At 39.7% G+C, this 72,089-nt stretch overlaps 3 non-coding genes across 3 annotated transcripts; all 3 read right to left on the bottom strand.

The window, feature by feature from the left end:
* Positions 1-19,426: 19,426 nt before the first annotated feature.
* Positions 19,427-19,534, bottom strand: LOC130953971 (small nucleolar RNA R71). The gene has a single exon (XR_009076130.1). It is a non-coding gene; the product is annotated as a small nucleolar RNA R71 (small nucleolar RNA).
* Positions 19,535-27,095: 7,561 nt separating this feature from the next.
* LOC130953970 (small nucleolar RNA R71) lies at positions 27,096-27,203 on the bottom strand. Its single transcript, XR_009076129.1, has one exon. It is a non-coding gene; the product is annotated as a small nucleolar RNA R71 (small nucleolar RNA).
* Positions 27,204-34,793: 7,590 nt separating this feature from the next.
* On the bottom strand, positions 34,794-34,901 carry LOC130952526 (small nucleolar RNA R71). Its single transcript, XR_009074706.1, has one exon. It is a non-coding gene; the product is annotated as a small nucleolar RNA R71 (small nucleolar RNA).
* Between the last annotated feature and the right edge of the window lie 37,188 nt (positions 34,902-72,089).

The raw sequence follows: 72,089 nt of genomic DNA, 5'->3' as shown, positions 1-72,089 counted from the left end.
TCTTATTTGATTTTCAGTTGCTTGAGGACAAGCAACAATTTAAGTTTGGTGTTGTGATGAGCGGATAATTTGTATACTTTTTGGCATTGTTTTTAGTATGTTTTTAGTAGTTTGAGTTGAGTTTTTAGTATATTTTTATTAGTTTTTAGTTAAAATTCACTTTTCTGGACTTTACTATGAGTTTGTGTGTTTTTCTGTGATTTCAGGTATTTTCTGGCTGAAATTGAGGGACCTGAGCAAAAATCTGATTCAGAGACTGAAAAGGACTGCAGATGCTGTTGGATTCTGACCTCCCTGCACTCGAAGTGGATTTTCTGGAGCTACAGAAGCCCAATTGGCGCGCTCTCAACGGCGTTGGAAAGTAGACATCCTGGGCTTTCCAGCAATATATGATAGTCCATACTTTGCCCAAGATTTGATGGCCCAAACCGGCGTTCAAAGTCACCTACAGAAATCCCAGCGTTAAACGCCGGAACTGGCACCTAAATGGGAGTTAAACGCCCAAACTGGCACCAAAATGGGAGTTAAACGCCAAGAAGAGTCTCTACACGAAAATTACTTCATTGCTCAGCCCAAGCACACCAAGTGGGCCCGGAAGTGGATTTTTATGTCATTTACTCACCTTTGTACACCTTAGGCTACTAGTTTTCTATATATAGGACCTTTTACTATTGTATTTTGATCTTGGTTCTTCTGGTTCCCTCTCTGGGGCCGAAACCAATGATCACATTTGTTCTTATGTATTTTCAACGGTGGAGTTTCTACACACCATAGATTAAGGTGTGGAGCTCTGCTGTACCTCGAGTATTAATGCAATTACTAATGTTATTCTATTCAACTCCGCTTGTTCTTTTACCAAGATATCACTTGTTCTTCAATTTGATGAATGTGATGATCCGTGACACTCATCATCATTCTCACCCATGAACAAGGTGACTGACAACCATTCTTGTTCTACAAGCATCTGAGGCTTAGTGAATATCTCTTGGATTTCTGATTGCATGATGCATGGTTGATCGCCTGACAACCGAGTGCTCGCCTGACAAACGAGCCAGCCATTCCGTGAGATCAGAGTCTTCGTGGTATAGGCAAGAACTGATGGCGGCATTCAAGAGAATCCGGAAGGTCTAACCTTGTCTGTGGTATTCTGAGTAGGATTCAATGATTGAATGACTGTGACGTGCTTCAAACCTGTAACCTACTGGGCGTTAGTGACAGACGCAAAAGAGTGATTCTATTCCGGTAGGGGAGGGAACCAAACCGGTGATTGGCAGTACTGTGACAGAGTGCGTGCATTAGCTTTCACTGCGCGGATGGGAGGTAGCTGCTGACAACAGTGAAACCCTACACGAGCTTGCCATGGAAAGGAGTAAGAAGGATTGGATGAAGGCAGTAGGAAAGCAGAGAGACGGAAGGGAAGGCATCTTCATACGCTTGTCTGAAGCTCTTACACCAATGATATACATAAGTATCACTATCTTTATCTTTATATTATTTTCGTTCATCATCTATACCCATTTGAGTCTGCCTGACTGAGATTTACAAGATGACCATAGCTTGCTTCATACCACCAATCTCCGTGGGATCGACCCTTACTCGCGTAAGGTATTACTTGGACGACCCAGTGCACTTGCTGGTTAGTTGTGCGAAATTGTAGTGATCACAATTTCGTGCACCAACGCCCCAGCTACTGGTTCTATTCGGGACAGATGATCAGCTACTTGGTTCTCTGTCCCTTTTCTGTCTCTTATTTCTATATCAAACTCTTGCAGAAGCAACACCCATCTTATGAGCCTGGGTTTTGAATCCTGCTTTGTGAGTAAGTACTTAAGAGCAGCATGGTCAGTGTACACAATCACCTTTGATCCTACTAGATAGGATCTAAATTTGTCAATGGCATAGACCACTGCAAGTAACTCTTTTTCTGTGGTTGTGTAATTCTTCTGTGCGTCATTTAGAACACGGCTGGCATAATAAATGACGTGCAGAAGCTTGTTATGCGTCTGTCCCAACACTGCACCAATGGCATGGTCACTGGCATCACACATTAATTCAAATGGTAATGTCCAGTCTGGTGCAGAGATGACTGGTGCTGTGACCAGATTGGCTTTCAGGGTCTCAAATGCCTGCAAACACTGTGTGTCAAACACAAATGGTGTGTCAGTAGCTAGCAGGTTGCTCAGAGGTTTTGCAATTTTTGAAAAATCCTTTATAAACCTTCTGTAGAATCCTGCATGCCCCAGAAAGCTTCTGATTGCCTTAACATTGGCAGGTGGTAGTAATTTTTCAAACCAGGACAAGGACAATTCCTTCAGTCACCATAAAGTGACATTTCTCCCAGTTTAAAACCAGGTTAGTCTCTTGGTACCTTTTCAGGACAAGTGTTAGGTGGTTAAGACAGGAGCTGAATGAGTCTCCATATACTGAGAAGTCATCCATGAAGACTTCCAGGAATTTCTCCACCATATCAGAGAATATGGATAGCATGCATCTCTGAAAAGTTGTAGGAGCATTACACAGACCAAAAGGTATTCTCCTGTAGGCAAACACGCCAGAAGGACAAGTGAATGCTGTTTTCTCTTGGTCTTGAGGATCTACTGAAATTTGGTTGTAACCTGAATAGCCATCCAAAAAGCAGTAATAATCATGACCAGCTAGTCTTTCTAGCCTTTGGTCTATGAATGGTAAAGGAAAATGATCCTTTCTGGTGGCTGTATTGAGCCTTCTGTAGTCAATACACATACGCCACCTTGTAACTGTTCTTGTAGGAACCAGTTCATTTTTTTCATTATGAACTACTGTCATGCCTCCCTTCTTGGGGACAACTTGGACAGGGCTCACCCAGGGGCTATCAGAAATGGGATAAATAATCCCAACCTCCAGTAATTTAGTGACCTCTTTCTGCACCACCTCCTTCATGGCTGGATTTAGCCGCCTTTGTGGTTGAACCACTGGTTTGGCATTATCCTCCAATAGGATCTTGTGCATGCATCTTGCTGGGCTAATGCCCTTAAGATCACTTATGGACCACCCAAGAGCTGTCTTGTGTGTCCTTAGCACTTGAATCAGTGCTTCCTCTTCCTGTGGATTTAAAGCAGAACTTATGATCACTGGAAAAGTGTCACCCTCTCCCAGAAATGCATACTTCAGGGATGGTGGTTGTGGTTTGAGCTCAGGTTTGGGAGGCTTATCCTCTTCCTGAGGAATTTTCAAAAATTCTTTTGTTTCCTCTGGTTCTTCCTAATCAGGCTGAACATCATTGAAGATGTCCTCTAGCTCTGATTCTAGACTTTCAGTCATATTGATCTCTTCCACCAAAGAGTCAATAATGTCAGCGCGCATGCAGTCATTTGGTGTGTCTGGATGCTGCATAGCTTTTACAGCATTCAACTTGAACTCATCCTCATTGACTCTCAGGGTTACTTCCCCTTTTTGTACATCAATGAGAGTTCGTCCAGTTGCTAGGAAAGGTCTTCCTAGAATGAGAGTTGCACTCTTGTGCTCCTCCATTTCCAGCACTACAAAGTCAGTTGGAAAGGTGAATGGCCCAACCTTGACAATCATGTCCTCAATTATGCCTGATGGATATTTAATGGAGCCATCAGCAAGTTGGAGGCATATCCGGGTTGGTTTGTCTTCTTCAGTCAACCCAAGCTTTCTGATAGTGGATGCAGGTATTAGATTGATACTTGCTCCAAGGTCACACAGGGCTGTCTTGGTGTAAGCACCTTCTAATGTGCATGGTATCATAAAGCTTCCTGGATCTTGAAGCTTTTCTGGTAAGCTTTTCAGAATGACTGCACTGCATTCTTCAGTGAGAAATACTTTTTCAGTTTCTCTCCAATCCTTCTAATGACTTAAGATCTCTTTCATGAACTTAGCATAAGAAGGTATTTGCTCAAGTGCCTCTGCAAATGGAATCTTTATTTCAAGAGTCCTTAGATAGTCTGCAAAGCGGGCAAATTGCTTATCATGTTCCGCTTGGCGGAGTTTCTGAGGATAAGGCATCTTGGCTTTATATTCTTTAACCTTAGTTGCTGCAGGTTTATTCCTTACAGAGGTGGTTGGAGAAGCCTTTTTAGAGGGGTTACTACCAGCACTCTCAGGTGTCTGATTCCCCATTGGCGTTTGAACGCCAGGATTGGGTGAAGAATGGGCGTTTAACGCCAACTTTTCCCCCTTTTCTGGCGTTTGAATGCCAGAACTGGGCAGGGAATGGGCGTTTAACGCCAGCTTTTCGCCCCTTTCTGGCATTTGGACGCCAAGAGTATTCCTCTCTGGGCTCTTACTGTCCTCAGAGGGATTTTGGACAGTTGTTTGGTTATCCTCTGTCAATTGTTCCTTTATTGGCTTTTTGCTACTTTGAGTAGTGTTATTCAATGTCTTCCCACTCCTCAGTTGAACTGCTTAGCATTCTTCTGTTATCTGTTTAGATAACTGCTGTTTTGCCTGATTCAACTGTGATTCTATGTTCTTGTTAGCAATTTTAGTTTCTTGGAGCATCTCTTTAAATTCTGCTAACTGTTTCGTCATCAGGTGTAATTGCTGATTAAGCTCAACCATCTGTTCTTGAGGATTAGGATCAGTGGCTACTGCCATAACTTCTTCTTTTGTAAAGGACTCATTGCTAGAGTACAAATGTTGATTTTTAGCAACAGTATCTATAAGCTCTTGAGCCTCCTCAATCGTCTTCCTCATATGTATAGATCCACCAGCTGAGTGGTCTAGAGACATCTGAACTTTTTCTGTAAGCCCATAGTAGAAGATGTCTAACTGTACCCTCTCTGAAAACATTTCAGAGGGGCATTTTCTTAGCATACCTCTATACCTATCCCAGGCATTATAAAGGGATTCATTATCCTCTTGTTTAAAGCCTTGGATGTCCAGCCTTAGCTGTGTCATCCTTTTTAGAGGGTAAAATTGATTCAGGAATTTGTCTGATAACTGTGTCCATGTCTTTATGCTTGTTGTAGGTTGGTTATTCAACCACCTCTTAGCTTGATCTTTTACAGCAAATGGAAACAGTAATAGTCTGTAGACATCCTGATCCACCTCTTTATTACGTACTGTGTCAGTAATTTGTAAGAATTATGCCAGAAACTCAGTAGGTTCTTCCTGTGGAAGACCGGAATACTGGCAATTTTGCTGCACCATGATAATGAGTTTAGGATTTAGCTCAAAGCTGCTTGCTTTGATGGGAGGTATACAGATGTTACTCCCATATGCAGCTGTAATGGGGTTAGCATATGACCCCAGAGTCCTTCTGGACTGCTCATTTCCACTTAGGTCCATGACGGAGAAAGAGAATATGATATGGATTCACAAGTAAAGTAAAAAATTTTTTTTCTTTTTTTTAAAGGTGACCGAAAAATTTTAAAATAAAATAAAATAAAATTTCGAAAACTTAAAAAATAAGATCAAAATAGATTGGAAACTAAATCAATTAGTTAATTAAAAAAAGATTTTGGAATTAGCAATTGAAAAGATATGATTGAAAATTATTTTGAAAAAGATTCAATTTTTGAAATGAGGAAAGAGAAAAACAACAAAATGACACCAAACTTAAAATTTTTAGAAAATCAGACACAAATTTTTGAAAACTTAAAGGAAAACACAAAGAAGACACCAAACTTAGAATTTTTAAGAATCAAGAAAGGACTAAGGATATGCAGATTCGAAAAATAAAAGAAAACAAAAGCATGCAATTGACACCAAACTTAAAATGTGAAACTAAACTCAAAACCAACAAAAATAAAACAGTCCTAATCTAAGCAACAAGATAAACTGTCAGTTGTCCAAACTCGAACAATCCCCGGCAACGGCGCCAAAAACTTGGTGCATGAAATTGCAATCACACTTTTGCAATTCCGCACAACTAACCAGCAAGTGCACTGGGTCATCCAAGTAATACCTTACGTGAGTAAGGGTCGATCCCACGGAGATTGTCGGCTTGAAGCAAGCTATGGTTATCTTGTAACTCTTATTCAGGATATCAATAATTATCAGGGTTGATTGTAAAAAGTTAAAGAACATGAAATAAGTACTTATTTTGCAGTAATGGAGAACAGGTTGAGGTTTTGGAGATGCTCTATCTTCTGAATCCCTACTTTCCTACTGTCTTCTTCTTCATGCACGCAAGACTCCTTCCATGGCAAGCTGTATGTAGGGTTTCACCGTTGTCAATGGCTACCTCCCATCCTCTCAGTGAAAATGTTCAACGCGCTCTGTCACAGCACGACTAATCATCTGTCGATTCTCAATCAGGTTGGAATAGAATCCAGTGATTCTTTTGCGTCTGTCACTAACGCCCAGCCTTCAGGAGTTTAAAGCTCGTCACAGTCATTTAATCCTTGAATCCTACTCAGAATACCACAGACAAGGTTTAGACCTTCCGGATTCTCTTGAATGCCGCCATCAATTCTAGCTTATACCACGAAGATTCTTATTAAGGAATCCAAGAGATATCTACTCAATCTAAGGTAGAACAGAGGTGGTTGTCAGGGACACGTTCATAGGTGAGAATGATGATGAGTGTCACAGATCATCACATTCATCAGGTTTAGGAACAAGTGATATCTTAGAATAGAAGCAAGCGTGATTGAATAAAAAAACAGTAGTAATTGCATTAATCCATCAAGACACAGCAGAGCTCCTCACCCCCAACCATGGGGTTTAGAGACTCATGCTATAGAAGATACAATGAGAAACGTGTAAAGTGTCGTGAGGTCCAGATACAATGTCAAAAGATCCTATTAATAGTGAACTAGTAACCTAGGGTATACAGAAATGAGTAAATGACGTAAAAATCCACTTCCGGGGTCCACTTGGTGTGTGCTTGGGCTGAGCATTGAAGCTTGCATGTGTAGAGACTTTTTTTGGAGTTAAACTCCAGCTTTTATGCCAGTTTGGGCGTTTAACTCCAATTTTTGTGCCAGTTCCGGCGTTAAACGCCGGGAATTCTGAAGCTGATTTGCAATGCAGGTTTGGGCCATCAAATCTCGAGCAAAGTATGGACTGTTATACATTTCTGGAAAGCCCAGGATGTCTACTTTTCAACGCAATTAAGAGCGCACCAATTGGGCTTCTGTAGCTCCAGAAAATCCACTTCGAGTGCAGGGAGGTCAGAATCCAACAGCATCTGCAGTCCTTTTCAGCCTCTAAATCAGATTTTTGCTCAGGTCCCTCAATTTCAGCCAGAAAATACCTGAAATCACAGAAAAACACACAAACTCATTGTAAAGCCCAGAAAAGTGAATTTTAACTAAAAACTAATGAAAATGTAATAAAAACTAACTAAAATATACTAAAAACATACTAAAAACAATGCCAAAAAGCGTATAAATTATCCGCTCATCACCTGGTGATTTGGCCGAGCTCTTTGAGAAGAGGTCAAATTTGTCCTAGCCTGAAGAGGTCGGTTGACTTATCAGTAGAACATCCCGGGTCGGATAGTTTGACCCAGGGTATGAACACTCGCCGTACAAAGAAACTCCAAAATAAAATCCACCACCCCCAACCGGCCGCCTAGAGTAGTGAAGTTCAGGAACTACACCCCTCTACTGGCCCCAATCACTGGGATCTACCACCAAATAGTAGAGCAAGTCATTCTCTCGAAGTCCAGACAATTGAAAGAACAAGCAAGCAGTCACAAAAGCCTGTACTAGGAGTATCATAGAGGATACGGACACAAGACTCAAGACTGCTTCGACCTCAAAGACGCTCTCGAACATACCATCCGAGATGGTAAATTCCTTGAGTTTGCCAAAATTATTCTAAAGCTCAGGAAGGTCGAAAGGGAAAGTTCACCAGAGAGGGAAGGATGAAATCTCAAAATCGTGAGACAAACGCACTAGGAGAGCCCGAAAATCAACCCAACAATCATAATAAATACTATCACTGGGAAAGATGCACCTGAAAAATCCAAATTAGCATTAAAAAAAGAGTTCCGAGTGCTAGCTATAAAAGGCTAAAAGAGAACATCTTCCCTTCCAACAACAATAACATTCTCCCCTAACAATTTCCAAAATGGCACCTCGGAGGAAGACGATTTGTTTGTCATCTCGGCCAGGTTCGAAACCGATTTGGTAAAACGTATACTGGTGGAAACCGGAGCCAATTCTAACATCCTCTTTAGAGGAGCCTTTGACAAGCTAGGATTCTGAAATAAAAACCTACAAAGTTACCACAATGAAGTAACTGGACTCAGAGATAACTTTCTCAAGTTGGACGGTTCTATAGTACTACCAATCAACATTGGAACCGGAAACCAAAAGAAACTTGTACTCTCTGAGTTTGTGGCTCTAAAAGACTCCACGACTTATAACATCATCCTGGGAAGAATGACATTCAATGACCTTTCCTCCACCATATTCACGAAGTTCCTAATCATGAATTTCCAAGTAGACGATGGGACCATAGGAACATTACATGGTGACCAAGAAGTCACCATAGAGTGCGATAACACCAACCTAGCCCTCTAGAAGTGGTCCCGAGATGCAGCGAGAGTGTTCCTTGCTGACCTGGATGCACGATAAGATGATCAACCCAGACCAGGTCCAGAAGGGGAAGTAGAAAAACTACAAATAGAGAAAACCCAGGATGAGTTGATGTTCATCAACAGAAACCTGCCTTTTAACCTTAAAGGCAAACTCACGGGACTTCTAAAGGAAAACAGGACTTTCCTTCACTCTCGATGACATGCTGGGAATAGACTTGGACTTAGTGTCTCACCAGCTAGTCGTAGACCTTAAAGCCAAGCTGGCGGCTTAGAGGATAAGAAAGATGTCTGTGGACTGAGCAGCTGAAGTCAGGAAGCAAGTTAAAAGCTTGCTCGAGGCCAACTTTATCCAGGAACTACCTTATACAACTTGGCAAGCCAATGTCGTATTGGTGAAAAAGGTAAATGGTAAATGGCGAATGTGCTCGACTACACGGACTTGAACAAGGCCTGTCCAAAGGATGCCTTCCCCTACCAAACATCGACGGGCTAGTGGATGTCGCTTTGTTACACCAGTACCTCAGCTTCATGGACGTGTACTCAAAGTACAACCAGAGATACCAATGCATAGGCCAGATGAGGAGAAAATGGCATTTGTAACCCTTGAAGGCACATACTACTACACAATTATGCCCTTCGAGTTAAAGAACACTGGGGCCACCTACTAAAGGCTCGTCATGAAGATATTCAAAAACCTCTTAGGGATTAAACTGGAGTTTTATATTGACGACATGCTAGCCAAAAGAAAAATAGGTGGCGAGCTTGTCAATAGCCTCAAACTCATATTGGGCACCCTGAGGAAGCACCGAATGCGCCTCAATCCGATGAAATACGCATTCGAAATGGAGGTCAGGAAATTTCTGGGCTTCATGATCATGCAACAAGAAGTAGAGGCAAATTTGAAAAAATGCAGAGCCATCCTTGAGATGAGTAGCCCTGCAAATCTCATGCTTCCTCGGAGCCTTAACTCAGAAGGATATTCCCTTTTTCAAGCTCATAAAAAGGGTATAAGTTTCAAATGGGAACCTGAATGTGAAGAGACCTTCCAACACTTTAAAAGTGTCAGCGGAACCTCTCATACTCCCCAAACCTAGACTGGGAGAAACATTGTACCTTTACTTATCAATAACGGAGGAAGCGCTAGCAGTGGCGCTAATCTAAGAAGACAAGCAAAAAACACAAGGCCCGATATACTTCATAAGTAAGGTTCTCCAGAACACCGAGACGTGTTACTCTAGACTTGGAAAGCTTGTCTACACACTACTCACAATGTCCCGACAGCTCCCGCAGTACTTTTGGAGCCACCTAACATGGTCCGAACAGACCAAGCCGTTATACAAGTACTTTAGAAACCAGACCTGACAAGACAGATGCTCCCTTGGTCGGTTGAGCTATCCCAGCACGAAGTCTGATTTGAGCCCAGAAACACGATCAAGGCTCAGGCCATGACAGATTTCATTGCCGAGATGACTCCGAGAAGCGAAACCACAGAGTGATGGAAACTCCATGTTGATGGCTTGTCGATTAATAGCTCTGGTGGAGCAGAAATAATATTGCAGAACGAGAATGGGATTATTATCAAATAGTCAATTTGATATGAATTCCCGATCTCCAACAATCAGGCAGAATACGAAGCCCTCTTAATTGGATTAACACTGGCTAGAGAAGTCGGCGCAAAGGAACTGGAAGTTTGCAAATAAACAAGGACTACGAAACACGGGATCCCCTGCTATGATAGTACTTATCAAAAGTCAAGGGATTGACCACCGAATTAACAGAGTGAACATTCAACACATTCCCAGGGAAAGGAATGCAAGAGCCGATTTGCTCTCCAAACTAGCAAGCACTAAGTCAGTTCCGGGAAATCCATTACTAATATAGGAACTCATCAAGACACCATCCGTCGCGGCCACAACCTCAACAAATCTAGATTGTTGAATCATCACTCTTGGACCTTCCCAATCCTCAGGTACCTTGCCAATGGGGACCTACTTGAGGACTCTAAGAAGGTGAAACATATAAAACGGGAAGCCATAAAATACATCACAATAGCGGGACAGTTGTACAAATGAAGGCTATCCCAACTCCTCCTCAAGTGTATAGAACACGGAAAATTGGACTACATACTTCGTGAAATTCACGAAGGATGCTATGGCCATCGAATCAACGGAAAATCCCTAGCTCAAAAGGTTATACCAGTTGAGTACTTCTGGCCCACCATCATCAGAGACACCCTCTAGCAAGTCAAAAACTGTAAACAGTGCCAAGTTCATGACGACCTTCACCAAGTAGCCCCTCATCAGCTCAGTATGATAACGGCCGATCGTCCTTTTAGAACGTGGAAAATCGACCTCGTGGGACCCCTCCTTAAAGCTCCCGGGCAGCTCAGATTCCTTATAGTCGCCATCAACTACTAAACAAAATGGATCGAAGCTAAGGCATTGGCCACAATCACGGCACTCAATGCCAAATATTCTTCTAGAGACAAGTCATAACTCGATTTGGAATCCTAGAGATTGTAATCTCAAATAAAGGGATCCAATTCGCAGACAAGCATTTTAGGGAATTCCTAAAGGGACTCAACATCTCATAGAAGTTCAGCTCGGTAGAGTACCCACAAACCAACAACCAACAAGATCATCATGAAGGGACTCATGAAATGACTAGATGAAGCCAAAAGCATGTAGGCTGACAAGTTCAGGTCCGTGCTCTGGTTATATTGGACATTACCTCAAACCTCAACTGCGGAAACTCACTTCTGACTCACATACAGCCTAGAGGCCTTTATCCTTGTGGAGGTTGGAGAACCCAATCCTCGAAAGACTGTAGGAGGACAAGACGAAGACACAAAAGAGGACCTCATGGACGAAGTCTGAAGCATAGCCCACCTACGAAAACTAGCCCTGAAACGGAGAATAAGCCTCTGGTACAACCAAGACGTGTTACAACGGGAATTCAAACAGGGAGACCTAGTCTTGCGACGCAACGACATTGGTCCTCCTATCCTGGGAGAAGTAAAGCCCACCCCTAAATGGGAAGGACCCTACTGAATCAAGTCTGTAATTGGGAAAGGATGCTACAAACTGGAATTGCTCAACGGGACTAAACAACCAAGATCATGTACTGCTGCAAACATACAGTTCGATTGCACATAGGAGAGTCCCACCGGTTTGATGCCTTTAGCAAAATCTAATGTTTATTTGCTGTTTTTCATATTTTCTTAATGTTTACCTTTTTTCCCTTTTTACTTGTTATGTTTCTTGCTCTTTGGGCATTCTTTCCTACCAAAAATAACGGGAGGTTTTAATAAGACCCAACTTTCAGCAAAATTATACTCCTTTCTCAAGTTTACACGTTTCTACCCGGGCAAAATAGTACAAACAAAACGGATACCCCGGGGGTCGATCCGCCCCCGAAACCAACACAACGGATATCCATATAAATAAGGTAAAGTGTTCAGATTGGACCACCATTCATGCATAACAAACGGCCCAAAAAGACGCCATCGCAGTAGTATAAAGTTGCCGAACAAACAGCTTACAAACTTAAAAAGAAATTATTCCACAAAAGCAATGTATAAATGCCAAGGTCCACGATCTCCTTATCATGGGAAGTCAGCTCAGTCTCTCGCTTGGACAACCGCAAGAACTCAAAGGTAGCATCATCGGCATCCTTCACCACCTTGACCTTTGCGACCTCAAACGACTCCAACTGCCCTTTCAGAATAGTGAGCTCCACTTGAGCCTACCAAAGTTTTCCATCCAAAAGAAAAGTCTGTGAAAGAGTGGGCTTGGCCTTTCGAATAATAGCAGCCGATCAAAAGAGATCACGATACATCGACTCAACTTGACCAGAGAGATCACAGTTCCTAAAAAACTCGTTCGTGTCGGGTAGAAAATATCGATCAATAAAACCGGGAGCATCAAAGAAGCGGTCCATCATGCAAGGGGTAACCACTCCTATACTAACACCATTGCGATTATCCCCCTCAGGTCTCTTCTGTTTCCTGTCAGGCTCAGAAACATGGATCTAATATCATCGTCCCTGACAGCCCCCTTCTGGATAATCTCTTGCGAGACCGTCTGAGAACTAGGGACAGAAGCTGTTGGAGGCGTCAATTGAGAAGATCCCTCAACCCCCCTTCCGAAGTATGGATGAAGGCCGCCTTTAGCTGCTGCAATATCATCAACTCATTAACCATTCCAACTGTAAGAAGAAAAATAAATGATTACAAGTTACGAAGATGGATACAAATGCATAACTAAAAGGCTCAAAAGACCTTTATATGTTACCCTTGTAAGGTAGGAGGTCCCGACCCCGAAATTCCAATACGGGCAAATCCGATGCTCCCTTTCTTAGGATAACCAAAAAGGGTGATGACCTTGAACCGGACAGACCTTGAAGTACTCCCCCTTAAAACGATGAAACAAATATTTGAACAAGTCCAAGATTCGATGATATGGCTGAGCCTGGAATAAAATATATCCCTTGTGGTACTTTCCTTCCTTATGAAGGATGGTTGATGCGTGAGCATCTTTCCTATCTTTTCCTAGTGAATTTGCATCTAATTTATTGAGTTTAATAAATAATTTTATCTTTTAGCCGATATAAATGCTACTTTGAGTCTTTTGCAATTTTGTTGATTTTAGGTAGCATTCGGCTGGATTTGATGGAGTTTCTGCAGCACAAGAACAAAAGGAGATGGCAGTGATGAGCGATGCGTATGCGTGATTGACGCATACGCGTGATTTGGAGCTTTCCATGGCGATGCGTGCACGTGACTGACGCGTACGTGTGATTTGAAGATTTGCTCAGTGACGCGTACGCGTGACTGATGCGTACGTGTGACATACGCCACGTGCAGAAAACGCAGAAAAACGCTGGGGGCAATTTCTGGGCTGTTTTGACCCAGTTTTCAGCCCAAAAAACACATATTAGAAGCTGCAAAATGGACAAAACATGTGGTCCCCACCCATCAACTGAAGATCTGCTGATTATTCTGATTTAAATTCAAATCTTATTTTTAGGAAAAGATATTAATTTTAATTTTAGATAATTAGATTTTAAATTTATTAGGATTAGTTATAAAAAGGGATTCCATTAGTTAACTTTACATGCCATTAGATTGGAACTCTGAACATGTTACCAGAATCCTTATTTTCTTCTCTGAGTCATGAGCAACTAAACCTCCATTGTTAAGGTTAGGAGCTCTGTCTATTTGTATGGATTGATTCTATTGTTTTTGTCTTTTAATTCATGTTTTGATTTATAATTCAAGAATTGTTTTCACTCTTTATTTTATGAATTTGGGTGGAACGGAAGTATGACCCATGTTCTAATTGTGTTCTTGTATAACTTGGAAAAGTTCTTTACTTGAACAACAGCTTGAAAATAATTTCTCCTAAATTTTAATTATTTAGATTTAACGGGATACGTCACATATAATCCACTTATTTTTGGATAATTTGAATTTTTGTGGCATACTGATGAGCGGATAATTTATACGCTTTTTGGCATGGTTTTTAGTATGTTTTTAGTATATTTAGTTGAGTTTTTAGTATATTTTTATTAGTTTTTAGCTAAAATTCACTTTTCTGGACTTTACTATGAGTTTGTGTGTTTTTCTGTGATTTCAGGTATTTTCTGGCTGAAATTGAGGGACCTGAGCAAAAATCTGATTCAGAGACTGAAAAGGACTGCAGATGCTGTTGGATTCTAACCTCCCTGCACTCGAAGTGGATTTTCTGGAGCTACAGAAGCCCAATTGGCGCGCTCTCAATGGCGTTGGAAATTAGACATCCTGGGCTTTCCAGCAATATATGATAGTCCATACTTTGCCCAAGATTTGATGGCTCAAACCGGCGTTCAAAGTCACCTTCAGATCTCCCAGCGTTAAACGCTGGAACTGGCACCAAAATGGGAGTTAAACGCCCAAACTGGCATAAAAGCTGGCGTTTAACTCCAAGAAGAGTCTCTACACGAAAAATGCTTCATTGCTCAGCCCAAGCACACACCAAGTGGGCCCAGAAGTGGATTTTTATGTCATTTACTCATCTTTGTAATTCTTAAGCTACTAGTTCCCTATAAGTAGGACCTTTTACTATTGTATTTTCATCTTTTGATCACTTCAGATCTCTAGATCATCTTTGGACATCTAGTTCTTAGATCATTTGGGGGCTGGCCTCACGGCCATGCCTAGACCTTGTTCTTATGTATTTTCAACGGTGGAGTTTCTACACACCATAGATTAAGGTGTGGAGCTCTGCTGTACCTCGAGTATTAATGCAATTACTATTGTTCTTCTATTCAATTCCGCTTGTTCTTGTTCCAAGATATCACTTGTTCTTCAACTTGATGAATGTGATGATCCGTGACACTCATCATCATTCTCACCTATGAACGTGTGACTGACAACCACCTCCGTTCTACCTTAGATTGGGTGAATATCTCTTGGATTCCTGATACACGATGCATGGTTGATCGCCTGACAACCGAGCGCTCGCCTGACAAACGAGCCAGCCATTCCGTGAGATCAGAGTCTTCGTGGTATAGGCAAGAACTGATGGCGGCATTCAAGAGAATCCGGAAGGTCTAACCTTGTCTGTGGTATTCTGAGTAGGATTCAATGACTGAATGACTGTGACGTGCTTCAAACTCCTGAGGGCGGGGCATTAGTGACAGACGCAAAAGAATCACTGGATTCTATTCCGGCCTGATTGAGAACCGACAGATGGATAGCCGTGCCGTGACAGGGCGCGTTGAACATTTCCAATGAGAGGATGGGAGGTAGCCACTGACAACGGTGAAACCCTTGCATAAGCTTGCCATGGAAAGGAGTAAGAAGGATTGGATGAAGACAGTAGGAAAGCAGAGATACGGAAGGGACAAAGCATCTCCATTCGCTTATCTGAAATTCTCACCAATGGAATACATAAGTATCTTTATCTTTATCTTTATGTTTTATTCATCATCTATACCCATTTGAGTCTGCCTGACTAAGATTTACAAGGTGACCATAGCTTGCTTCATACCAACAATCTCCGTGGGATCGACCCTTACTCGCGTAAGGTTTATTACTTGGACGACCCAGTGCACTTGTGATGAGCGGATAATTTGTATGCTTTTTGGCATTGTTTTTAGTATGTTTTTAGTAGTTTTAGTTGAGTTCTTAGTATATTTTTATTAGTTTTTAGTTAAAATTCACTTTTCTGGGCTTTACTATGAGTTTGTGTGTTTTTCTGTGATTTCAGGTATTTTCTGGCTGAAATTGAGGGACCTGAGCAAAAATCTGATTCAGAGACTGAAAAGGACTGCAGATGCTGTTGGATTCTGACCTCCCTGCACTCGAAGTGGATTTTCTGGAGCTACAGAAGCCCAATTGGCGCGCTCTCAACGGCGTTGGAAAGTAGACATCCTGGGCTTTCCAGCAATATATAATAGTCCATACTTTGCCCAAGATTTGATGGCCCAAACCGGCGTTCAAAGTCACCTACAGAAATCCCAGCGTTAAACGCCGGAACTGGCACCTAAATGGGAGTTAAACGCCCAAACTGGCACCAAAATGGGAGTTAAACGCCAAGAAGAGTCTCTACACGAAAATTACTTTATTGCTCAGCCCAAGCACACACCAAGTGGGCCCGGAAGTGGATTTTTATGTCATTTACTCACCTTTGTACACCTTAGGCTACTAGTTTTCTATATATAGAACCTTTTACTATTGTATTTACATCTTTGGATTGTTTTTGATCCTTTGATCATCTTTGGACATCTAGTTCTTAGATCATTGGGAGGCTGGCCATTCGGCCATGCCTAGACCTTGTTCTTATGTATTTTCAACGGTGGAGTTTCTACACACCATAGATTAAGGTGTGGAGCTCTGCTGTACCTCGAGTATTAATGCAATTACTATTGTTCTTCTATTCAATTCCGCTTGTTCTTTTACCAAGATATCACTTGTTCTTCAACTTGATGAATGTGATGATCCGTGACACTCATCATCATTCTCACCCATGAACAAGGTGACTGACAACCATTCTTGTTCTACAAGCATCTGAGGCTTAGTGAATATCTCTTGGATTTCTGATTGCATGATGCATGGTTGATCGCCTGACAACCGAGTGCTCGCCTGACAAACGAGCCAGCCATTCCGTGAGATCAGAGTCTTCGTGGTATAGGCAAGAACTGATGGCAGCATTCAAGAGAATCCGGAAGGTCTAACCTTGTCTGTGGTATTCTGAGTAGGATTCAATGATTGAATGACTGTGACGTGCTTCAAACCTGTAACCTACTGGGCGTTAGTGACAAACGCAAAAGAGTGATTCTATTCCGGTAGGGGAGGGAACCAAACCGGTGATTGGCAGTACTGTGACAGAGTGCGTGCATTAGCTTTCACTGCGCGGATGGGAGGTAGCTGCTGACAACAGTGAAACCCTACATGAGCTTGCCATGGAAAGGAGTAAGAAGGATTGGATGAAGGCAGTAGGAAAGCAGAGAGACGGAAGGGAAGGCATCTTCATACGCTTGTCTGAAGCTCTTACACCAATGATATACATAAGTATCACTATCTTTATCTTTATATTATTTTCGTTCATCACTATACCCATTTGAGTCTGCCTGACTGAGATTTACAAGGTGACCATAGCTTGCTTCATACCACCAATCTCCGTGGGATCGACCCTTACTCGCGTAAGGTTTATTACTTGGACGACCCAGTGCACTTGCTGGTTAGTTGTGCGAAGTTGTGTTTATGCCATGGTATTGAGCACCAAGTCTTTGGAGCCATTACTAGGGATTATTTGTGTTTTGAAAAAGTATTGATCACAATTTCGTGCACCAAGTTTTTGGCGCCGTTGCCGGGGATTATTCTTGTGTATGGACAACTGACGGTTCATCTTGTTGCTTAGATTAGGTATTTTTCTTCAGAGTTCTTAAGAATGAATTCTAGTGTTTCAAGGTGATGTTCTTATCATCACCAAGGCTGATTGATTATCATCAATTTAGCTCTTGAATGCAATGTCCTGCTGAAGCTTAGCCGGCCATGTCTAATTCCTTTAGACTAAAGCTTTAGACTAACATTGCATGATTCCTGGAATTCTCATTAAGAATTTTGATACCTTTATTTTCTTCTTCCACTTAATTTTTGAAAAAACCAAAAAAATTTACAAAATCATAAAAATCAAAAATATTTCTTGTTTGAGTCTACAGTCTCATCTTAAGTTTGGTGTCAATTGCATGTTTTTGTTCTTCTTGCATTTTTCGAATTTTTGCATGTGTCTTAATTAATCTTCAAGTTGTTCTTGATGATTTTCTTGTTTTGATCTTTGAATTCTATTGACTTGAGTGTTTTGTTGTTTCTCATGTGCATTCTCATCTTGTTAGTGTCAGTAGTATACAAACTGCTAAGTTTGGTGTCTTGCATGCATTTGATTTTAGTTGCATTTTAATTATTCCTTATTATTAAAAATCCAAAAATATTTTTAATTTGTGTCTTTTCAAGTCAATAATACAGAGAATTGAAGATTCAGAACATACTGCAGAGGAATTATACAGAAAAAGCTGGGCATTCAAAAATGCCCAGTGAAGAAGACAGACTGGCGTTTAAACGCCAGCCAGGGTGCCTGGCTGGGCGTTTAACGCCCAAAAGGGTAGTAGTTTGGGCGTTAAACGCCAGAATGTGCACCATTCTGGGCGTTTAACGCCAGGATGGCAAAGGGGGAAGATTTTGTTTTCAAAATCAATTTTTTTTCAAGTTTTCAAAGTTTTTCAAAATCAAATCTTTTTCAAATCAAATCTTTTCAATCAAATGTTTTCAAAATCAATTTCTTTCCTTTTTCAAAGATACTTACTAACAATTAATGATTTGATTGAACATTTTTTGCCTTTTCTGTTGAGGAAGGTTTTATGTTTGAATCATATCTTTTCTTGTTAGGCAAGTCATTAATTTTTAAAATCATATCTTTTCAAATTGTTTTCAAATCAAATCTTTTTAAAATGTTTTTCAAATCATATCTTATCAATTACATCTTTTTAAAACCAATCATATCTTTTTCAAATGAGTTTTCAATCATATCTTTTTGATTTCTAATTTCAAATCTCCTTCAAAAATCACTTGATTTCTTTTCCACTCTTATTTTCGAAAATCAATTAAGTGTTTTTCAAAATGTTTTCAAAATCTTTTACTTAAATTTTCGAAAATTACTTCCCTTCTTCTCACATCCTTCTATTTTTGGACTAACACTATTCCTTAATGCAAAATTCGAACTCCATCTTCTTTGATAAGTTCGAATTTTCTACCTCTGTCTTCCATTTTTCTTCCTCTGACACCTCAAGGAATCTCTATAATGTGACATAGAGGATTCCATATTTTCTTGTTCTCTTCTCTTTCTTATGAGCAGGAACAAAGACAAAGGCATTCTTGTTGAAGCTGACCCTGAACCCGAAAGGACCTTGAAGAGAAAGCTAAGAGAAGCCAAAGCACAACTCTCTTTAGGGGACCTGACCGAATTCTTCAAAGAGGAAGAAGACATGGCAGCCGAAAATAACAACAATGCAAACAATGCAAGGAAGGTGCTGGGTGACTTTACTGCACCTACTCCTGATTTTTATGGGAGAAGCATCTCTATCCCTGCCATTGGAGCAAACAACTTTGAGCTTAAGCCTCAATTAGTTTCTCTAATGCAACAGAATTGCAAGTTCCATGGACTTCCAATGGAAGATCCTCATCAGTTCTTAGCTGAATTCTTGCAAATCTGTGACACAGTCAAGACTAATGGGGTAGACCCTGAGGTCTATAGACTGATGCTATTCCCTTTTGCTGTAAGAGACAGAGCTAGAATATGGTTGGACTCACAACCTAAAGAAAGCCTGAACTCTTGGGAAAAGCTAGTCAATGCCTTCTTGGCAAAGTTCTTTCCACCACAAAGATGGAGTAAGCTTAGAGTGGAAGTCCAAACCTTCAGACAGAAGGATGGGGAATCCCTCTATGAAGCTTGGGAAAGATACAAACAATTAATCAGAAAATGTCCTTCTGACACGCTTTCTGAATGGAGCATCATAGGTATCTTCTATGATGGTCTCTCTGAACTGTCCAAGATGTCTTTGGATAGCTCTGCTGGAGGATCTCTTCATCTGAAGAAGACGCCTACAGAGGCTCAAGAGCTCATTGAGATGGTTGCAAATAACCAATTCATGTACACTTCTGAAAGGAATCCTGTGAACAATGGGACAAGTCAGAAGAAAGGAGTTCTTGAGATTGACACTCTGAACGCCATTTTGGCTCAGAATAAAATATTGACTCAACAAGTCAATTTGATTTCTCAAAGTCTGTCTGGAATGCAAAATGCACCAAGCAGTACTAAGGAGGCTTCATCTGAGGAAGAAGCTTATGATCCTGAGAACCCTTCAATGGAAGAGGTGAATTACCTAGGAGAACCCTATGGTAACACCTATAATTCTTCATGGAGAAATCACCCAAATCTCTCATGGAAGAATCAAGAGGGACCTCAACAAGGTTTCAATAACAATAATGGTGGAAGAAACAGGTTTAGCAATAGCAAGCCTTTTCCATCATCTTCTCAGCAACAGACAGAGAGTTCTAAGCAGAATACTTCTGACTTAGCAACAATGGTCTCTGATCTAATAAAGACCACTCAAAGTTTCATGAATGAAACAAGGTCCTCCATCAGAAATTTGGAAGGACAAGTAGGTCAGCTAAGCAAGAAAGTTACTGAACTCCCTCCTAGCACTCTCCCAAGTAATACAGAAGAAAATCCAAAAGGAGAGTGCAAAGCCATAGACATGGCCGAATATGGAGAGGAAAGAAAGGAGGAGGACGCCACTGAGGAAGACCTCAATGGGCGTGTACCAATCTCCTCTGAGTTCCTCAATGAGGAACAATGGGAATCTGAGGCTCAAAATGAGACCATAGAGATTCCATTGGACTTACTTCTGCCATTCATGAGCTCTGATGAGTATTCTTCCTCTGAAGAGGATGAGTATGTCACTGAAGAGCAAGTTGCTAAATACCTTGGAGCAATCATGAAGCTAAATGACAAGTTATTTGGAAATGAGACTTGGGAGGATGAACCACCTTTGCTCACCAAAGAACTGGATGACTTGTCTAGGCAGAAACTGCCTCAAAAGAGGCAGGATCCTGGGAAGTTTTCTATACCTTGTACCATAGGCACCATGACCTTCAAAAAGGCCTTGTGTGACTTAGGGTCAAGTGTAAACCTCATGCCCCTCTCTGTAATGGAGAAATTAGGGATCTTTGAGGTGCAAGCTGCAAGAATCTCATTAGAGATGGCAGACAATTCAAGAAAACAAGCTCATGGACTTGTAGAGAATGTTTTGGTGAAGATTGAAGACCATTACATCCCTACTGATTTCATAGTCCTAGAGACTGGGAAGTGCATGGATGAAACCATCATCCTTGGCAGACCCTTCCTAGCCACAGCAAAGGCTGTGATTGATGTTGATAGAGGTGAACTGATCATTCAAGTGAATGAAGAATCCTTTATGTTTAAGGCTCAAGGATATCCCTCTGTCACCATGGAGATGAAGCTTGAAGAGCTTCCCTCAAATCAGAGACAAATAGAGCCCCCAAAGTCAAACTCTAAGTTTGGTGTTGGGAGGCCACAACCAAACTCTAAGTTTGGTGTTGAACCCCCACACTCAAACTCTAAGTTTGGTGATGGGAGGTTCCCACATTGCTCTGATCATTTGTAAGGCTCCATGAGAGACCTCTGTCAAGCTAATGACATTAAAGAAGCGCTTGTTGGGAGGCAACCCAATGTTTTATAGTTAACTATTTTCTTTTGTTATTTTATCTTTTTTGTAGGTTGATGATCATAAGAAGTCACAAAAACAATGAAAAAAGCAAAAACAGGATGAAAAACAGGAAGAAAAACAGCACACCCTGGAGGAAGAAGCTGCTGGCGTTTAAATGCCAGTAAGCCTAGCAGTTGGGCGTTTAACGCCCAGTCTGGCACCATTCTGGGCGTTTAACGCCAGAAAGTGGCACCAGACTGGCGTTAAACGCCAGAAAAGGGCTACAACCTGGCGTTAAACGCCAGGAATGGGCACCAGCCCGGCGTTTAACGCCAGAAATGGCTCAAAACGTGATTTTGAGCAACATTTGGTGCAGGGATGACTTTTCCTTGACACCACAGGATCTGTGGACCCCACAGGACCCCACCATCACTCTCTCTCTTCTTCCCCCATTCATCAATCACCTCAACATCTCTTTCTCTTCACCACTCACATCTATCCTTCATCAAACACCACTTCTCTCCCTCTTTTGGCCGAACCACAAAGCCATCTCCCTCTCCTCCATTTCTTCTTCTTCTACTCTCTTCTTTCTTCTTTTGCTCGAGGACGAGCAAACCTTTTAAGTTTGGTGTGGAAAAAGCATTGCTTTTTGTTTTTCCATAACCATTTTATGGCATCCAAGGCCGGAGAAACCTCTAGAAAGAGGAAAGGGAAGGCAAAAGCTTCTACCTCCGAGTCATAAGAGATGGAGAGATTCATCTCAAGGGTGCATCAAGACCACTTCTATGAAGTTGTGGCCATGAAGAAGGGTCAACTTTGATCAAAAGGTTGGACCAAGTCCTCATAAATATCTGTGAAGAGGACGCCCAATGGAAGAGAAATTCAAGAGGGAAGCCGGTTCAACTGAGAAGGCATGACCTCAAGCCCATCACTAAGAAAAGGATGGAGCAAACAAGAGACCCCTCTCATCATGAGAGAGGAGCAACAAAGACAAGGAAGAGACATTGAGGAGCTCAAGCACTCCATAGGACCTTCAAGAGGAAGGAAGAGCCGCCATCACTAAGGTGGACCCGTTCCTTGATTTCCTTGTTCCTTATTCTTCTGTTTTTTCGAATTTTTATGCTTATGTTTGTCTATGTTTGTGTCTTATGATCATTAGTGTCTTAGTGTCTATGCCTTAAAGCTATGAATATGAATCCATCACCTTTCTTAAATGAAAACTGTTTTTATCACAAAAGAACAAGAAGTACAGGATTTCAAATTCATCTTTAAAACTAGCTTAATTAGTTTGATGTGGTGACAATACTTTTTGTTTTCTGAATGTATGCTTGAACAGTGCATATGTCTTTTGAATTTGTTGTTCATGAATGTTAAAATTGTTGGCTCTTGAAAGAATGATGAAAAAGGAGACATGTTACTGAGGATCTGAAAAATCATAAAAATGATTCTTGAAGCAAGAAAAAGCAGTGAATACAAAAAAAAAAAAAGAAGAGAGAAAAACGAAAAAAAAAAAGAGAAAGAAAGAGAAAAAGAAAGAAAAAGAAGGAAATAAAGTTGTGATCCAAGGCAAAAAGAGTGTGCTTAAGAACCCTGGACACCTCTAATTGTGGACTTTAGCAAAGCTGAGTCACAATCTGAAAAGGTTCACCCAATTATGTGTCTGTGGCATGTATGTATCCGGTGGTAATACTGGAAGACAGAGTGCTTTGGGCCACGGCCAAGACTCATAAAGTAGCTGTGTTCAAGAATCATCATACTTAACTAGGGGAATCAATAACACTATCTGGATTCTGAGTTCCTAAAGAAGCCAATCATTCTGAATTTCAAAGGATAGAGTGAGATGCCAAAACTGTTCGGAGGCAAAAAGCTACTAGTCCCGCTCATCTAATTTGGAGCTAAGTTTCATTGATAATTTGGAGTCTATAGTATATTCTCTTCTTTTTATCTTATTTGATTTTCAGTTGCTTGGGGACAAGCAACAATTTAAGTTTGGTGTTGTGATGAGCGGATAATTTGTATGCTTTTTGGCATTGTTTTTAGTATGTTTTTAGTAGTTTTAGTTGAGTTCTTAGTATATTTTTATTAGTTTTTAGTTAAAATTCACTTTTCTGGGCTTTACTATGAGTTTGTGTGTTTTTCTGTGATTTCAGGTATTTTCTGGCTGAAATTGAGGGACCTGAGCAAAAATCTGATTCAGAGACTGAAAAGGACTGCAGATGCTGTTGGATTCTGACCTCCCTGCACTCGAAGTGGATTTTCTGGAGCTACAGAAGCCCAATTGGCGCGCTCTCAACGGCGTTGGAAAGTAGACATCCTGGGCTTTCCAGCAATATATAATAGTCCATACTTTGCCCAAGATTTGATGGCCCAAACCGGCGTTCAAAGTCACCTACAGAAATCCCAGCGTTAAACGCCGGAACAGGCACCTAAATGGGAGTTAAACGCCCAAACTGGCACCAAAATGGGAGTTAAACGCCAAGAAGAGTCTCTACACGAAAATTACTTCATTGCTCAGCCCAAGCACACACCAAGTGGGCCCGGAAGTGGATTTTTATGTCATTTACTCACCTTTGTACACCTTAGGCTACTAGTTTTCTATATATAGAACCTTTTACTATTGTATTTACATCTTTGGATTGTTTTTGATCCTTTGATCATCTTTGGACATCTAGTTCTTAGATCATTGGGAGGCTGGCCATTCGGCCATGCCTAGACCTTGTTCTTATGTATTTTCAACGGTGGAGTTTCTACACACCATAGATTAAGGTGTGGAGCTCTGCTGTACCTCGAGTATTAATGCAATTACTATTGTTCTTCTATTCAATTCCGCTTGTTCTTTTACCAAGATATCACTTGTTCTTCAACTTGATGAATGTGATGATCCGTGACACTCATCATCATTCTCACCCATGAACAAGGTGACTGACAACCATTCTTGTTCTACAAGCATCTGAGGCTTAGTGAATATCTCTTGGATTTCTGATTGCATGATGCATGGTTGATCGCCTGACAACCGAGTGCTCGCCTGACAAACGAGCCAGCCATTCCGTGAGATCAGAGTCTTCGTGGTATAGGCAAGAACTGATGGCAGCATTCAAGAGAATCCGGAAGGTCTAACCTTGTCTGTGGTATTCTGAGTAGGATTCAATGATTGAATGACTGTGACGTGCTTCAAACCTGTAACCTACTGGGCGTTAGTGACAAACGCAAAAGAGTGATTCTATTCCGGTAGGGGAGGGAACCAAACCGGTGATTGGCAGTACTGTGACAGAGTGCGTGCATTAGCTTTCACTGCGCGGATGGGAGGTAGCTGCTGACAACAGTGAAACCCTACATGAGCTTGCCATGGAAAGGAGTAAGAAGGATTGGATGAAGGCAGTAGGAAAGCAGAGAGACGGAAGGGAAGGCATCTTCATACGCTTGTCTGAAGCTCTTACACCAATGATATACATAAGTATCACTATCTTTATCTTTATATTATTTTCGTTCATCACTATACCCATTTGAGTCTGCCTGACTGAGATTTACAAGGTGACCATAGCTTGCTTCATACCACCAATCTCCGTGGGATCGACCCTTACTCGCGTAAGGTTTATTACTTGGACGACCCAGTGCACTTGCTGGTTAGTTGTGCGAAGTTGTGTTTATGCCATGGTATTGAGCACCAAGTCTTTGGAGCCATTACTAGGGATTATTTGTGTTTTGAAAAAGTATTGATCACAATTTCGTGCACCAAGTTTTTGGCGCCGTTGCCGGGGATTATTCTTGTGTATGGACAACTGACGGTTCATCTTGTTGCTTAGATTAGGTATTTTTCTTCAGAGTTCTTAAGAATGAATTCTAGTGTTTCAAGGTGATGTTCTTATCATCACCAAGGCTGATTGATTATCATCAATTTAGCTCTTGAATGCAATGTCCTGCTGAAGCTTAGCCGGCCATGTCTAATTCCTTTAGACTAAAGCTTTAGACTAACATTGCATGATTCCTGGAATTCTCATTAAGAATTTTGATACCTTTATTTTCTTCTTCCACTTAATTTTCGAAAAAACCAAAAAAATTTACAAAATCATAAAAACCAAAAATATTTCTTGTTTGAGTCTACAGTCTCATCTTAAGTTTGGTGTCAATTGCATGTTTTTGTTCTTCTTGCATTTTTCGAATTTTTGCATGTGTCTTAATTAATCTTCAAGTTGTTCTTGATGATTTTCTTGTTTTGATCTTTGAATTCTATTGACTTGAGTGTTTTGTTGTTTCTCATGTGCATTCTCATCTTGTTAGTGTCAGTAGTATACAAACTGCTAAGTTTGGTGTCTTGCATGCATTTGATTTTAGTTGCATTTTAATTATTCCTTATTATTAAAAATCCAAAAATATTTTTAATTTGTGTCTTTTCAAGTCAATAATACAGAGAATTGAAGATTCAGAACATACTGCAGAGGAATTATACAGAAAAAGCTGGGCATTCAAAAATGCCCAGTGAAGAAGACAGACTGGCGTTTAAACGCCAGCCAGGGTGCCTGGCTGGGCGTTTAACGCCCAAAAGGGTAGTAGTTTGGGCGTTAAATGCCAGAATGTGCACCATTCTGGGCGTTTAACGCCAGGATGGCAAAGGGGGAAGATTTTGTTTTCAAAATCAATTTTTTTTTCAAGTTTTCAAAGTTTTTCAAAATCAAATCTTTTTCAAATCAAATCTTTTCAATCAAATGTTTTCAAAATCAATTTCTTTCCTTTTTCAAAGATACTTACTAACAATTAATGATTTGATTGAACATTTTTTGCCTTTTCTGTTGAGGAAGGTTTTATGTTTGAATCATATCTTTTCTTGTTAGGCAAGTCATTAATTTTTAAAATCATATCTTTTCAAATTGTTTTCAAATCAAATCTTTTTAAAATGTTTTTCAAATCATATCTTATCAATTACATCTTTTTAAAACCAATCATATCTTTTTCAAATGAGTTTTCAATCATATCTTTTTGATTTCTAATTTCAAATCTCCTTCAAAAATCACTTGATTTCTTTTCCACTCTTATTTTCGAAAATCAATTAAGTGTTTTTCAAAATGTTTTCAAAATCTTTTACTTAAATTTTCGAAAATTACTTCCCTTCTTCTCACATCCTTCTATTTTTGGACTAACACTATTCCTTAATGCAAAATTCGAACTCCATCTTCTTTGATAAGTTCGAATTTTCTACCTCTGTCTTCCATTTTTCTTCCTCTGACACCTCAAGGAATCTCTATAATGTGACATAGAGGATTCCATATTTTCTTGTTCTCTTCTCTTTCTTATGAGCAGGAACAAAGACAAAGGCATTCTTGTTGAAGCTGACCCTGAACCCGAAAGGACCTTGAAGAGAAAGCTAAGAGAAGCCAAAGCACAACTCTCTTTAGGGGACCTGACCGAATTCTTCAAAGAGGAAGAAGACATGGCAGCCGAAAATAACAACAATGCAAACAATGCAAGGAAGGTGCTGGGTGACTTTACTGCACCTACTCCTGATTTTTATGGGAGAAGCATCTCTATCCCTGCCATTGGAGCAAACAACTTTGAGCTTAAGCCTCAATTAGTTTCTCTAATGCAACAGAATTGCAAGTTCCATGGACTTCCAATGGAAGATCCTCATCAGTTCTTAGCTGAATTCTTGCAAATCTGTGACACAGTCAAGACTAATGGGGTAGACCCTGAGGTCTATAGACTGATGCTATTCCCTTTTGCTGTAAGAGACAGAGCTAGAATATGGTTGGACTCACAACCTAAAGAAAGCCTGAACTCTTGGGAAAAGCTAGTCAATGCCTTCTTGGCAAAGTTCTTTCCACCACAAAGATGGAGTAAGCTTAGAGTGGAAGTCCAAACCTTCAGACAGAAGGATGGGGAATCCCTCTATGAAGCTTGGGAAAGATACAAACAATTAATCAGAAAATGTCCTTCTGACACGCTTTCTGAATGGAGCATCATAGGTATCTTCTATGATGGTCTCTCTGAACTGTCCAAGATGTCTTTGGATAGCTCTGCTGGAGGATCTCTTCATCTGAAGAAGACGCCTACAGAGGCTCAAGAGCTCATTGAGATGGTTGCAAATAACCAATTCATGTACACTTCTGAAAGGAATCCTGTGAACAATGGGACAAGTCAGAAGAAAGGAGTTCTTGAGATTGACACTCTGAACGCCATTTTGGCTCAGAATAAAATATTGACTCAACAAGTCAATTTGATTTCTCAAAGTCTGTCTGGAATGCAAAATGCACCAAGCAGTACTAAGGAGGCTTCATCTGAGGAAGAAGCTTATGATCCTGAGAACCCTTCAATGGAAGAGGTGAATTACCTAGGAGAACCCTATGGTAACACCTATAATTCTTCATGGAGAAATCACCCAAATCTCTCATGGAAGAATCAAGAGGGACCTCAACAAGGTTTCAATAACAATAATGGTGGAAGAAACAGGTTTAGCAATAGCAAGCCTTTTCCATCATCTTCTCAGCAACAGACAGAGAGTTCTAAGCAGAATACTTCTGACTTAGCAACAATGGTCTCTGATCTAATAAAGACCACTCAAAGTTTCATGAATGAAACAAGGTCCTCCATCAGAAATTTGGAAGGACAAGTAGGTCAGCTAAGCAAGAAAGTTACTGAACTCCCTCCTAGCACTCTCCCAAGTAATACAGAAGAAAATCCAAAAGGAGAGTGCAAAGCCATAGACATGGCCGAATATGGAGAGGAAAGAAAGGAGGAGGACGCCACTGAGGAAGACCTCAATGGGCGTGTACCAATCTCCTCTGAGTTCCTCAATGAGGAACAATGGGAATCTGAGGCTCAAAATGAGACCATAGAGATTCCATTGGACTTACTTCTGCCATTCATGAGCTCTGATGAGTATTCTTCCTCTGAAGAGGATGAGTATGTCACTGAAGAGCAAGTTGCTAAATACCTTGGAGCAATCATGAAGCTAAATGACAAGTTATTTGGAAATGAGACTTGGGAGGATGAACCACCTTTGCTCACCAAAGAACTGGATGACTTGTCTAGGCAGAAACTGCCTCAAAAGAGGCAGGATCCTGGGAAGTTTTCTATACCTTGTACCATAGGCACCATGACCTTCAAAAAGGCCTTGTGTGACTTAGGGTCAAGTGTAAACCTCATGCCCCTCTCTGTAATGGAGAAATTAGGGATCTTTGAGGTGCAAGCTGCAAGAATCTCATTAGAGATGGCAGACAATTCAAGAAAACAAGCTCATGGACTTGTAGAGAATGTTTTGGTGAAGATTGAAGACCATTACATCCCTACTGATTTCATAGTCCTAGAGACTGGGAAGTGCATGGATGAAACCATCATCCTTGGCAGACCCTTCCTAGCCACAGCAAAGGCTGTGATTGATGTTGATAGAGGTGAACTGATCATTCAAGTGAATGAAGAATCCTTTATGTTTAAGGCTCAAGGATATCCCTCTGTCACCATGGAGATGAAGCTTGAAGAGCTTCCCTCAAATCAGAGACAAATAGAGCCCCCAAAGTCAAACTCTAAGTTTGGTGTTGGGAGGCCACAACCAAACTCTAAGTTTGGTGTTGAACCCCCACACTCAAACTCTAAGTTTGGTGATGGGAGGTTCCCACATTGCTCTGATCATTTGTAAGGCTCCATGAGAGACCTCTGTCAAGCTAATGACATTAAAGAAGCGCTTGTTGGGAGGCAACCCAATGTTTTATAGTTAACTATTTTCTTTTGTTATTTTATCTTTTTTGTAGGTTGATGATCATAAGAAGTCACAAAAACAATGAAAAAAGCAAAAACAGGATGAAAAACAGGAAGAAAAACAGCACACCCTGGAGGAAGAAGCTGCTGGCGTTTAAATGCCAGTAAGCCTAGCAGTTGGGCGTTTAACGCCCAGTCTGGCACCATTCTGGGCGTTTAACGCCAGAAAGGGGCACCAGACTGGCGTTAAACGCCAGAAAAGGGCTACAACCTGGCGTTAAACGCCAGGAATGGGCACCAGCCCGGCATTTAACGCCAGAAATGGCTCAAAACGTGATTTTGAGCAACATTTGGTGCAGGGATGACTTTTCCTTGACACCACAGGATCTGTGGACCCCACAGGACCCCACCATCACTCTCTCTCTTCTTCCCCCATTCATCAATCACCTCAACATCTCTTTCTCTTCACCACTCACATCTATCCTTCATCAAACACCACTTCTCTCCCTCTTTTGGCCGAACCACAAAGCCATCTCCCTCTCCTCCATTTCTTCTTCTTCTACTCTCTTCTTTCTTCTTTTGCTCGAGGACGAGCAAACCTTTTAAGTTTGGTGTGGAAAAAGCATTGCTTTTTGTTTTTCCATAACCATTTTATGGCATCCAAGGCCGGAGAAACCTCTAGAAAGAGGAAAGGGAAGGCAAAAGCTTCTACCTCCGAGTCATGAGAGATGGAGAGATTCATCTCAAGGGTGCATCAAGACCACTTCTATGAAGTTGTGGCCATGAAGAAGGGTCAACTTTGATCAAAAGGTTGGACCAAGTCCTCATAAATATCTGTGAAGAGGACGCCCAATGGAAGAGAAATTCAAGAGGGAAGCCGGTTCAACTGAGAAGGCATGACCTCAAGCCCATCACTAAGAAAAGGATGGAGCAAACAAGAGACCCCTCTCATCATGAGAGAGGAGCAACAAAGACAAGGAAGAGACATTGAGGAGCTCAACACTCCATAGGACCTTCAAGAGGAAGGAAGAGCCGCCATCACTAAGGTGGACCCGTTCCTTGATTTCCTTGTTCCTTATTCTTCTGTTTTTTCGAATTTTTATGCTTATGTTTGTCTATGTTTGTGTCTTATGATCATTAGTGTCTTAGTGTCTATGCCTTAAAGCTATGAATATGAATCCATCACCTTTCTTAAATGAAAACTGTTTTTATCACAAAAGAACAAGAAGTACAGGATTTCAAATTCATCTTTAAAACTAGCTTAATTAGTTTGATGTGGTGACAATACTTTTTGTTTTCTGAATGTATGCTTGAACAGTGCATATGTCTTTTGAATTTGTTGTTCATGAATGTTAAAATTGTTGGCTCTTGAAAGAATGATGAAAAAGGAGACATGTTACTGAGGATCTGAAAAATCATAAAATGATTCTTGAAGCAAGAAAAAGCAGTGAATACAAAAAAAAAAGAAGAGAGAAAAACGAAAAAAAAAGAGAAAGAAAGAGAAAAAGAAAGAAAAAGAAGGAAATAAAGTTGTGATCCAAGGCAAAAAGAGTGTGCTTAAGAACCCTGGACACCTCTAATTGTGGACTTTAGCAAAGCTGAGTCACAATCTGAAAAGGTTCACCCAATTATGTGTCTGTGGCATGTATGTATCCGGTGGTAATACTGGAAGACAGAGTGCTTTGGGCCACGGCCAAGACTCATAAAGTAGCTGTGTTCAAGAATCATCATACTTAACTAGGGGAATCAATAACACTATCTGGATTCTGAGTTCCTAAAGAAGCCAATCATTCTGAATTTCAAAGGATAGAGTGAGATGCCAAAACTGTTCGGAGGCAAAAAGCTACTAGTCCCGCTCATCTAATTTGGAGCTAAGTTTCATTGATAATTTGGAGTCTATAGTATATTCTCTTCTTTTTATCTTATTTGATTTTTAGTTGCTTGGGGACAAGCAACAATTTAAGTTTGGTGTTGTGATGAGCGGATAATTTGTATGCTTTTTGGCATTGTTTTTAGTATGTTTTTAGTAGTTTTAGTTGAGTTCTTAGTATATTTTTATTAGTTTTTAGTTAAAATTCACTTTTCTGGGCTTTACTATGAGTTTGTGTGTTTTTCTGTGATTTCAGGTATTTTCTGGCTGAAATTGAGGGACCTGAGCAAAAATCTGATTCAGAGACTGAAAAGGACTGCAGATGCTGTTGGATTCTGACCTCCCTGCACTCGAAGTGGATTTTCTGGAGCTACAGAAGCCCAATTGGCGCGCTCTCAACGGCGTTGGAAAGTAGACATCCTGGGCTTTCCAGCAATATATAATAATCCATACTTTGCCCAAGATTTGATGGCCCAAACCGGCGTTCAAAGTCACCTACAGAAATCCCAGCGTTAAACGCCGGAACTGGCACCTAAATGGGAGTTAAACGCCCAAACTGGCACCAAAATGGGAGTTAAACGCCAAGAAGAGTCTCTACACGAAAATTACTTCATTGCTCAGCCCAAGCACACACCAAGTGGGCCCGGAAGTGGATTTTTATGTCATTTACTCACCTTTGTACACCTTAGGCTACTAGTTTTCTATATATAGAACCTTTTACTATTGTATTTACATCTTTGGATTGTTTTTGATCCTTTGATCATCTTTGGACATCTAGTTCTTAGATCATTGGGAGGCTGGCCATTCGGCCATGCCTAGACCTTGTTCTTATGTATTTTCAACGGTGGAGTTTCTACACACCATAGATTAAGGTGTGGAGCTCTGCTGTACCTCGAGTATTAATGCAATTACTATTGTTCTTCTATTCAATTCCGCTTGTTCTTTTACCAAGATATCACTTGTTCTTCAACTTGATGAATGTGATGATCCGTGACACTCATCATCATTCTCACCCATGAACAAGGTGACTGACAACCATTCTTGTTCTACAAGCATCTGAGGCTTAGTGAATATCTCTTGGATTTCTGATTGCATGATGCATGGTTGATCGCCTGACAACCGAGTGCTCGCCTGACAAACGAGCCAGCCATTCCGTGAGATCAGAGTCTTCATGGTATAGGCAAGAACTGATGGCAGCATTCAAGAGAATCCGGAAGGTCTAACCTTGTCTGTGGTATTCTGAGTAGGATTCAATGATTGAATGACTGTGACGTGCTTCAAACCTGTAACCTACTGGGCGTTAGTGACAAACGCAAAAGAGTGATTCTATTCCGGTAGGGGAGGGAACCAAACCGGTGATTGGCAGTACTGTGACAGAGTGCGTGCATTAGCTTTCACTGCGCGGATGGGAGGTAGCTGCTGACAACAGTGAAACCCTACATGAGCTTGCCATGGAAAGGAGTAAGAAGGATTGGATGAAGGCAGTAGGAAAGCAGAGAGACGGAAGGGAAGGCATCTTCATACGCTTGTCTGAAGCTCTTACACCAATGATATACATAAGTATCACTATCTTTATCTTTATATTATTTTCGTTCATCACTATACCCATTTGAGTCTGCCTGACTGAGATTTACAAGGTGACCATAGCTTGCTTCATACCACCAATCTCCGTGGGATCGACCCTTACTCGCGTAAGGTTTATTACTTGGACGACCCAGTGCACTTGCTGGTTAGTTGTGCGAAGTTGTGTTTATGCCATGGTATTGAGCACCAAGTCTTTGGAGCCATTACTAGGGATTATTTGTGTTTTGAAAAAGTATTGATCACAATTTCGTGCACCAACTTGCTGGTTAGTTGTGCGAAGTGTAGTGATCACAATTTCGTGCACCAAGTTTTTGGCGCCGTTGCCGGGGATTGTTTCGAGTATGGACAACTGACGGTTCATCTTGTTGCTTAGATTAGGTATTTTTTTTTTCAGAGTTCTTAAGAATGAATTCTAGTATTTCAAGGTGATGATCTTATCATCACCAAAGCTGATTGATTCTCATCAATTTAGTTCTTGAATGTAATGTCCTGCTGAAGCTTGGCTGGCCATGTCTAATTCCTTTAGACTAAAGCTTTAGACTAACATTGCATGATTCCTGGAATTCTCATTAAGAATTTTGAAACCTTTATTTTCTTTTCCACTTAATTTTCGAAAAAACCACAAAAAAATTACAAAATCATAAAAACCAAAAATATTTCTTGTTTAAGTCTAGTGTCTCATTTTAAGTATGGTGTCAATTGCATGTTTCTGTTCTTCATGCATTTTTCTAATTTATGCATGTGTCTTCATTAATCTTCAAGTTGTTCTTGATGATTTCCTTGTTTTGATCTTTGAATTCTATTGACTTGAGTATTTCTGTTGTTTGTCATGTACATTCTCATGTTGTTAGTGTCCGTAGTATACAAACTGCTAAGTTTGGTGTCTTGCATGCATTATTATTTGATTTTAGTTGCATTTTGATTATTCCTCATTATTAAAATTCCAAAAATATTTTTAATTTGTGTCTTTTCAAGTCAATAATACAGAGAATTGAAGATTCAGAACATACAGCAGAGGAATTATACAGAAAAAGTTGAGCGTTCAAAACGCCCAGTGAAGAAGGCAGACTGGCGTTTAAACGCCAGCCAAGGTGCCTGGTTGGGCGTTTAACGCCCAAAAAGGTAGTGCATTGGGCGTTAAACGCCAGAATGTGCACCATTCTGGGCGTTTAACGCCAGGATGGCACAAGGAGGGAAGATTTTGTTTTTAATGCAAATCTTTTTCAAGTTTTCAAAGTTTTTCAAAATCAAATCTTTTTCAAATCATATCTTTTCAATCAAATGTTTTCAAAATCAATTTCTTTCCTTTTTCAAAGATACTTGCTATCCATTAATGATTTGATTCAACATTTCAAGTATGTTGCCTTTTCTGTTGAGAAAGGTTTAATGTTTGAATCATATCTTTTCTTGTTAGCCAAGTCATTAATTTTAAAATCAAATCTTTTTAAAAATTGTTTTCAAATCATATCTTTTCAATCACATTTTTTAAAAGCATAATTTTTCAAACATATCTTTTTAATCACATCTTTTTCAAAAATAGTTTTCAATATCTTTTTCAAAAATCACTTGATTTCTTTCCCACTTTTAGTTTTCGCAAATTATCAATCAATTTTTCAAAATGTTTTTAAACTCTTTTTAATTTAATTTTCGAAAAATCTATTCCCCTCTCCTCACATCCTTCTATTTATGGAGTACCACTCCTTCTCAATGCACAATTCGAACTCTATCTGATTAAGTTCGAATTCTCTACTTCTTTCTTCTATTTTTCTTTTCCTCTGACACCTCAAGGAATCTCTATACTGTGACATAGAGGATTCCATATTTTCTTGTTCTCTTCTCTTTCATATGAGCAGGAACAAAGACAAAGGCATTCTTGTTGAAGCTGACCCTGAACCTGAAGGGACCTTGAAGCGAAAGCTAAGAGAAGCTAAGGCACAACTCTCTGTAGAGGACCTAACAGAAATCTTCAAAGAAAAAGAACCCATGGCAGCCGAAAACAACAACAATGCCAACAATGCAAGGAAGGTGCATGGTGACTTTACTGCACCTACTCCCGACTTCTATGGGAGAAGCATCTCTATCCCTGCCATTGGAGCAAACAACTTTGAGCTTAAGCCTCAATTAGTTTCTCTAATGCAACAGAATTGCAAGTTCCATGGACTTCCATTGGAAGATCCTCATCAGTTCTTAGCTGAATTCTTGCAAATCTGTGACACTGTCAAGACTAATGGGGTTGACCCTGAGGTCTACAGACTAATGCTATTCCCTTTTGCTGTAAGAGACAGAGCTAGAATATGGTTGGACTTACAACCTAAAGACAGCCTGAACTCTTGGGAAAAGCTAGTCAATGCCTTCTTGGCAAAGTTCTTTCCACCTCAAAAATTGAGTAAGCTTAGAGTGGAAGTCCAAACCTTCAGACAGAAGGAAGGAGAATCCCTCTATGAAGCTTGGGAAAGATACAAACAATTAATCAGAAAATGTCCTTCTGACATGCTTTCTGAATGGAGCATCATAGGTATTTTCTATGATGGTCTCTCTGAACTATCCAAGATGTCTTTGGATAGCTCTGCTGGAGGATCTCTTCATCTGAAGAAGACGCCTACAGAAGCTCAAGAACTAATTGAAATGGTTGCAAATAACCAATTCATGTACACTTCTGAAAGGAATCCTGTGAACAATGGGACAAATCAGAAGAAAGGAGTTCTTGAGATTGATACTCTGAATGCCATATTGGCTCAGAACAAGATATTGACTCAGCAAGTCAATTTGATTTCTCAAAGTCTGTCTGGATTGCAAAATGCACCTGGCAGTACTAAGGATGCTTCATCTGAAGAAGAAGCTTATGATCCTGAGAACCCCTCTGACTTAGCAACCCTGGTCTCTGATCTAATCAAAACCACTCAAAGTTTCATGACTGAAACAAGGTCTTCCATTAGGAATTTGGAAGCACAAGTGGGACAGCTGAGCAAGAAAATTACTGAACTCCCTCCAAGTACTCTTCCAAGCAATACAGAAGAAAATCCAAAAGGAGAGTGCAAAGCCATAACCATGGCCGAATTTGGAGAGGCAAGAGAGGAGGTGGACGCCACTGAGGAAGACCTCAATGGGCGTGCACTAGCCTCCTCTGAGTCCCCTAATGAGGAACCATGGGAATCTAAGGCTCAAAATGAGACCATAGAGATTCCATTGGACTTACTTCTGCCCTTCATGAGCTCTAATGAGTATTCTTCCTCTGAAGAGGATGAGTATGTCACTGAAGAGCAAGTTGCTAAATACCTTGGAGCAATCATGAAGCTAAATGACAAGTTATTTGGAAATGAGACTTGGGAGGATGAACCTCCTTTGCTCACCAAAGAGCTGGATGACTTGTCTAGACAGAAATTACCTCAAAAGAGACAAGATCCTGGGAAGTTTTCAATACCTTGTACCATAGGCACCATGACCTTCAAGAAGGCTCTGTGTGACTTAGGGTCAAGTGTGAACCTCATGCCTCTCTCTGTAATGGAGAAGCTAGGGATCTTTGAGGTACAAGCTGCAAGAATCTCCCTAGAGATGGCAGACAACTCAAGAAAACAAGCTCATGGACTTGTAGAGAATGTTTTGGTGAAAGTTGAAGACCATTACATCCCTACTGATTTCATAGTCCTAGAGACTGGGAAGTGCATGGATGAATCCATTATCCTTGGCAGACCCTTCCTAGCCACAGCAAAGGCTGTGATTGATGTTGATGGAGGTGAACTGATCATTCAAGTGAATGAAGAATCCTATGTGTTTAAGGCTCAAAGATATCCTTCTGTCACCATGGAGAAGAAGCATGAAGAGCTTCTCTCAAATCAGAGACAAACAGAGCCCCCACAGTCAAACTCTAAGTTTGGTGTTGGGAGGCCACAACCAAACTCTAAGTTTGGTGTTGAACCCCCACATTCAAACTCTAAGTTTGGTGTTGGGAGGTTCCAACATTGCTCTGAGTATCTGTGAGGCTCCATGAGAGCCCTCTGTCAAGCTACTGACATTAAAGAAGCGCTTGTTGGGAGGCAACCCAATGATTATAATTTATATAGTTTCTTTTGTTATTTTATGTTTTTTGTAGGTTGATGATCATAAGAAGTCACAAAATCAATTGAAAAAGCAAAAACAGAATGAAAAACAGGAAGAAAAACAGCACACCCTGGAGGAAGAACTCACTGGCGTTTAAACGCCAGTGAGGCTAGCAGTTGGGCGTTTAACGCCCAGTCTGGCACCATTCTGGGCGTTTAACGCCAGAAAGGGGCACCAGACTGGCGTTAAACGTCAGAAAAGGGCAAGAACCTGGCGTTAAACGCCAGGAATGGGCACCAGCCCGGCGTTTAACGCCAGAAATGGCTCAAAACGTGATTTTGAGTGCCATTTGGTGCAGGGATGACTTTTCCTTGACACCACAGGATCTGTGGACCCCACAGGATCCCCACCAACCCACCACTCCCTCTCTTCTTCACCCATTCACCAATCACCTCAATACCTCTTCCCCAAAAACCCTTCTTCACACCTTCACTTTCACACAACCTAAAACACCACTTCTTTCCCTTTTTGGCCGAACCACAAAGCCATCTCCCTCTCCTCCATTTCTTCTCCTTCTACTATCTTCTTTCTTCTTTTGCTCGAGGACGAGCAAACCTTTTAAGTTTGGTGTGGTAAAAGCATTGCTTTTTGTTTTTCCATAACCATTTATGGCATCCAAAGCCAGTTCAACTGAGAAGGCATGACCTCAAGCCCATCACTAAGAAAAGGATGGAGCAAACAAGAGACCCCTATCATCAAGAGATCCCTGAGATGCCTCAAGGGATGCACTTTTCTCCACAAGACTATTGGGAGCAAATTAACACCTCCCTAGGAGAATTGAGTTCCAACATGGGACAACTAAGGGTGGAGCACCAAGAACACTGCATTCTCCTCCATGAAATTAGAGAAGATCAAAGAATCATGAGAAAGGAGCAACAAAGACAAGGAAGAGACATTGAGGAGCTCAAGAACTCCATAAGACCTTCAAAAGGAAGAACAAGCCGCTATCACTAAGGTGGACCCGTTCTTTAATCTCCTTGTTCTTTGCTTTTCTGTTTTTCGAAAATTATGCTTTAGGTTTATCCATGTTTGTGTCTTATGATCATTAGTGTCTTAGTGTCTATGCCTTAAAGCCATGAATATGAATCCATCACCTTTCTTAAATGAAAACTGTTTTTATCACAAAAGAACAAGAAGTACAGGATTTCAAATTCATCTTTAAAACTAGCTTAATTAGTTTGATGTGGTGACAATACTTTTTGTTTTCTGAATGTATGCTTGAACAGTGCATATGTCTTTTGAATTTGTTGTTCATGAATGTTAAAATTGTTGGCTCTTGAAAGAATGATGAAAAAGGAGACATGTTACTGAGGATCTGAAAAATCATAAAAATGATTCTTGAAGCAAGAAAATGCAGTGAATATAAAAAAAAAAAGACAAAGAGAAAAACGAAAAAAAAAAGAAAAAGAAAGAAATAAAGTTGTGATCCAAGGCAAAAAGAGTGTGCTTAAGAACCCTGGACACATCTAATTGGGGACTCTAGCAAAGCTGAGTCACAATCTGAAAAGGTTCATCCAATTATGTGTCTGTGGCATGTATGTATCCAGTGGTAATACTGGAAGACAGAGTGCTTTGGGCCACGGCCAAGACTCATAAAGTAGCTGTGTTCAAGAATCATCATACTTAACTAAGAGAATCAATAACACTATCTGGATTCTGAGTTCCTAAAGAAGCCAATCATTCTGAACCTCAGAGGATAAAGTGAGATGCCAAAACTGTTTGGAGGCAAAAAGCTACTAGTCCCCCTCATCTAATTTGGAGCTAAGTTTCATTGATAGTTTGGAGTCTATAGTATATTCTCTTCTTTTTATCTTATTTGATTTTCAGTTGCGTGAGGACAAGCAACAATTTAAGTTTGGTGTTGTGATGAGCGGATAATTTGTACGCTTTTTGGCATTGTTTTTAGTATGTCTTTAGTATCTTTTAGTTAGTTTTTAGTATATTTTTATTAGTTTTTAGTTAAAATTCACTTTTCTGGACTTTACTATGAGTTTGTGTGTTTTTCTGTGATTTTAGGTATTTTCTGGCTGAAATTGAGGGATCTGAGCAAAAATCTGATCCAGAGACTGAAAAGGACTGCAGATGCTGTTGGATTCTGACCTCCCTGCACTCGAAGTGAATTTTCTGGAGCTACAGAAGCCCAATTGGCGTTCAAAGTCACCTCAAGAAATTCCAGCGTTAAACGCCGGAAGTGGCACCTAATTGGGAGTTAAACGCCCAAACTGGCATAAAAGCTGGCGTTTAACTCCAAGACAAGTCTCTACACGAAAATGCTTCATTGCTCAGCCCAAGCACACACCAAGTGGGCCCGGAAGTGGATTTTTTATGTCATTTACTCATCTTTGTACACCTTAGGCTACTAGTTTTCTATAAGTAGGACCTTTTACTATTGTATTGAGAGACATCTTGGTAGCTATCTTCTAATTTTATGCTATCTTAGATCATTTGGGAGGCTGGCCATTCGGCCATGCCTAGACCTTGTTCTTATGTATTTTCAACGGTGGAGTTTCTACACACCATAGATTAAGGTGTGAAGCTCTGCTGTACCTCGAGTATTAATGCAATTACTATTGTTCTTCTATTCAATTCCGCTTGTTCTTTGTCCAAGATATCACTTGTTCTTCAATCTGATGAAGGTGATGATTGACACTCATCATCATTCTCACCTATGAACAAGGTGACTGACAACCATTCTTGTTCTACAAGCATCTGAGGCTTAGTGAATATCTCTTGGATTTCAGATTGCATGATGCATGGTTGATCGCCTGACAACCGAGTGCTCGCCTGACAAACGAGCCAGCCATTCCGTGAGATCAGAGTCTTTGTGGTATAGGCAAGAACTGATGGCGGCATTCAAGAGAATCCGGAAGGTCTAACCTTGTCTGTGGTATTCTGAGTAGGATTCAATGATTGAATGACTGTGACGTGCTTCAAACTCCTAACCTGCTGGGCGTTAGTGACAGACGCAAAAGAGGGATTCTATTCCAGTAGGAGCGGGAACCAACCGGTGATTGGCCGTACTGTGACAGAGTGCGTGAGCATTAGCTTTCACTGCGAGGATGGGAGGTAGCCACTGACAACGGTGAAACCCTACACGAGCTTGCCATGGAAAGGAGTAAGAAGGATTGGATGAAGGCAGTAGGAAAGCAGAGAGATGGAAGGGAAGGCACCTTCATACGCTTGTCTGAAGCTCTCACCAATGGTATACATAAGTATCTCTATCTTTATCTTTTATGTTATTTTCGTTCATCACCATTATACATTTGAGTCTGCCTGACTGAGATTTACAAGATGACCATAGCTTGCTTCATACCACCAATCTCCGTGGGATCGACCCTTACTCGCGTAAGGTTTATTACTTGGACGACCCAGTGCACTTGCTGGTTAGTTGTGCGAAGTTGTGTTTATGCCATGGTATTGAGCACCAAGTCTTTGGAGCCATTACTAGGGATTGTTTATGTTTTGAAAAGTATTGATCACAATTTCGTGCACCAGAAGGGGGGAGTGAGTAAAGCTGTAAAGGTAATGTTTTTTCTTTCTTTTTTTGCAAATAATCAAAACGATGCCGTTTACAGAGAACCGGCCGGTTATCGGTTCGGTCCAACCGGCCGGTTACCGATTCGGTCTAACCGGCCGGTTTTCGACCGGTTCGGCGGTTTTAAAACGGTTTTCAAATTGGTGATTATTAGAGGCGGACCGGACCGTTTACATTGCCGATTCCTATTGGACCGGTTCAATCGGCTGGTCCGATCCGGTTTTCAGAACATTGCTGTGAAGACAAATGGAGTAAACCTAGAGGTGTACAAACTCATGCTCTTCCCATTTGCTCTGAGGGATGGAGCAAAGCTATAGCTAGATTCTCAACCCAAGGAGAGTTTAGATACTTGGAACAAGGTGGTTACTGAGTTTCTCACTAAATTTTTCCCACCAAAGAAGCTGACTAAGCTTAAGGTGGAGGTTCAGACCTTCAGACAGAAGGATGGTGAAACTCTGTATGAAGCTTGGGAGAGATACAAGCTACTGACTAGGCAATGGCCTCCGGACATGTTCTCTAAATGGACTCAACTAGATATCTTTTATGAAGGTTTGGGCGAAATATCCAAAATGTGCTTAGACAATTCTGCAAGAGGTTCGTTGCACAAGAAGAAGACATCGGAGGAGACTATTGAGCTTATTGAATTGGTTGCTAGTAACCAATATTTATACTCATCTAACAGAAATCCTATGAACTCTGAGGCTCCTCAGAAGAAGGGTGTCATGGAAGTAGAAGCTCTTAATGCTATTCTTGCTCAGAACAAGCCTATGTCTCAGCAAATAAGTCTACTTACTCAACACATGGGTGGCATGCAAGTCTCAGCTATCAACACCCAAAATCCACCTCAAGAGGTCTCCTATGACATGGCAGGAAATTTAGTGCAAAATGATAATTATGGTTATGCTCAATCCTCTTCTGAACATGTTAATTACATGGGGAGTGGTTCTAGAAATTCCAATAATGACCCCTATTCTCAGACATACAATCAAGGATGGAGAAATCACCCAAATTTTAGGTGGAAAGACCAACCTCAGAGACCTCAGAATTTCAACAATAATTATCAGGGCGGCTTCCAACAGAACAATTACAATAACCGCCAATCTCAGTCTCAACAGCAACAACAGCCTCAGCAGGCTAACTCTAAATCCAAGGAAGATTCTAATTGGGAGATAATGAGGAGTTTTATGCAGGAAACCAGAGCCTCCATTAGAAACTTGGAAGTGCAAATGGGCCAGGTGAGCAAGCAAATACCTGAGAGGTCTGTAAGTACATTTTCAGGTGATACAGTGGTGAACCCAAGAGAAGACTGCAAGGTTATTCAATTGAGAAGTGGTAAGATAGCTGGTTCTGAGACAAGGGCCAATGAAGAGCTAGTTGAAAAGAAAGCTCCAGAGGAGAAAAAGGAAGAAGTGGAGCACACCCTTCCAAAGCATGCAGACAACCCGTTCCCTGAGTCTCTGGACACATATCCTACATTGCCAAAGGCTCTTGAATATAGGCCAAAAATGCCATATCCTTAGAGACTTTAGAAGGCTTCCAAAGAAAAGCAGTTCTCTAAATTTTTAGATGTCTTCAAGAAGCTACAGATCAACATTCCATTTGTAGAGGCTCTTGAGCAAATACCCCTCTATGCTAAATTTATGAAAGAATTGTTGACCCACAAGAGGAACTGGAAGGAACAAGAAACATTGGTGTTAACCAAGGAATGCAGTGCCATTATTCAACACAACCTTCCTGAGAGGATGCCAGATCCAGAGAGCTTTGTAATTTCTTGCACCATTAGAGATGTCACCATTCAGAGAGCTTTATGAGACCTTGGAGCTAGCATCAATCTCATGCCACTTTCAGTGATAAAAAAGCTTCAAATTGAGGAGGTAAAACCCACTCATATTTCTCTTCAACTTGCTGATCTTTCTATTCAATTACCTGTGGGTGTTGTTGAGGATTTACTTGTTAAAGTAGGACCATTCATCTTTCCTGTTGATTTTGTTATATTAGACATGGAAGAGGAGGTAAAATCCTCTATTATACTTGGTAGACCCTTTTTAGCTACAGGTAGATCTCTGATTGATGTACAAAATGGTGAATTAACCCTGAGGGTCAATGAAGAACAGGTGGTGCTTCATGTTTTTTGAAGCTCTCAAGCACCCTAATAATTCTGAAGGGTGTATGAAAATAAATGTTATTGAACCACTTGTTCAAGAGGTACTAAAAGCTGAAGTGCTCAATGACATTCTAGATCCTATCTCTAAGTATAAATTAGTTAAAATTGATAATTCACCACCCAAGAAGGCTATGGTTCACACGCCTAAAGTAGAGGAGGAAGCCCCCAAGCTTGAGCTCAAATCCTTGCCTCCTTCTCTGAAATATGTGTTTTTGGGTGAGAATGACTCATATCCAGTGATTATTAGCTCTTCCCTGAAGCCTGAAGAGGAAGAGGTGCCTATTTCAGTGCTCAAGAGCCATAAAACAGCTCTTGGGTGGACCATTAGTGACTTGAAGGGGATTAGTCCAACCAAGTGTATGCATAAGATCCTCCTTGAAGATGATGCTAAACCAGTTATGCAACCAAAGAGGAGACTCAATCCAACCATGAAAGAGGTGGTCCAAAAAGAGGTAATGAAACTATGGAAAGCCGAAATTATTTACCCTATTTCTGATAGTCCTTGGATAAGTCCTGTGCAGGTAGTTCCCAAGAAAGGAGGGATGACTGTGATCAAGAATGAAAAAGATGAGCTTATTCCCATAAGAACAGTCACAGGTTAGAGGATGTGTATAGACTACAGGAGGCTCAACACTGCTACAAGGAAGGATCATTTCCCCTGCCTTTCATTGATCAGATGCTTGAGAGGTTAGCTGGTCATGCATTTTATTGTTTTATAGATGGATATTCTGGATATAATCAAATTGCAGTGGACCCTCAAGATCAAGAGAAGACAATGTTCACATGGCCCTTTAGAGTATTTGCCTACAGAAGAATGCCTTTTGGACTTTGCAATGCTCCAGCAACTTTTCAGAGGTGTATGCTTTCAATTTTTTCTGATATGGTTGAAAAGTTTATTGAGGTATTTATGGATAACTTTTCTGTTTTTGGTAATTCTTTTGAATCCTGCCTTAAGCATTTATCTCTTGTCTTGAAACGGTGTCAAGAATCAAACCTTGTTTTAAATTGGGAAAAATGCCACTTTATGGTTACAGAAGGTATTGTTCTTGGACACCGGATTTCAAGTAAGGGAAATGAGGTTGATAGAGCAAAGGTGGAGGTAATTGAAAAATTACCACCACCAACTAGTGTTAAGGTAGTCATGAGTTTCTTGGGTCATGCAGGATTTTATAGAAGATTTATAAAGGATTTTTCTAAAATTGCTAAACCTCTAAGTAACCTGTTGGTTGCTGATGTTCCTTTTGTCTTTGATTCTGATTGTTTGCATGCTTTTGAAACTCTGAAAGCAAACCTTACCTCTACTCCCATTATAGCTCCCCCTGACTGGGATCTACCATTTGAATTAATATGTGATGCTAGTGACTTTGCTATAGGAGCTGTTTTAGGACAGAGGCATGGTAAGCTTATACATGTCATTTACTATGCCAGTCGTGTGTTAAATGATGCCCAAAAAAATTATACAACTACAGAAAAGGAATTATTAGCTGTTGTGTATGCTGTTGATAAGTTTAGGTCCTATTTACTTGGTTCTAAGGTTATTATTTATACTGATCATGCTGCTTTGAAGTACCTTCTAAACAAACAGGATTCTAAACCAAGATTAATCAGATGGGTGTTGCTCCTTCAGGAGTTTGATATCGAGATAAAAGACAGGAAAGGGTCAGAGAATCAAGTAGCTGACCATCTTTCCAGAATTGAGCCTGAAGCAGGAGTACAACCACCCACAGTTGTAACTGAGACGTTTTCGAATGAGCAATTGTTCCTCATTCAGCAGGCTCCATGGTTTGCAGACATTGCAAATTATAAGGCCATGAATTTTATCCTAAGGGAGTACATTAGGCAACAAGTGAAGAAGCTATTAACTGATGCAAAGTACTACATTTGGGAGGAATCATACCTTTTTAAAAGATGTTCAGATGGAATCATCCAGAGATGTGTCCCATATAAAGAAAAACAGCAGATTCGTTGGCTCTGTCATGGTTCTGAGTATGGAGGCCACTTTGGTGGTGAAAGGACAGCTACAAAGGTCCTTCAGAGCGGGTTTTACTGGCCGACTCTCTTCAGGGACTCAAGAGCATTTGTAAAGCACTGTTACAGATGTGAAAAAGCCACGAATCTCCCTGCCAACCATGAAATGCCATAGCAGGGGATTCTTGAGGTTGAGTTGTTTGATGTGTGGGGTATTGATTTCATGGGACCTTTCCCACCCTCACATTCAAACAACTATATTCTAGTGACAGTTGACTATGTGTCCAAGTGGGTGGAAGCTGTGGCTTTGCCCACCAATGATGCCAAAGTGGTAATGAGCTTTCTTCAGAGATATATCTTTAGCCAGTTTGGTGTCCCAAGGACACTCATTAGTGATGGAGGAAGCCATTTCTATAACAGACAGCTGAACTCTCTTCTGCAGAAATATGGAGTCCATCATAAAGTGGCAACCCCCTATCACCCTTAGACAAGTGGACAGGTTGAAGTTTCCAACAAGGAACTTAAGAGGATTCTAGAGAAGACTGTCAGTGTTTCAAGAAAGGACTGGTCTAGGAGGCTTGATGATGCTCTCTGGGCATACCGGACAGCGTACAAGACTACCATTGGCATGTCCCCTTATCAATTGGTCTATGGCAAAGCCTGTCACTTGCCAGTTGAGCTGGAGCAAAAAGCTTACTGGGCAATCAGGTATCTGAACCTTGATTTAGAAGCTGTAGGAATTAAGTGAATGCTTCAGTTGAATGATCTTGATTAATTCAGATATTCAGCCTATGAGAATGCCAAGCTCTATAAGGAGAAAACCAAGCTACTACATGACAAGAAGATTGCCATCAGAATCTTTGAGCTAGGACAAAGAGTGCTTCTATATAATTCAAGCCTCAAATTCATTCCCAGGAAGCTAAAATTCCGGTGGTCAGGACCGTTTGTGGTTACCAGAGCCTCACCATATGGTCATGTGGAAATACAGGAAGAGAATTCTGAAAGGAAATTTATAGTGAATGTGTAACGACCCAATTTCTGGTACGTCATGATTATACTAGAAACTGAGCGCTACCAACTTGTCTTCCTAATTATTATCTATTATTTATTATATGAGCCTGATTCGTTGTTAAAAACGTAGTTATTCTGCGAGGTACTTTTTAAAAAAAATGTTTGGATTAATAAACAGAATCATTTATAATCAATTCAAAAATAATAATAGATAAAACAGTTATAAACAACCACACATAAATAGATCTCAAGCAGTTGATAACATTCCGTGATCCAGGCCCTGACTTGTTCAAGAAGTCACTAAGCTGGCGCCTAGGCTAGCCTAGACTCTATACTCACCTAGTCCCTCTAAGCTACTAAATCGAGGGAAAGTATGTTATAAGTCTTCAAAATTCAAGTCAGGTGGATCGTCATCAAAAGGTGAAACATCATCTACTACTCCTCTGCACGATCAGTCATTGCCATATGACGTCTCTCTGATTCCTCATCAAGCAGCTACATAACAGGAGTCTCGTACACAGGATTTAAGTTAAAGTTTGCATACAAATAGGGTGTAGATATTGGCTGGTCTCAAAGTATATACATATAAACAGAGAACAAGATTCACCCTAGACTATGAAGACTATCTAAAGCGGAATCTTTTTTGCGAACGGTCATCAGTGAACTACGGAAGGGTACTCATGCTTCCATCTGAAGGGGGAAGGGAGAGAGAAGTGGTAAGAGCTGGAGAGTTCTTAGTAGGGTCGGGGTTATTAGTTAAGTTCATTAATCTGTGTTGTTTAGCAGATAAATAGCAGAATACCGAGAAGCAGTAAAGAAGAAATAGATAAATAGAGAAAAGAGAGAAAACAGAAAGCAAAACACAAATAAAAGAATACAAGAAAATAAAACACAGACACAGTGAATAGAATATAAACAAAGAAAGCATACATTCATTCAATAATCATATCAGAGGAAATGCACAACCAAGTATGATGCATGTCTGTCCTATACAGGCCATGAGCTCATGTGTCGGTTTACACCCTGCAGCCCGACATTACCTAGGAACAAGTCCCAGATATAGTTTCCCTTTGTGTCCTTAGTGCATACATGTCGGTGGTTAAGAATACCACTCCTTCGTGACCACTGGCAGTCGGCGTAAAGCTCGACCCTATAATATACGCACAAGGGGAAACAGTGATCCTCAGTTCGCGGGCGTCCCCGAGATCAATTCACAAACAAGACAATGATCCTCAGTTCGTGGGTTTCCCTGAGATCAACATACAACAACAAACACGATCCTCAGTTTGTGGGCTATACCCGAGATCAATACTCACCAATACAGTAATCTTCAGTTTATGGGTTATACCCGAGATCAACATACAATAGTTCGTGGGTTATTCCCGTAATCAATGATTATCAGTTCGTGGATTATTCCCGTAATCAATGATTATCAGTTCGTGGGTTTTTCCCACGTATAAAACAGTTAACAGTTTGTAGGTTTCCCCGAGACCAATGATCATTCAATTCGTGGGTACTCCCTGTATTTAACATTATCAGTTCGTGTGTTTTACTGCTCTTTTATCTTTGTCTCTTTACTCTGCTCTAATTACTCTTTTCTCTTAGTCGCTTTACTCTACTCTTCTTACTCATTTCTCTTAGTCTCTTTACTCTGTTTTGATTACTCTATTCTCTGTATCTATATTACTCTTTTTCTCTTTACCTCTTTACTTTACTCTGCTCTGATTTCTGTACTTAACATATGTATTTAAAGCTTTTTTAAATTTTGGTATGAATAGTTAGTTTGTCCCAAGTATAGGTTCATTAAGTCTATACTGAAACAGTTTAACTTTTCATATAATACCTAACCAGCAACTCAAGCACTAACTATGCTGCCCTAGTTCGTTCACTAATATATGTCTGTTTTTTTGTCATTAAAACTTTACAGACTTTTTCTTTAATTTTTATCTTTTTTTAACTTTTTATCTTTCTTTTATCTTTGCCTCACTAACATGTTATTAATACTCCCTAAGTGTTTTATGAAGGTAATTATGAGATTCTGCGCTTAAAGTCGTCTTTCTAAAGGTTTTACAGAAAACTGCCTTTTTCGCATTATTTTATTATTTTTATTAAAATATTATTTTTAATTAAATATTATTATTTAATATTTTATTATTATTTATTATTTTATCATTAAATTTTCGAAAATTACCCCACTTTAACTTTTAACCTTTAAAATTTATTTTTTACTACCCGTAACTTTTAATATTTCTACTTTAACCACCCTAACTTTCAGAAATTACCAAATAACCCCTCAAACACCAAAATAATTACTTCCTTGCCCTTTTTAAGATCTAAAAGGTGTTCTTCATTGTTCTTCACCACACTCAAAGTGTTCTTCGTAAATTCTTCAGATTCTTTCTCTGTTTTTACCCATTTTTCAGTCTTTTCAGCAACCGATTTTTACCAAAATTCAAAATAAATTCCCAGCCACTAAAACCCCATCTTTTCTACATGATTTTAACACAAATTGAACCCCAATTTAAGGCCTAGGGTTCGTTTTTCCAGCAGCCCTCAAGAACAACATTCATAGCTTGAATATCATCAAATTTCATCAAAATTTCAACAAACTTTCACCAAGAATAACTCATATAAGAAATCAACTTCAAGCATAAACAAACCATATCATAATCACACATCTCAAACACAATCAATCAAGATTAAATTCGTCACACCCTATTTGGTTTTGCTGCTCCTAATTCGGTTATACTTTCAGGTGGTCCTTAAGCACTTTTTCCTCCTTAGACTTGCTGGAAACTAACGTTTCTTGGCCCTCAAGTCAAGTTAAGCATGATTCCTTGATTCCAGCTTTGATAAGTCATATGATCATGTAGAGAAAGAAGAGAGGATCATTTTGGTCGGATTGGAATTTTGATTTGAGTTTTAGTTCAGCAGAAATCAAGCTTTGAAGATTTGGAACTAAGAACTTTTCTCTCTTTTTCTCTCTTGGAAATTTCGGCCACAAGGAGCAAATGAACCAGCCTTGGGGGTTTTGGGGGTGTAGGGTGAGTTGTGATTGGTTGGCTTGGAGGTGGATTAAAATAATATTAAAATATCTCAGGTGTATAACTACTAAAGCTAGATGTATCCGAACAGTTGTAAAAATATCTCTAAAAATTATTTTCTGAGCTACTAGCATAAATGACACTAGTAACATATTTATTATGAGAATAAAATATTTATAATGAGGTCTTAGTATTGCTAAAGTCATCAGAGAGTGCTGCTGCTAAGCTGCACCAGTAAACTGTGAACCCGGTTAAACCGATTTTCTATTTTTAACTAAAACTGACCAGGTAACCTTATAATATTATTCAAGAAGCATCTAATACTAAAATAGTGATAATATCATCCTATTATCTCTCTTCTCTCATGAATCGAGTCTGGCTTGTCAACTAAGACTATTTACAAAAAAATGAATCAAAACTCCTAACCGATACGGTTCAAAAACTAGGTTCTTTGTGAATGTGTTATAGAGCATGCCTCGGAAAGTATTCTAGCTTGAATATGACGTAATGAAAATGAGGATTGAGATACTTGATGATATATCAGAGGTTCTCCCCTTACTGATCCTCCGAAATTCTCTATACTTTCAGAAAAGATCTCGCGTACTCAAAAACCGGGGTTGTTACATTCTACCCTCCTAAAAGAAAAATTTTCCCTCAAAATTTTAGTTACCTGAGAATAGATGCGGGTAATCAGCTTTCATCTTATCTTCCAGTTCACAAGTGTGCTCTTTTCTCCTCTTTGACCCCAGGCTACTTTGACTAAGCGAACAGTTTTGCCTCTTAGCTGCTTATCACTTCTTTCCACGATCTGAACTGGTGATGCTTGATATATCAAATCATTTCATAACTGTACTATTTTTGATTGTAAAATGTGACTCTAGTCGGGAATATATTTCTTAAGTTGCGAGACATGAAAAACATCATGAAGGTTTGACAGATACGGAGGTAGGGCTACCTGATAAGCTACTAGACCGACTCTTTTAAGTATTTGGAAAGGTCCTATGTATCGAGGGTTAAGCTTTTTAGTCTTAAGGGCTCTATCTATTTTGTGCACGAAATTGCAATCACACTTTTGCAATCCCGCACAACTAACCAGCAAGTGCACTGGGTCATCCAAGTAATACCTTACGTGAGTAAGGGTCGATCCCACGGAGATTGTCGGCTTGAAGCAAACTATGGTTATCTTGTAACTCTTAGTCAGGATATCAATAATTCTCAGGTTTAATTGTGAAAAGTAGAAGAACATGAAATAAATACTTGTTTTGCAGTAATGGAGAACAGGTTGAGATTTTGGAGATGCTCTATCTTCTGAATCTCTGCTTTCCTACTGTCTTCTTCTTCATGCACGCAAGGTGATGAGCGGATAATTTATACGCTTTTTGGCATTTTTTTTACTTAGTTTTTTAGTATGATTTAGTTGGTTTTTAGTATATTTTTATTAGTTTTTAATTAAAAATCACATTTCTGGACTTTACTATGAGTTTGTGTATTTTTCTGTAATTTCAGGTATTTTTTGGCTGAAATTGAGGGAGCTGAGCAAAAATCTGATTTAGGCTGAAAAAGGACTGCTGATGTTGTTGGATTCTGACCTCCTTGCACTCAAAGTGGATTTTCTGGAGCTACAGAACACCAAATGGTACGCTCTCAATTGCGTTGAAAAGTAGACATACAGGGCTTTCCAGAAATATATAATAGTCCATACTTTACTCAAGGATAAATGACGTAAACTGGTGTTCAACGCCAGTTCCATGTTGCAGTCTGGCGTCCAGCGCCAGAAACAAGTTACAAGTTGGAGTTCAACGCCAGAAATAGGTTACAACCTGGCGTTGAACGCCTAAAACAGCCCAGGCACGTGAGAAGCTTAAGTCTCAGCCCCAGCACACATCAAGTGGGCCCCAGAAGTGGATTTCTGCGCTATCTATCATAGTTTGCTCATTTTCTGTAAACCTAGGTTACTAGTTTAGTATTTAAACAACTTTTAGAGATTTATTTTTGCATCTCATGATGTTTATAAAACTGGATTTTATATTCCTTGGCAGCATGAGTCTCTAAACTCCATTGTTGGGGGTGAGGAGCTCTGCAGCGTCTCGATGAATTAATGCAATTGTTTCTATTTCTCCATTCAAACATGTGTGTTCCTATCTAAGATGTTCATTCGCGCTTAATTATGAAGAAGGTGATGATCCGTGACACTCATCACCTTCCTCAACCCATGAACGTGTGCCTGACAAACACATCCGTTCTACATCAGATTGAATGAGCTTTTCTTAGATTCCTTAATCAGAATCTTCGTGGTATAAGCTAGGATTGATGCGGCCACTCTTGAGGATCCGGAAAGTCTAAACCTTGTCTGTGGTATTCCGGGTAGGATTCAAGGATTGAATGGCTGTGACGAGCTTCAAACTCGCGATTGCTGGGCGTGATGACAAACGCAAAAGGATCAATGGATCCTATTCCAACATAATCGAGAACCAACAGCTGATTAGCCGTGCTGTGACAAAGCATCTGGACCGTTTTCACTGAGAGGATGGGAGGTAGCCACTGACAATGGTGACACCCTACATACAGCTTGCCATGGAGGGAACTTTGCACTTTTCCATGGATGGAATATTACATTACAGAAATTCAGAAGACAAAGCATCTCCAAAACTCTAACATATTCCCCATTACTGCATTACAAGTAATTAATTCATGCTCTTTCATTTCTCTAATAATTTCAACTGATAATTTTAATTGATATCCTGACTAAGAATAATAAAATAAACATAGCTTGTTTCAAACCAATAATCTCCGTGGGATCGACCCTTACTCACGTAAGGTATTACTTGGACGACCCAGTGCACTTGCTGGTTAGTTGTGCGAATTGTCAAAGAGTGAGATTGCATTTCGTGCACCAAGTTTTTGGCGCCGTTGCTGGGGATTGTTCGAGTTTGAACAACTAAAGGTTTATTTTATTTCTTAGATTAGGAAGATTTTGGCAATTGGGTCAGAGTCTTTTATTTTCTTTTCAAAAATATTATTTTTCTTTATTAATTTTTAATTTTTCGTGAGTCTAGTGTTTTGTTCTAAGTTTGGTGTCAATTGCATATTTTATATTTTTCTTTAAAATTTTCGTATTTATGTTCTTTGTTCTTCCTTGATCTTCAAGTTGTTCTTGTTTATTTTCCTTATTTGATCTTCAGTTTTTCTTGTTCTGTGTGTTTTCGTGTTTTTCTTGTACTTTTTCAAAACATTAGTTTTCAAAAATTTTTATTTTTATCCATAAATATAATACATCTTTAAAAACAACATTGAATTTATAGCTCAGTTGGCTAGAGCATTGGTCTATGTTCTTGGCAATTGGGCATCTTCTTTTTAAAATCTTTTTTTCAAAAATAATTTTTCTTGATTTAATCTTGTGCCAAACTTTAAGTTTGGTGTTTTCTTGTTGATCTTTCTTTAATTTTCGAAAATTTATCTTGGTTTTCTAAAAATTTTAAGTTTGGTGTTCTTTCTTTTGTTCTTGGTGTCCTTGTGAATCTTCAAGGTGTTCTTGAGTTTTTCTTGTGTTTTGATCTTAAAATTTTTAAGTTTGGTGTTCCTTGGTGTTTTCGCTCCAAAATTTTCGAAAATAAGGAGCATTAGATCTAAAAATTTTAACTCTTGTGTCTTTTGTATGTTTTTCTCTTTCATCATAAAATTCAAAATTCAAAAAAATATCTTTTCTAACTAATTTTAAACTATATTTTCGAAATTTTTATATAAAAATTCAGATTTCAATTTCAAAATTTTTCAATTCTTATCTTTTTAAGTTTAAAAAAAATATCTTTTTCAAAAATATCCTAACCACTTTCTCTCTCCTCAAATTTTTGAAAATCTTCATAAAAGTTTTCAAATTTTTTATTTTTAATTTTCTTTCTTTATTTATTTTATTTTTATTTCGATTTTTATTTTATTTTATTGATCAATTTTTTTATATATAATAAATTAAATAAAATAGACAATATCAACATCCATACCATCTCCCTTGCTCCATCATGGAACTAAGTGGAAATGAATAGTCCAGGAGGACTCTGGGGTCATATGTTAACCCCACTACTGCTTCATATGGGAGTAGTATCTGTATACCCTCCATTGGAGTTAGTAGCTTTGAGTTGAATCCTCAGCTCATTATCATGGTGCAGCAAAGCTGCCAGTATTCCGGTCTTCCACATGAAGAACCTACAGAGTTTCTGGCACAATTTTTACAAATTGCTAACACAGTACATGATAAAAAAGTAGATCAGGATGTCTACAGATTATTACTGTTTCCATTTGCTGTAAAAGATCAAGCTAAGAGGTGGTTAAATAACCAACCTAAGAACAACATAAGGACATGGAAACAGCTGTCAGAAAAATTCCTGAATCACTATTTTCCTCCAAAACAGATGACACAGCTAAGGCTAAGCATCCAAGGCTTCAAACAAGGAGATAATGAATCCCTTTATGATGCCTGGGAGAGATACAGAGAGATGCTAAGAAAATGCCACTCTGAAATGTTTTCAAAGTGGGTGCAATTAGACATCTTCTACTATGGGCTTACAGAAAAAGCTCAGATTTCTCTAGATCACTCAGCTGGTGGATCTATACATATGAGAAAAACAATTGAAGAAGCTCAAGAGCTTATTGATACAGTTGCCAGAAATCAGCATCTGTACCTAAGCAGTGAATCTTCCATGAAAGAAGAAGCTAAAACAGTAACTGCTAAACTCAGTCCTGTAGATCAGGCTAATGAATTCAATCAGCAGCTGAATTTTCTAACTCAGCAGCTAACCGAATTCAAGGAAATACTACAAGAAACAAGAATGGCTAACAGGAATATGGAAGTACAGTTAAAGCAAACAAAAAAGCAATTGTCAAAACAAATAACAGAAGAATGCCAAGCAATTCAATTAAGAAGTGGGAAAACATTAAATACCTCACCTCAAAGCAGCAGGAAGCCAACAAAATGAACAAACGGCTACTCAAAATCCCTCTAAGGACAATCAGAGCCCAGAGAAGAATAATGCTGGCGCTGAACGCCCAAACCATGCTCATTCCTGGCGTTCAACACCAAAAACAAGCAAGGATTTGGCGTTGAATGCCCAAAGAGAGCACAGTTCTGCCGTTCAGACGCCAGAAACAGATAAGGAGCTAGCGTCTAACGCCACTCCAGCTTCCACCCCTGGTATTCAAATGCCAGTGGGGGATCAGATACATACAAGTGCTGATAACAACCCTTCTAAAAAGGCTTCCCAATCCACATCTGTAGGCAATAAACCTGCAGCAACTAAGGTTGAGGAATATAAAGCCAAAATGCCTTATCCTCAAAAACTCCGCCAAGCGGAACAGGATAAGCATTTTGGCCGCTTTGCAGACTACCTCAGGACTCTTGAAATAAAGATTTCATTTGCAGAAGCACTTGAGCAAATACCCTCTTATGCTAAGTTCATGAAAGAGATCCTAAGTCATAAAAAGGATTAGAGGAAAACTGAAAAAGTTTACCTCACTGAAGAATGCAGTGCAGTCATTCTGAAAAGCTTCCCAGCAAAGCTTAAAGATCCTGGGAGCTTTATGATACCATGCATATTAGAGGGTAACTATACCAAGACAGCTCTATGTGATCTTGGGGCAAGCATCAACCTAATCCCTGCATCCACTATCAGAAAGCTTGGCTTGACTGAAGAGGTCAAACCAACCCGGATCTGTCTTCAACTTGCTGATGGCTCCATTAAATACCCATCAGGCATAATTGAGGACAAGATTGTCAAGGTTGGGCCATTTGCCTTCCCTACTGACTTTGTAGTGCTGGAAATGGAGGAGCACAAGAGTGCAACTCTCATTTTAGGAAGACCATACCTAGCAACTGGACGAACCCTCATTGACGTCCAAAAATGGGAGATAACCCTGAGAGTCAATGAGGATAAGTTTAAGTTGAATGTTGTCAAAGCTATGCAACATCCAGACACATCAGACGACTGCTTGGGCGTTGATATTATTGACTCCCTGGTGGAAGAGGTCCATATGACTAAGAGTCTTGAATTAGAGCTAGAGGACATTTTTAAAGATGTTCAGCCTGATCTGGAGGAACTAGAGGAAATAACAGAACCTCTGAAAACTCCTCAGGAAGAGGAGAAACCTCCTAAACCCGAGCTCAAACCACTACCACTATCCCTGAAATATGCATTTCTGGGAGAAGGTGACATTTTTCCTGTAATCATAAGCTCTGCTTTAGGGCCACAGGAAGAGAAAGCACTAATTCAGGTGCTAAGGACACACAAGACAGCTCTTGGGTGGTCCATAAGTGATCTTGAGGGCGTTAGCCCAGCCAGATGCATGCACAAGATCCTATTGGAGGATGATGCTAAGCCAGTGGTTCAACGACAGAGGCGGCTAAATCCCACCATGAAGGAGGTGGTGCAGAAAGAGGTCACTAAGTTACTAGAGGCTGGGATTATCTATCCTATTTCTGATAGTCCATGGGTGAGCCCTGTCCATGTTGTTCCTAAGAAAGGAGGAATGACAGTGGTTCATATTGAAAAGAATGAACTGGTTCCTACAAGAACAGTTATAGGGTGGCGTATGTGTATTGACTACAGAAGGCTCAATACAGCCACCAGGAAGGATCATTTTCCTTTACCATTCATAGACCAGATGCTAGAGAGACTAGCAGGTCATGAATATTACTGCTTTTTGGATGGCTATTCAGGTTACAACCAAATTGCAGTAGATCCTCAAGACCAAGAGAAAACAGCATTCACATGTCCTTCTGGAGTGTTTGCCTACAGAAGGATGCCTTTTGGTCTGTCTAATGCACCTGCAACCTTTCAGAGGTGCATGCTTTATATCTTCTCTGATATGGTAGAGAAGTTTCTGGAAGTCTTCATGGATGACTTTTCAGTATTTGGAGACTCATTCAGCTCCTGCCTTAACCATTTAGCACTTGTTCTGAAAAGATGCCAAGAGACCAACCTAGTTTTAAACTGGGAAAAATGTCACTTTATGGTGACTGAAGGGATTGTCCTTGGGCATAAAATTTCAAACAAGGGAATAGAGGTGGATCAAGCTAAAGTTGAAGTAATTAAAAAATTACCACCACCTGCCAATGTTAAGGCAATCAGAAGCTTTCTGGGGCATGCAGGATTCTATAGGAGGTTTATAAAGGATTTTTCAAAATTGCAAAACCTCTGAGCAATCTGCTAGCTGCTGACACGCCATTTGTGTTTGACACAAAGTGTCTGCAGGCGTTTGAGACCCTGAAAGCTAAGCTGGTCACAGCACCAGTTATTTCTGCACCAAACTGGACATTACCCTTTGAACTAATGTGTGATGCCAGTGACCATACCATTGGTGCAGTATTGGGACAGAGGCATAACAAGCTTCTGCATGTTATTTATTATGCTAGCAGTGTTTTAAATGATGCCCAGAAAAATTACACAACCACAGGAAAAGAATTACTTGCAGTGGTTTATGCCATTGACAAGTTTAGATCCTACTGAGATCTCTGAAACCTTTTCGGATGAGCAATTGTTTGCTATTCAGGAAGCTCTGTGGTTTGCAGACATTGCAAACTATAAGACACAAGGTTCTCCTTCTGTAACCATGGAGAGGAAGCATGAAAAACTTCTCTCACTGTAGAGTCAACCAAAGCCCCCACAGTCAAACTCTAAGTTTGGTGTTGGGAGGCCACCACCAAACTCTAAGTTTGATGTTGAACCCCCACATTCAAACTCTAAGTTTGATGTTGGGAGGTCCCAACCTTGCTCTGATTATCTGTGAGGCTCCATGAGAGCTCACTGTCAAGCTATTGACATTAAAGAAGTGCTTGTTGGGAGGCAACCCAATATTATTTAATTATATCTATTTATTTTCCATGGCTATTTTATGTTTTCTTTAGGTTGATGATCATGTGAAGTCACAAAAACAAATGGAAAATAAAAAACAGAATGAAAAATAGCACACCCTGGAGGAAGATCATTCTGGCGTTTAAACGCCAGAAACAGGCATCTGTCTGGCGTTTAACGCCAGAAACAAGCACCAAGCTGGCGTTTAACGCCAGAAACAAGCATCAGTCTGCCGTTAAACGCCAGAAACAGGCTACATTTGGGTGTTTAACGCCAGAAACAGGCAGCAGTCTGGCGTTAAATGCCAGGATTGCACAGTAAGGGCATTTTGTACGCCTAATTGGAGTAGGGATGCTAAATCCTTGACCCCACTGGATCTGTGGACCCCACAGGATCCCAATCTACCTCACCATTCAAATTCAAACCATTTCTCTCCCAAACCCACCCATTCACACACTTCCATCTCCTCTATCTTCTCCACTTCTTTCTTCTTTTGCTCGAGGACGAGCAAACCTTTTAAGTTTGGTGTGGTAAAAGCATTGCTTTTGTTTTTCCATAATTCAGTGGTAGAGCAATTGACTGCAGATCAAAGAGCTATGAGGAAAGAGCAACAAAGGCAAGGAAGAGACATAGAGGAGCTCAAAAGCACCATTGGTCCTTCAAGAAGATGAAGACGCCACCCTCATTAAGGTGGACCCATTCCTTAATCTCCTTGTTCTTATTTTCCTGTTTTTCGTTTACTATGCTTCATGTTTAATTATGTTTGTGTCTTTACTATATGATAACTAGTATCTAAGTGTCTATGTCTTAAAGATATGAATGTCCTATGAATCCATCACCTTTCTTAAATGAAAATTGTTTTCTGAAAAAGAAAAAGAAGTACATGAATTTCGAATTTTAAAATAGTTTAATTATTTTGATGTGGTGGCAATACTTTTCGTTTTCTGAATGAATGCTTGAACAGTGCATATGTCTTTTGAATTTGTTGCTTATGAATGTTAAAATTGTTGGCTCTTGAAAGAATGATGAAAAAGGAGAAATGTTATTTGATAATCTGAAAAATCATAAAAATGATTCTTGAAGCAAAAAAAAGCAGTGAAGAACAAAGCTTGCAGAAAAAAAAGAGCAAGAAAAAGAAAAAGCAAGCAGAAAAAGCCAAAAGCTCTTAAAACCAAAAGGCAAGAGCAAAAAGCCAATAGCCCTTAAAACTAAAAGGCAAGGGTAATAAAAAGGATCCAAGGCTTTGAGCATCAGTGGATAGGAGGGCCTAAAGGAATAAAATCTTGTGCTTAAACCAAGCTGTCCCTAACCATGTGCTTGTGGCGTGAACGTCTTAAGTGAAAACTTAAGACTGAGCAGTTAAAGTCGAGGTCCAAAGCAAAAAATAGAGTGTGCTTAAGAACCCTGGACACCTCTAATTGGGGACTTTAGCAAAGCTGAGTCACAATCTGAAAAGGTTCACCCAGTTATGTGTCTGTGGCATGTATGTATCCGGTGGTAATACTGGAAAACAGAGTGCTTAGGGCCACGGCCAAGACTCATAAAGTAGCTGTGTTCAAGAATTAACATACTGAACTAGGAGAATCAATAACACTATCTGAATTCTGAGTTCCTATAGATACCAATCATTCTGAACTTCAAAGGATAAAGTGAGATGCCAAAACTGTTCAGAAGCAAAAAGCTAATAGCCCCGCTCATCTAATTAAGACTGATCTTCACAGATGTTTTTGGAATTCATTGTATATTCTCTTCTTTTTATCCTACTTTATTTTTAGTTGCTTGGGGACAAGCAACAATTTAAGTTTGGTGTTGTGATGAGCGGATAATTTATACGCTTTTTGGCATTATTTTTACTTAGTTTTTTAGTATGATTTAGTTGGTTTTTAGTATATTTTTATTAGTTTTTAACTAAAAATCACATTTTTGGACTTTACTATGAGTTTGTGTATTTTTCTGTGATTTCAGGTATTTTCTGGCTAAAATTGAGGGAGCTGAGCAAAAATCTGATTCAGGCTGAAAAAGGACTGCTGATGCTGTTGGATTCTGACCTCCCTGCACTTAAAGTGGATTTTCTGGAGCTAAAGAACTCCAAATGGTGCGCTCTTAATTGCGTTGGAAAGTAGACAACCAGGGCTTTTCAGAAATATATAATAGACCCTAATTTGCTCAAGGATAAATGACGTAAACTGGCGTTCAACGCCAGTTCCATGTTGCAGTCTGGCGTCTAGCGCCAGAAACAAGTTACAAGTTGGAGTTCAACGCCAGAAACAGGTTACAACCTGGCGTTGAATGCCCAAAACAGCCCAGGCATGTGAGAAGCTTAAGTCTCAGCCCCAGCACACACCAAGTGGGCCCCAGAAGTGGATTTCTGCGCTATCTATCATAGTTTACTCATTTTCTGTAAACCTAGGTTACTAGTTTAGTATTTAAATAACTTTTAGAGATTTATTTTTGCATCTCATGACGTTTATAAAACTGGATTTTATATTCCTTGGCAGCATGAGTCTCTAAACTCCATTGTTGGGGGTGAGGAGCTCTGCAGCATCTCGATGAATTAATGCAATTGTTTCTATTTCTCCATTCAAACGTGTGTGTTCCTATCTAAGATGTTCATTCGCGCTTAATTATGAAGAAGGTGATGATCCGTGACACTCATCACCTTCCTCAACCCATGAACGTGTGCCTGACAAACACATCCGTTCTACATCAGATTGAATGAGCTTCTCTTAGATTCCTTAATCAGAATCTTCGTGGTATAAGCTAGGATTGATGGCGGCCATTCTTGAGGATCCGGAAAGTCTAAACCTTGTCTGTGGTATTCCGAGTAGGATTCAAGGATTGAATGGCTGTGACGAGCTTCAAACTCACGATTGATGGGCGTGATGACAAACGCAAAAGGATCAATGGATCCTATTCCAACATGATCGAGAACCAACAGCTGATTAGCCATGCTGTGATAGAGCATCTGGACCGTTTTCACTGAGAGGATGGGAGGTAGCCACTGACAATGGTGACACCCTACATACAGCTTGCCATGGAGGGAACTTTGCACTTTTCCATGGATGGAATATTACTTTACAGAAATTCAGAAGGCAAAGCATCTCCAAAACTCCAACATATTCTCCATTACTGCATTACAAGTAATTAATTCACGCTCTTTCATTTCTCTAATAATTCCAACTGATAATTTTAATTGATATCCTGACTAAGAATAATAAAATAAACATAGCTTGCTTCAAACCAATAATCTCCGTGGGATTGCATTTCGTGCACCACAAGGCTCCTTCCATGGCAAGCTGTATGTAGGGTTTCACCGTTGTCAATGGCTACCTCCCATCCTCTCAGTGAAAATGTTCAACGAGCTCTGTCACAGCACGGCTAATCATCTGTCGGTTCTCAATCGGGTTGGAATAGAATCCAGTGATTCTTTTGCGTCTGTCACTAATGCCCAGCCCTCAGGAGTTTGAAGCTCGTCACAGTCATTCAATCCTTGAATCCTACTCAGAATACCACAGACAAGGTTTAGACCTTCCGGATTCTCTTGAATGCCGCCATCAATTCTAGCTTATACCACGAAGATTCTGATTAAAGAATCCAAGAGATATTCACTCAATCTAAGGTAGAACGGAGGTGGTTGTCAGGCACACGTTCATAAGTGAGAATGATGATGAGTGTCACGGATCATCACATTCATCAAGTTGAGGAACAAGTGATATCTTAGAATAGAAACAAGCGTGATTGAATGAAAAACAGTAGTAATTGCATTAATCCATCAAGACACAGTAGAGCTCCTCACCCCCAACCATGGGGTTTAGAGACTCATGCCGTAAAAGGTACAATATGAAATGTGTAAAGTGTCATGAGGTAGAGATACAATGTCAAAGGGTCCTATTAATAGTAAACTAGTAACCTAGGATATACAGAAATGAGTAAATGACGTAAAAATCTACTTCCGGGGTCCACTTGGTGTGTGTTTGGGCTGAGCATTGAAGCTTTCTTGTGTAGAGACTTTTTCTGGAGTTAAACGCCAACTTTTGTGCCAGTTTGGGCGTTTAACTCCAATTTTTGTGCCAGTTCCGGCGTTAAACGCCGGGAATTCTGAAGCTGATTTGCAAAACCGGTTTAGGCCATCAAATCTCGGGCAAAGTATGGACTATTATACATTGCTGGAAAGCCCAGGATGTCTACTTTCCAACGCAATTGAGAGCGCGCCAATTGAGCTTCTGTAGCTCCAGAAAATACACTTTGAGTTCAGGGAGGTCAGAATCCAACAGCATCTGCAGTCCTTTTTCAGCCTCTGAATCAGATTTTTGCTCAGGTCCCTCAATTTCAGCCAGAAATTACCTGAAATCATAGAAAAACACACAAACTCATAGTGAAGCCCAGAAAAGTGAATTTTAAATAAAAACTAATAAAAACATACTAAAAACCAACTAAAATGTACTAAAAACATACTAAAAATAGTGCCAAAAAGCGTATAAATTATCCGCTCATCACAACACCAAACTTAAATTGTTGCTTGTCCCCAAGCAACTGAAAATTAAATAGGATAAAAGAAGAGAACATACTATAGACTCCAAAATATCAATGAAACTTAGCTCCAATTATATGAGCGGGACTAGTAGCTTTTTGCCTCTGAACAGTTTTGGCATCTCACTTTATCCTTTGAAGTTTAGAATGATTGGCATCTATAGGAACTCAGAATTCAGATAGTGTTATTGATTCTCCTAGTTAAGTATGATGATTCTTGAACATAGCTACTTTATGAGTCTTTGCTGTGGCCCAAAGCACGCTGTCTTCCAGTATTACCACCGGATACATACATGCCACAGACACATAACTGGGTGAACCTGTTTAGATTGTGACTCAGCTTTGCTAGAGTCCCCAATTAGAAGTGTCCAAGGTTCTTAAGCACACTCTTTTTGCCTTGGATCACTTTTTATATTTATTTTTTTATTTTTTTTTATTTTTTATTTTTTTATTTTTTTATTTTTTTATTTTTTTATTTTTTATTTTTATTTTTTTGAATTCACTGCTTTTTCTTGCTTCAAGAATCAATTTGATGATTTTTCAGATCCTCAATAACATTTTTCCTTTTCCATCATTCTTTCAAGAGCCAACAAGTTTAACATTCTTTAATCAACAAATTCAAAAAAACATATGCACTGTTCAAGCATTCATTCAGAAAACAAAAAGTATTGTCACCACATCAAACTAATTCAACTAGTTTCAGAGATAAATTCGAAATCCTGTACTTCTTGTTCTTTTGTAATAAAAACATTTTTCATTTAAGAAAGGTGATGGATTCATAGGACATTCACAGCTTTAAGGCATAGACACTAAGATACTAATGATCATGTAATAAGACACAAACATAGATAAACATAAGCATAAAAGTTCGAAAAACAGAAAATAAAGAACATGGAGATTAAAGAACGGGTCCACCTTAGTGATGGCCGCTTGTTCTTCCTCTTGAAGATCTTATGGAGTGCTTGAGCTCCTCAATGTCTCTTCCTTGCCTTTGTTGCTCCTCTCTCATGATTCTTTGATCTTCTTTAATTTCATGGAGGAGGATGGAATGTTCTTGGTGCTCCACCCTTAGTTGTCCCATGTTGGAACTCAATTCTCCTAGGGAGGTGTTGATTTGCTCCCAATAGTTTTGTGGAGGGAAGTGCATCCCTTGAGGCATCTCAGGGATTTCATGATGAGGAATTTGCTCAAGCTCTTGTTTGCTCCATCATTTTCTTAGTGATGAGCTTTTGAGATGAATCTCTCCATCTCCCATGACTCGGAGGTGGAAGCTTTTGCCTTCCCTTTTCTCTTTCTAGAGGTTTCTCCGGCCTTAGATGCCATAAATGGTTATGAAAAAACAAAAAGCAATGCTTTTACCACACCAAACTTATAAGGTTTGCTCTTCCTCGAGCAAAAGAAGAAAGAAAGGAGTAGAAGAAGAAGAAAATGGAGGAGATGGAGAAGTAGTGTGTATGATGTGTGAAAATGAGGGGGTGAAGATGGGTTTATATAGGGGTGGAGAGAGGGGTAGGGTAGGTGGGGTTTTATGAAAGATGGATGTGAGTGGTAAAGAGAATGGTGGAATTTGATAGGTGAGGGATTTTTGGGGAAGAGGTATTGAGGTGATTGGTGAATGGGTGAAGAAGAGAGAGAGTGGTGGGGTAGGTGGGGATCCTGTGGGGTCCACAGATCCTGAGGTGTCAAGGATAATTCATCCATGCACCAAGTAGTGAGCAAAAATGCTCCTTCTGCCAATCCTGGCGTTAAGCGCCGGGCTGTTGCCCATTTCTGGCGTTAAACGCCAGTCTGGTGCCCCTTTCTGGCATTAAACGCCCAGAATGGTGCCAGACTGGGCGTTAAACGCCCATTTGCTGTCTTCATTGGTGTTTAAACGCCAGCAAATTTTCCTCCAGAGTGTGCTATTTTTCTTTCTATTTTTCATTCTGTTTTTGCTTTTTCAATTGATTTTGTGACTTCCCATGATCATCAACCTACAGAAAACATAAATTAAAGAAAAATAGATAAATATAACATTGGGTTGCCTCCCAACAAGCACTTCTTTAATGTCAGTAGCTTGACAGTGGGCTCTCAGGGAGCCTCACAGATACTCAGAGCCATGTTGGAACCTCCCAACACCAAACTTAGAGTTTGAATGTGGGGGTTCAACACCAAACTTAGAAGTTGGTTGTGGCCTCCCAACACCAAACATAGAGTTTGACTGTGGGGGCTCTGTTTGACTCTGTTTTGAGAGAAACTTTTCATGCTTCCTTTCCATGGTTACAGAAGGAGAACCTTGAGTCTTATAGTTTGCACTGTCTGCAAGCCACGGATCTTCCTGAATAGCAAATAATTGCTCATCCGGAAAGGTTTTAGAGATCTCAGTAGGAGGGAGGGATGCTCCTGCTACTGGTTCTATCCGGGACAGGTGATCAGCTACTTGATTCTCTGTCCCTTTTCTGTCTCTTATTTCTATATCAAACTCTTGCAGAAGCAACACCCATCTTATGAGCCTGGGTTTTGAATCCTGCTTTGTGAGTAGATATTTAAGAGCAGCATGGTCAGTGTACACAATCACTTTTGATCCAACTAAATAAGATCTGAACTTGTCAATGGCATAAACCACTGCAAGTAACTCCTTTTCTGTGGTTGTGTAGTTCTTCTGTGCATCATTTAGAATACGGCTGCCATAATAAATGACGTGTAGAAGCTTGTTATGCCTTTGTCCCAATACTGCACCAATGGCATGGTCACTGGCATCACACATTAGTTCGAATGGCAGTGTCCAATCTGGTGCAGAGATAACTGGTGCTGTGACCAGCTTAGCCTTCAGAAGGTCAAACGCCTGCAGCCACTCCTTATCAAAGATAAATGGCGTGTCTGCAGCTAGCAGATTACTCAGAGATTTTGCAATTTTTGAAAAATCCTTTATAAACCTTCTGTAGAATCCTGCATGCCGCAGAAAGCTTCTGATTGCCTTAACATTGGTAGGTGGTGGTAATTTTTCAATTACTTCAACTTTAGCTTGATCCACCTCTATTCCCTTGTTTGAAATTTTATGCCCAAGGACAATCCCTTCAGTCACCATAAAGTGACATTTTTCCCAGTTTAAAACTAGGTTGGTCTCTTGGCATCTTTTCAGAACAAGTGCTAGATGGTTAAGGCAAGAGCTGAATAAGTCTCCAAATACTGAAAAGTCATCCATGAAGACTTCCAGAAATTTCTCTACCATATCTGAGAAGATAGATAGCATGCACCTCTAAAAGGTTGCAGGTGCATTGCACAGACGAAAAGGCATCCTTCTGTAGGCAAATACTCCAGAAGGACATGTAAATGTTGTTTTCTCTTGGTCCTGAGGATCTACTACAATTTGCTTGTAACCTGAATAGCCATCCAAAAAGCAGTAATATTCATGACCTGCCATTCTCTCTAGCATCTGGTCTATGAATGGTAAAGGAAAATGATCCTTCCTGGTGGCTGTATTGAGCCTTCTGTAGTCAATACACATATGCCACCCTGTAACTGTTCTTGTAGGAACCAGTTCATTCTTTTCATTATGAACCACTGTCATGCCTCCCTTCTTGGGGACAACGTGGACAGGGCTCACCCAAGGGCTATCAGAAATAGGATAAATAATCCCAGCCTCTAGTAACTTAGTGACCTCTTTCTGTACCACCTCCTTCATGGCTGGATTTAGCCGCCTTTGTGGTTGAACCACTGGCTTAGCATCATCCTCCAATAGGATCTTGTGCATGCATCTTGTTGGGCTAATGTCCTTAAGATCACTTATGGACCACCCAAGAGCTGTCTTGTGTGTCCTGAGCACTTGAATTAGTGCTTCCTCTTCCTGTAGATTTAAAGCAGAGCTTATGATCACTGGAAAAGTGTCACCTTCTCCCAGAAATGCATATTTCAGGGATGGTGGTAGTGGCTTGAGCTCGGGTTTAGGAGGCTTATCTTCTTCCTGAGAAATTTTCAGAATTTCCTTTATTTTCTTTAGTTCCTCCAGATCAGGCTGAACATCTTTAAAGATGTCCTCTACCTATGATTCGAGACTTTCAGTCATATTGACCTCCTCCACCAAAGAGTCAATAATATCAGCGCTCATGCAGTCATTTGATGTGTCTGGATGCTGCATAGCTTTGACAACATTCAACTTGAACTCATCCTTATTAACTCTCAGGGTTAATTCCCCTTTTTGGACGTCAATGAGGGTTCGTCCAGTTGCTAGGAAAGGTCTTCCTAGAATGAGAGTTGCACTTTGTGCTCCTCCATTTCCAGCACTACAAAGTCAGTGGGAAAGGCAAATGGCCCAACCTTGACAATCATGTCCTCAATTATGCCTGATGGATATTTAATGGAGCCATCATCAAGTTGGAGGCATATTCGGGTTAGTTTGACTTCTTCAGTCAAGCCAAGCTTTCTAATAGTGGATGCAGGTATTAGGTTGATACTTGCCCCAAGATCATATAGAGCTTTCTTAGTACAAGTACCCTCTAATGTGCATGGTATCATAAAGCTTCCAGGGTCTTTAAGCTTTTCTGGTAAGCTTTTCAGAATGACTGCACTGCATTCTTCAGTGAGAAAAACTTTTTCAGTTTCTCTCCAATCCTTCTTATGACTTAAGATTTCCTTCATGAACTTAGCATAAGAAGGTATTTGCTCAAGTGCCTCTGCAAATGGAATATTTATTTCAAGAGTCCTTAGATAGTCTACAAAGCGGGCAAATTGTTTATCCTATTCCGCTTGGCGGAGTTTCTGAGGATAAGGCATCTTGGCTTTATATTCTTCAACTTTAGTTGCTGCAGGTTTATTCCCTACAGAGGTGGTTGGAGAAGCCTTTTTAGAGGGGTTACTATCAGCACTCTCAGGTGTCTGATTCCTCATTGGCGTTTGAGCGCCAGGACTGGGTGAGAAATGGGCGTTTAATGCCAACTTTTCCCTCCTTTTTGGCGTTTGAACGCTAGAACTGGGCAAGGAATGGGCATTTAACGCCAACTTTTCCCCCCTTTCTGGGGTTTGAACGCCAGGAGTATTCCTCTCTAGGCTCTTACTGTCCTCAGAGGGATTTTGGACAGTGGTTTGGTTATCCTCTGTCAGTTGTTCCTTTCTTGGCTTTTTGCTACTTTGAGCAGTGTTATTCAATGTCTTCTTACTCCTCAGTTGAACTGCTTGGCATTCTTCTGTTATCTGTTTAGATAATTGCTGTTTTGTCTGATTCAACTGTGATTCTATATTCTTGTTAGCAATTTTGGTTTCTTGGAGCATCTCTTTAAATTCTGCTAACTGTTTTGTCATCAGGAGTAATTGCTGATTAAGCTCAACAATCTGTTCTTGAGGATTAGGATCAGTAGTCACTGCCATAGCTTCTTCTTTTGTAGAGGACTCACTGCCTGAGTATAGATGTTAATTTCTAGCAACAGTATCTATGAGCTCTTGAGCCTCTTCAATCGTCTTCCTCATATGTATAGATCCACCAGCTGAGTGGTCTAGAGACATCTGAGCTTTTTCTGTAAGCCCATAGTAGAAGATGTCTAACTGTACCCACTCTGAAAATATTTCAGAGGGGCATTTTCTTAGTATACCTCTGTACCTCTCCCAAGCATTATAAAGAGATTCATTATCCTCTTGTTTAAAGCCTTGGATGTCCAGCCTTAGCTGTGTCATCCTTTTTGGAGGGTAAAATTGATTCAGGAATTTGTCTGATAACTGTCTCCATGTTTTTATGCTTGTTGTGGGTTGGTTATTCAACCACCTCTTAGCTTGATCTTTTACAGCAAATGGAAACAGTAATAATCTGTAGACATCCTGATCCACCTCTTTATCACGTACTGTGTCAGCAATTTGTAAGAACTGTGCCAGAAACTCAGTAGGTTCTTCCTGTGGAAGACCGGAATACTGACAATTTTGCTACACCATGATAATGAGTTGAGGATTTAGCTCAAAGCTGCTTGCTTTAATGGGAGGTATACAGATGCTACTCCCATATGCAGCTGTAATGGGGTTAGCATATGACCCCAGAGTCCTTCTGGACTGTTCAATTCCACTTAGGTCCATGATGGAGAAAGGGAAATGATATGGATTCACAAGTAAAGTAATTTTTTTTAAAAAAAAAAGTAACCGAAAATAATAAAATAAAATAATTGGAAAATGAAATAAAAATTCGAAAACCAAAAGGGAATAAAATCAAAGCAATTTGAAAACTAAATTAATTAATTAATTAAAAAGATTTTGGAATTAGCAATTAAAAAGATATGATTAAAAATTATTTTGAAAAAGATTTGATTTTTTGAAATGAGGAAAGAGAAAAACAACAAAATGACACCAAACTTAAAATTTTTAGAAAATCAAACACAAATTTTCGAAAATTTTAAAGGAAAACACAAAGAAGACACCAAACTTAGAATTTTTAAAGATCAAGAAAGGACTAAGGACTTGCAAATTCGAAAAATTAAAAGAAAACAAAAGCATGCAATTGACACCAAACTTAAAATATGAAACTAAACTCAAATAAAAGACTCTAAACCAACAAAAATAAAACAGTCATAATCTAAGCAACAAGATAAACCGTCAGTTGTCCAAACTCGAACAATCCCCGGCAACGGCACCAAAAACTTGGTGCACGAAATTGCAATCACACTTTTGCAATCCTGCACAACTAACCAGCAAGTGCACTGGGTCATCCAAGTAATACCTTACGTGAGTAAGGGTTGATCCCACGGAGATTGTCGGCTTGAAGCAAGCTATGGTTATCTTGTAACTCTTAGTCAGGATATCAATAATTCTCAGGGTTTAATTGTGAAAAGTAGAAGAACATGAAATAAATACTTGTTTTGCAGTAATGGAGAACAGGTTGAGATTTTGGAGATGCTCTATCTTCTGAATCTCTGCTTTCCTACTGTCTTCTTCTTCATGCACGCAAGGCTCCTTCCATGGCAAGCTGTATGTAGGGTTTCACCGTTGTCAATGGCTACCTCCCATCCTCTCAGTGAAAATGTTCAATGCGCTCTGTCACAGCACGGCTAATCATCTGTCAGTTCTCAATCGGGTTGGAATAGAATCCAGTGATTCTTTTGCGTCTGTCACTAACGCCCAGCCCTCAGGAGTTTGAAGCTCATCACAGTCATTCAATCCTTGAATCCTACTCAGAATACCACAGACAAGGTTTAGACCTTCCGGATTCTCTTGAATGCCGCCATCAATTCTAGCTTATACCACGAAGATTCTGATTAAAGAATCCAAGAGATATTCACTCAATCTAAGGTAGAACAGAGGTGGTTGTCAGGCACACGTTCATAAGTGAGAATGATGATGAGTGTCACGGATCATCACATTCATCAAGTTGAGGAACAAGTGATATCTTAGAATAGAAACAAGCGTGATTGAATGAAAAACAGTAGTAATTGCATTAATCCATCAAGACACAGCAGAGCTCCTCACCCCCAACCATGGGGTTTAGAGACTCATGCCGTAAAAGGTACAATATAAAATGTGTAAAGTGTCATGAGGTAAAGATACAATGTCAAGGGGTCCTGTTAATAGTGAACTAGTAACCTAGGATATACAGAAATGAGTAAATGACGTAAAAATCCACTTCTGGGGTCCACTTGGTGTGTGCTTGGGCTGAGCATTGAAGCTTTCATGTGTAGAGACTTTTTCTGGAGTTAAACGCCAGCTTTTGTGCCAGTTTGGGCGTTTAACTCCAATTTTTGTGCCAGTTCCGGCGTTAAACGCCGGGAATTCTGAAGCTGATTTGCAATGCCGGTTTGGGCCATCAAATCTCGAGAAAAGTATGGACTATTATACATTGCTGGAAAGCCCAGGATGTCTACTTTCCAACGAAATTGAGAGCGCATCAATGGGGCTTCTGTAGCTCTAGAAAATCCACTTCGAGTGCAGGGAGGTCAGAATCCAACAGCATCTGCAGTCCTTTTTCAGCCTCTGAATCAGATTTTTGCTCAGGTCCCTCAATTTCAGCCAGAAATTACCTGAAATCACAGAAAAACACACAAACTCATAGTAAATCCTAGAAAAGTAAATTTTAAATAAAAACTAATAAGAACGTACTAAAAACCAACTAAAATGTACTAAAACATACTAAAAACAGTGCCAAAAAGCGTATAAATTATCCGCTCATCACTATTCCAGTAGTCGGGGTTACTTTTAGAAAGACATGGTCTCCCTCACTAAACTCTAAGGGTCTATGTCTATTATCAGCATTGCTCTTTTGACGGCTTTGTGATGTCTGGATCTTCTGACGAATCCCATTTATCTTCTCAGTAGTTTCTTGCACTAAGTCTGGACATAAGACACTAGCTTCTCCGTCGTCATTCCAACACAATGGTGTCTGACATCTTTTTTCGTAGAGAGCTTCATATGGTGCCATCCTGATACTTTGTTGGTAATTGTTGTTGTAGATGAACTCGATCAATGGCAAATATTTATCCCAACTGCCTTGGTTATCCATCACACAAGATCTTAGCATGTCTTCTAATGTCTAGATTGTCCGCTCAGATACCAAATTGTAACGACCCAATTTTTGGTACGTCATGATCATACTAGAAACTGAGCACTACCAATTTGTCTTCCTAATTATTATCTATTATTTATTATATGAGCCTGATTTGTTGTTAAAAACGTAGTTATTCTGCGACATACTTTAAAAAAAACGCTTGGATTAATAAACAGAATCATTTATAATCAATTCACAAATAATAATAGATAAAACAGTTATAAACAACCACACATAAATAGATCTCAAGCAGTTGATAACATTCCGTGATCCAGCTTTTATTAGAGTATAGACTTTTAGTTAGAACACCCCTAGATATAGCTAAATAATATCTATATACATACATACATATATATATATATATATATATATATATATATATATATACACAACATCCCAGGCCCTGACTTGTTCAAGAAGTCCCTAAGCTGGCGCCCAGGCTAGCCTAGACTGTATACTCACCTAGTCCCTCTAAGCTACTAAAGCGAGGGAAAGTACGTTCTAAGTCTTCAAAACTCAAGTCAGGTGGATCGTCATCAAAAGGTAAAACATTATCTACTACTCCTCCGCACGATCAGTCATTGCCATATGACGTCTCTCTGATTCCTCATCAAGCAGCTACATAACAGGAGTCTCGTACACAGGATTTAAGTTAAAGTTTGCATAGAAACAGAGTGTAGACGTTGGCTGGTCTCACAGTATATACATATAAACAGAGAATGAGATTCACCCTAGACTTAGAAGACTATCTAGAGCAGAATCCTTTTTGCGAATAGTCATCAGTGAACTACGGAAGGGTACTCATGCTTCCATCTGAAGGGGAAGGGAGAGAGAAGTGGTAAGAACTGGGGAGTTCTTAGTAAGGCCGGGGTTATTAGTTAAGTTCATTAATCCGTGTTGTCTAGTAGATAAATAGCAGAATACCGAGAAGCAGTAAAGAAGAAATAGATAAATAGAGAAAATAGAGAAAACAGAAAGCAAAACACAAACAAAAGAATACAAGAAAACAAAACACAGACACAGTGAATAGAATACAAACAAAGAAAGCATACATTCATTCAATAATCATATCAGAGGAAATGCACAACCAAGTATGATGCATGTCTGTCCTATGCAGGCCATGAGCTGACGTGTCGGTTTACACCCTACAGCCCGACATTACCTAGGAACAAGTCCCAGATATGGTTTCCCTTTGTGTCCTTAGTGCATACGTGTCGGTGGTTAAGAATACCACTCCTTCGTGACCACTGGCAGTCGGCGCAAAGTTCGACCCCATAATATACGCACAAGGGGAAACAGTGATCCTTAGTTCGTGGGTGTCCCAAAGATCAATTCACAAACAAGGCAATGATCCTCAGTTCGTAGGTTTCCCCGAGATCAACATACAACACCAAACACGATCCTCAGTTCGTGGGCTATACCCGAGATCAATACTCAACAATACAGTAATCTTCAGTTTGTGGGTTATACCCGAGATCAACATACAACAGTTCGCGGGTTATTCCCGTAATCAGTGATTATCAGTTCGTGGGTTATTCTCGTAATCAATGATTATCAGTTCGTGGGTTTTTCCCACGTATAAAACAGTTAACAGTTCGTAGGTTTCCCCGAGACCAATGATCATTCAGTTCGTGGGTACTCCTTGTATTTAACATTATCAGTTCATGTGTTTTACTGCTCTTTTATCTTTGTCTCTTTACTCTGCTCTAATTACTCTTTTTTAAAATAAGTTGTTTCTTGTTAGTTAATTCAATATTTCAATTTGAAAATTTTATCTTTTCAAATCTTTTTCAAAATCAAATCTCTTTCATTTTTATTTTATGTTTTTCGAAAAAATTTTAAAATTTGATTTTCAAAATCTTTTTTCTTATCTTTGTTTCATAATTTTCGAAATTATTACCAACAATTAATGTTTTGATTCAAAAATTTCAAGTTTGTTACTTTCTTGTTAAGAAAGATTCAAACTTTAAATTTTAAAATCATATCTTTTGATTTCTTATGAGTCAAGTCATTAATTCTGATTTTAAAAATTAAATCTTTTTCAAAATAAATTTCAATTAAATCTTTTCAATCATATCTTTTCAAACATATCTTTTTCAAATCATATCTTTTTCAAACTTTAATTTCAAAATATCTTTTCTAACTTCTTATCTTTTCAAAATTAATTTCAAAATCTTTTTCAAAACCACTTAACTAATTTGCTCTCTCTAATTTTTGAAAACTCCTCACCTTTTTTCAAAATTCTTTTAATTATCTAATTGTTTCGAATTTTAATTTTAGTTTTATCTCTTCTCTTAATTTTCGAATTCTAACTAAATTTTAAAATAAAACAAAAATATTTTCCTTTTCCTTTTAATTATTTTCGAAAACTCTCTCTCTCATCTTCTTCTATTTATTTATTTAATCACTAACACTCTTCTCTTTTTCTTATAATTCGAACCCTCTCTTCCTCTCTATGTTCGAATTCTTCTCTTCTCCTTCTCCTATTCTTATCTTCTTCTACTCACATAAAGGAATCTCTATACTGTGACATAGAGGATTCCTCTTTTTTTCTGTTCTCTTCTTTTTCACATGAGCAGGTGCAAGGATAAGAACATTCTTGTGGAAGCTGATCCGGAACCTGAAAGGACTCTGAAGAGGAAGCTAAGAGAAGCTAAAACACAATACTCTGAAGAGGACTTTACTGAAATTTTCGAAAAAGAAGTAGAGATGGCTGAACCCAATAACAATGGTGGAGGTGCAAGGAAGATGCTTGGTGACTTTACTACACCAAATTCTAACTTCCATGGAAGAAGCATCTCAATCCCTGCCATTGGAGCAAACAATTTTGAGCTAAAGTCTTAATTATTTTCTCTGATGCAACAGAATTGCAAGTTTCATGGACTTCCATCAGAAGATCCTTTTCAGTTCTTAACTAAATTCTTACAGATCTGTGATACTGTTAAGACCAATAGGGTTGATCCCGAGGCCTATAAGCTTATGCTTTTCCCTTTTACTGTAAT

The sequence above is a fragment of the Arachis stenosperma genome, chromosome 9 (genome assembly GCF_014773155.1).
Source record: "Arachis stenosperma cultivar V10309 chromosome 9, arast.V10309.gnm1.PFL2, whole genome shotgun sequence".
NCBI classification, from domain to species: domain Eukaryota; kingdom Viridiplantae; phylum Streptophyta; class Magnoliopsida; order Fabales; family Fabaceae; genus Arachis; species Arachis stenosperma.
This window is presented reverse-complemented; position numbering and strand designations above follow the sequence as displayed.